General features: G+C 44.2%; 4 protein-coding genes and 1 non-coding gene across 5 annotated transcripts; 2 read left to right on the plus strand and 3 right to left on the minus strand.

Annotated features, from left to right (window-relative positions):
• Positions 1–1,666: 1,666 nt before the first annotated feature.
• On the minus strand, positions 1,667–3,255 carry LOC109749755 (aspartic proteinase CDR1-like). The gene has a single exon (XM_073510044.1). The coding sequence runs from the start codon at positions 3,246–3,248 to the stop codon at positions 1,851–1,853; it is 1,398 nt and encodes a 465-aa protein (XP_073366145.1). The 5' UTR covers positions 3,249–3,255; the 3' UTR covers positions 1,667–1,850.
• A 9,426-nt stretch (positions 3,256–12,681) lies between these two features.
• On the minus strand, positions 12,682–12,769 carry TRNAS-UGA (transfer RNA serine (anticodon UGA)). The gene has a single exon. It is a non-coding gene; the product is annotated as a tRNA-Ser (tRNA).
• A 7,397-nt stretch (positions 12,770–20,166) lies between these two features.
• LOC141042730 (uncharacterized) lies at positions 20,167–21,510 on the plus strand. The gene is made up of 2 exons (XM_073511609.1): positions 20,167–20,486; positions 21,210–21,510. Exons 1-2 carry the CDS (start codon positions 20,167–20,169, stop codon positions 21,508–21,510), a joined length of 621 nt encoding a protein of 206 aa, XP_073367710.1.
• A 4,185-nt stretch (positions 21,511–25,695) lies between these two features.
• On the plus strand, positions 25,696–28,833 carry LOC123497816 (uncharacterized). Its single transcript, XM_045234675.2, has 2 exons — positions 25,696–26,132; positions 28,260–28,833. Exons 1-2 carry the CDS (start codon positions 25,779–25,781, stop codon positions 28,596–28,598), a joined length of 693 nt encoding a protein of 230 aa, XP_045090610.1. The 5' UTR covers positions 25,696–25,778; the 3' UTR covers positions 28,599–28,833.
• A 35,161-nt stretch (positions 28,834–63,994) lies between these two features.
• LOC109749659 (aspartic proteinase CDR1-like) lies at positions 63,995–65,377 on the minus strand. Its single transcript, XM_073511610.1, has one exon. The coding sequence runs from the start codon at positions 65,375–65,377 to the stop codon at positions 63,995–63,997; it is 1,383 nt and encodes a 460-aa protein (XP_073367711.1).
• Positions 65,378–72,089: the final 6,712 nt, after the last annotated feature.

The raw sequence follows: 72,089 nt of genomic DNA on the forward strand, positions 1-72,089 counted from the left end.
CCATAGGTGTCATTTCTCCGACAGCACGCGCAGCGGCGCTTCGCCTACCCAGTTATCCTTCCAGAAGCTTGCCTTGTTTCCGTTGCCTATCTGTATCCTTGTGGCTTTGCTAAACAGAGCCCAGTCGTGGTCGTCTGGTGGTGGTTGCATGCCGACCCAAGGCTTGTCCGGCTGTACCCATGCTAGCCATTGCCATCTAATTCTAAGGACCCGGTTGAATTTGTTCAGGTCAAGGATTCCGAGGCCTCCTTGAGCTACTGGTGAGCATACCTTGCCCCAGGCCATTTGCATTTGCCTCCAGATAGTTCGTCGTCCTGAGCCCAGAGGAAACACCGTCTTGATTTGTCGGCTTCTTTCAGAATTTTCTTTGGAACCTTCAGAGTTGTCATTGCGAAAGTAGGGAGAGCAGAGAGGACGCTTCTGAAGAGAACCCTTCTCCCCGCCAAGTTCAGCAGCTTGCCTTTCCATCCGGCCAACCTCGCCTTGACCCGGTCGATGAGGAATTGGAAATGCACCATTCTGAGCCTTGTTGGCGTGATCGGCAGGCCTAGCTAGGTAGGTTACTGGAAAGTTGACAACGCGGCCACCAAAACCCTGTAGCACTTCCGGCAAAAGCAGGCCTTCACAACATATTGCGGCGACAGAGGATTTTCTTTTATTTAGTCTGAGTCCGGTGGCCTCGCCGAACCCATCCAGCAACTCCATCAATGTGTCCACCTCCTGCCTTGTTGGGTTTGCGTAAACGCATTTTTAAGGTCCGCAATATAAGGGGTGTGCTAGAGATGCTCTAAGGAGTGTATGTGTGGGTGGGTTGGGTTGATGCGGCGGTTAAGATAAGTTTTTTTTTTTGAGGGAAATGCCATCATGGCGGTTTATATTTCATGTGAGAATAAAGATCCATCGTTTGTTAAAACATCCACTAAGAAACCCGGGGCTCCGATTTCCAAACAATTGTTCGAGACACTCCGAGTTCTTAGCTAGCAGATCCGTCGCTGCGTCTTCCACAAAGGGTATATCACTGCAGGAAGCAGCGACAAAGAAACCGGATCACGCAGCACTGCTCCCGTACCCCCTGTACCAGTGTCCCGATCAAAAGCTGCATCGACATTAAGTTTGATGACGCCCTCAGGCGGCTTGGACCAGCCATGTCTTTTAATTTTAGTTTGCTTCAACCTTGCTCGTGAAAAGTTCTGCGCTAAAGTTGATATAGCTTGGGCCGACCTTGCTGACTCATAGATGTTCTCACCGTGTGTGTATTTGCGTCGTTCCCACCATACATACCAGATTGTTGTGTCCACTAGATCATTGCGCTGGACATCGACCACTAGTGGACATATGGTACTTTTGGATAACAGGAGATCGGCCAGCGCCGAACCTCCATCTCTCTCTATTGTGCAGATTTCATTCACCAGCTCCAGTAGTCCAAGAATATGCCAAATTTCCTGCACCCTCGGGCACAGAAACATAGCATGCCTAATGCTTTCACAGTCCGAACTACAAAGAGGACACCGGGAACTTGTAGTCATATGTCTGTTCGCTAAAGCACCACGGCAAGGAATAGGTCCAAGCAAAGTCCTCCAAACATGGATTTTGATTTTTGATGGCACACGCAATTTCCAAATGGTACGCCAGACTGGGCGCTTAAGATAAGTTTGGCACGCCAAGGTTTTACTTAATCGATACTCTTTTTTTAAATTTTTTATTAGAAAGCTACTCTGAAAGACCAACCAAAGAGAGCTCATATGTGGCATTCAGGAGCCGATCTGACAAAGAGCAACGCATAAAAGAAAAGATGCACCACATGGCAACACTAAACGCAAAATTATTAGCAACTAATGATGATGAGATAGCTACACGGAGGCGGAGGACGAGCGGTAGGATCTCGCGCAGTCCGCAGGGGCGAAGGTGACGGTGCCCTTGTCAAGGTCGTAGCCGACGTGAAAGTTCTGCTGCGCGATGTTCCCAATGATGGCCACCGGCTGCTGCGGCGTCACCGGCGCCATCATCAAGCACATGGTCCCTATCTGCACCTCGACGAACAGGTTCTCCGGCTTCAGCGTCACCGCCTCCGCGAAGACGGCCAGATTCAGCGTCAAGTCCGGGACAAACTTGTAGAAGTAAAATTTACCACTCGGCCCGAGCACGCTGTAGCAGAGCTGCAGCTGCCTGTTCGGCGGCCGCTTCCGCACGAAGTGAATGCGCCGTGTCATCTCCTCCATTATCGGGTCAAGCAGAACCTTGTCCAGGAACGTCAGCGTCGTGCCGGAGTCGATGATGACGTTGGACAGGTGCTCAAACCTCGCGTTCCCGATCCTGACGGACTCGAGCACGACGGTGTAGAGCGGCTTGCGCGGGTCGGGGCGGAGCAGCGCCGTCGTCGCCGCGCCCGGCTCCGTCACGGCGGCACGGGCGCCGAAGTTGAGCGGGGAGGAGGCGTTGACGTAGTAGGGCGCGAGGCAGTAGGAGAACCTCCGGCCGAGCGAGGTGCCGGCGCCGATCTGTGTGATGAGGGAGAAGTCGCCGCTGCCGAGACCGACGACGCCGTCCGCGCGGAACGTGCCGGCCGTAGCCGTGGAGCAGCCGAAGCTGAAATTGGGCACGAGCAGCTGCCGACGCTGGCGGCACCCGACGCAGCCGCCGGGGGCATCGTCGAAGATCAAACTCTCGGTGGAGAGGAGGCCGGTTGTCTTCGAGCCGTCGACGTAGGATTGGGCGTACTTGCATCTGGAGCTGGCATCGCAGGAGGTGCCGGGGAGCTTGTGGCACGTGCCGGACTGGCAGTACACGCGGCCGAACGTCGACGAGGACGACGGGTTGAACACAAGGCTCGCGCCACCGGCGATTGCTGCTGGAGTCGTCGTCGCTGCGGTACGGACGTTGGTGCACTTAAACCAGACGAGGTTGCTGCCGGTGTCGACGATGGCGAGCACCCTGGTGGCCGGCGTGCCCACGTTGACGTGCATCAGGTACTCGAACTGCCCGTGGACGACCTCCGACACGGCGCCGTGAGGGGAGCCGCCGGCGTAGGAGCGCGCGAGAGCTGAGGCGCGCGCCGCGGAACGCCGCACGGCGGCAAGTAGGCGGCCGTGCGAGGTGAGCGACGGGTCGTGGAACGGCGACTGGACGGAGTCCCGGTGGATGAACTCCACGGTAAACCCATCGCGGCCGACGTACGCCGTGCATCCGCATAGCTGGGCCGTCAGGACAATGGCAACGACAAGGAGAGCGTAGCATCTCGCACCTGCCATGGCGTATCACGTATGATCTCGATGATGCTCTGGCGTAGTAGCACGCAGTGCTGGGTAGTCTTATTAATAGAGGGGTTAGTGTAACGTAAGCCTAGAGTTGATTGGGAAGAGGAAGATGAAGAGGAGGGAGGGCGGTTACTAGTTTCTACTACTATTAATTTTCTGCTGCTTTTTGCGTTTGAAACTGAAGAGTTTGAAGGCAGTAATTAATTTCATGCTAAGAGATGAGGAGTAATTAATTACTTACCAATCTTGCACAAGTGGCAATAAGAGGCAGACGATTGGTTATTTTTGCGGATGCTAGCAACTGCTAGTCTTCGAGAAATGGCAAGGATTAGAGCATCTCCAACGGCGCAAATCCATTTTTTTACAGAATAATTGAAATTACGAAATATGGATATTTTGTCCAAATACTAGTACCTCCAACAGCATACCCAAAAGTGCAGCGTCTCTTAAAAAAAATTGCACGCGTTTGTGCATATACCCATATTTTGTTGCGAAATACCCATCCTACCGAAAATTGTGGTGGAAAGAAAAACTGTCCAAGTGAAAATAGGGCATCTTCACACTGACCTGTAAAACGGACACACACCAGTCCACGGACACGGATACGACAATCGGCTATCCAACCTTATCCCCTAAATATTTTTTTATTTCACAACACTCAAAATAATTATCGAATACAACTTTTACAGTAGTTGGCATTTTTTGGAGCCGTTCGTTTGTCTCGATCTAACGGCGCATACATACGTAGTACTCGAAAGTACGTGGATGAAAGTACTCGAAAGTACTATTAGTCTAGGGGCATTTTAGTCCTAGGAAATATATGACAAGGTGGGGCCCTCTCGTCCAATGCAAAACCGCCACCCCTCTCGTCCAATGCAAAGCCGCCGCCGTGCTCCTTCCCCTCTTCCATCACCATTGCAACCGCGGCCATCTCCTAGCCTTCTCCTCCTTCTCGCGGCCGCAACTTTGCTCTTCTCATCTTCCACATCCACCCCCCTCTTCCATCCACGCAAGATCCTCGATGGAGCAGCAGATCGAGCACATCGGCGGCGGCGAGAACGCCGACTTCGTTGAGATCGCCGGCGGCGAGAACACCGACTTCATGGAGATCGCCGACGGCGACCAGGTCAAGATGGCCAGGTTGACGGAGATTCGTTCTTGGTTTCACAACATATTGCAGATGAACTGGACAACAATGGCCACTTTGAAGCAAATGACGAGGAGGGAGAGGGCAAAGCTTTCCCCCCCACCCGCACAACCGATGCACAAGGTCGAGATCCTCCTCTGGGTGATGGAGCAGGCCGATTCGTCCAGCCCGTGGACCAGGCGTAGGTGGTGGGCGTTCAGATCCAGGGTAGAGCATCCACTGGATCAGGAACCCACGTTGCACGAGGTGCCGTTGCAGATTGTGGAGCCTCTAGCCGAGTCGGAGATGACTCCGAAGCGCAAGAGGAGGAGGACAGTGGTCGCGACATCGCTTCCCCGCCGTTCTCCACGCTTCCCTCGCCGCTCTCCTCGTCTGAACGGCGGCCGTAGCTATGTTTAGGGTAAGATTGTTGAATTTCATTCATCATTACTTGCCACTTGCTTAATTTGATTCTCTGCAATATGTTCTTGCGACCTGTGTACTTGAATCCGTAGCCTCTGGATGGCCGCTTAGTTTGATCGACGAGGCTGTAATGAGTCTAGGCATATAGCATTGCTATGTTTACTTGCTACGTTTTGATGTGAATGAGTGGTATCCATGATAGGTAATTTTGTCTGTCACCTCAAGAGGTGTGTTCAAATTACGTGATGCAATCTGCGTAAATTGAACTTGCAATATTTTGGCTGCAAGAAGTGCCTCCAGAAAAGTTCAGTACACAGTTTAGAGTGATAGACTCTGGGTTGACACTGAAATATTTCAATACTGCAAGTTTAGTAGATAGTTGTAGGCATTGAAATATTTCAGTACTGACAGGTTCACACTGAAATATTTGAGTAGTGCAATTGCAGTACACACGGGTACACACTGAAAATTTTCAGTAGTGCAATGCAATTTCAGTACACACGGGTAGACACTGAATATTTCAGTACCGCAGTTTCAGTACACGCATGCAACCCCAGAAATATTTCGGTGTAGCAGTTTCAGTACACGCGCGTAGCCACTGAAATATTTCGGTGGTGCACTTTCAGTACACGCACGTACCCACTGAAATATTTCAGTGGTTCACTTTCAGTACACACACATACGAAATGAAATATTTCAGTGGTGCTGTTTCAGTACACGCATGTAGCAACTGAAAAATTTCAGTGGTGCTGTTTCAGTACACACACACGTAGCCACTGAAATATTTCAGTAATGCACTTTCAGTACAGAGATGTAGACACTGAAATATTTCAGTAGTGCCATGTCGGTGATCTTGCATCCAAATATTTAGGGCTTCCTAATGATTCAGCAAAAAAATAGACATAAGCAGTGAAATAATTTTTGTAGGGATGTTGGCTTACTCATGTTGTCGTGCTGTACAACCTTTTGCTTCACTTCCTGTAAGTGCTTCTTGCATGTGCTATGGCCTACATGCTGTTTACTCTCATCACAGCAGTGATTTTGCATCTTCCAAAGGTCTTATTAATTCAACATTGACTTCTATGAACTTTGTATTCAAATTCGTATCCTCCTACAGTTGTCGTGACAGATTTCCTTGGCATCCCAATTACCGTACTGTCATTTTTCCAATACCAACTGTATTCAATCTGAAACTTCCAGTTACTTATATGCTACAGGTGGAATCATGGATAGGTTGCTGAAGATGCTGCGCCTCACAATAAAAGTCCCTTGCTCAACCTCAACATCACAAGCTTTTTTGCATTTCTAGTTGTCTCACTATTTCATGTGATGTATTTGAATACCAGAAGTTGTTATGCATTACAAGTACAATCTGATAATCGTAGTACCTGCAGTCTGTGTGTTATCTGTTTTGGATGTGTGGGATCAAAATCTAATACGGTTTTGATTCCTGTTTTCATGGCCTTGATGCTAAGTTAAGTACATGCTGGTCAGAGTGATCGGAGGGAAGGGTGGCGCTGGTGGGAAATATTTTAGGGTTTTATCGTCGTGATAACCCTAGAAAATTAATAAAAACGTCGAAAATCAATGGAACTAGTCATGGATGCTTCTCATGTTGGTACAAGGGTGAAGAAAGAATACAGGTCCATTTGAAGCAAGTCGAGACAAACCCGTCCTTCCACACGGACCCTTACCTCCTACCGGAACGGCCACCGGTGAAGGATCGACAACGTGCGCTTCTCGCGTCACCTCCGAGAAGTATTCTAAGCATTTAATCGTATTAGAAAATCCATACAAATGCCGACAACCTTACCAAACTAGTCATGCTTCCTTCTCATGTTGATACAAAGAAGTGGAAATTTTTTGGGTCCATTTACATCATGTCCGGCTAGTATTTTAAGCAGTATAAATTCAAAAAAATATAAAACCTTGGAAACCTAGCTTTGTTTGTGCAATAGATCATGTGTGCCAAATTTTGGGTGATTTGGAGGTGGTCGAAAAAATGACCGCATTCCGGAGGGACCATTTGGTCTAACTTAAGCCATTTTTTGAACAAAGGTGCTTTTTTTCCACCACCTCCAAATCACCCAATTTCTCTATGACACGGTGACCCACATGTGCCAATACTTTCCATGAAAGAAAATTTGGAAAAAATATATTTTATAATGCCCCCTTGAGGTATAGACCGATGTTTTGATCAGTCAGTCTAGAGGGTAGTATAAATTCAAAAAATTCACAAAAATATAAAACCTTGGAAACCTAGATTTGTTTGTGCAAGAGATCATGTGTGCCAAAATTGAGGTGATTTGGAGGTGGTCGAAAAAATCACCGCATTCCGGAGGGACCGTTTGGTCTAACTTAAGCCATTTTTTGAACAAAGGTGATTTTTTCCACCACCTCCAAATCACCCAATTTCTCCATGACACGGTGACCCACATGTGCCAAACATGTCCAGGAAAGAAAATTTGGAAAAAAAATACTTTTCAATGCCCCCTTGAGGTATAGACCGATGTTTTGATCAGTCAGTCTAGAGGGCAGTATAAATTCAAAAAAATTCAAAAAATATAAAAACTTGGAAAGCTAGCTTTGTTTGTGCAATGGATCATGTGTGCCAAAATTGAGGTGATTTGGAGGTGGTCGAAAAAATCACCGCATTCCGGAGGGACCGTTTGGTCTAACTTAAGCCATTTTTTGAACAAAGGTGATTTTTTCCACCACCTCCAAATCACCCAATTTCTCTATGACACGGTGACCTACATGTGCCAAACATGTCCATGAAAGAAAATTTGGAAAAATATATTTTACAATGCCCCCTTGAGGTATAGACCGATGTTTTGATTAGTCAGTCTAGAGGGCAGTATAAATTCAAAAAAATATAAAACCTTGGAAACCTAGCTTTGTTTGTGCAAGAGATCATATGTGCCAAAATTGAGGTGATTTTGAGGTGGTCGAAAAAATCACCGCATTCCGGAGGGACCATTTGGTCTAACTTAAGCCATTTTTTGAACAAAGGTGGTTTTTTCCACCACCTCCAAATCACCCAATTTCTCTATGACACGGTGACCCACTTGTGCCAAACATGTCCATGAAAGAAAATTTGGAAAAAAAATATTTTACAATGCCCCCTTGAGGTATAGACCGATGTTTTGATCAGTCAGTCTATAGGGCAGTATAAATTTAAAAAAAATAAAAAAAATATAAAACCTTGGAAACCTAGCTTTGTTTGTGCAAGGGATCCACATGTAAAAACCCCATACGCAAAAAAGAGGCCCAACCAAAGTGCCCGACGGAGTTTTGAACGTAGGGCATTAGTTTGTGATGGGGAGGGTGTTACCACTGGGCTGATGATGCATTTTCATACAAATTACGTGCCCTCATATTTAAGAAATTCATTTACCATACCTATCATGTGAACCACTGCTGGTGTCCACGTGTCAGCAGTTTGAAGGGCGGCACGGGACATAGCGCACGCGAGGTGCACGGCGCGGGGCAAACCCCACGCGTCCACACTGTGGAAGGCCCTGATAGGTGAGACAAATCACCCCTCGACCCCTCGGTAACTCCAAGAGGCAGCCGCATTCATTTTCTTCCCCAATTCGGGTAGAAAACCCTCGTCCTCTCCCACTCCAGCCATACCACCTCGTTCTCTCCCAAACCCTCCTGGCTTCCTCAGCAATCCACTCCTCCTCCTCGTCTCGTCGACCGCCAATGAAGCGTGGCCGTGAAGATGCGGCCGACGAGCCGGAGACAACCATCGGTGGAGAGCAGTCTGCTGCCATGGGTGCCGCCGCGGTTGCAGCGGCTGAGTCCGCCGTAGCGGCGACCGCTGGCGGTGCAGCAACTGCTGTGCCTCCTCCCGCTGCCATCCCAGCCGTCGAGCTACCAGTCGGAGAGCATGTGCACGAGAAGGTGGGGGAAGATCTGGATGAGGAGACGGCGAGGCTCCATGAGAGAATCGAGGAGGAGTTCTACAGGGGGGCACTGTGGACGAGATAGAGTTCGAGATGGCTGTGGATCCCAGGAAGGGCGGCGACTTCGACGAGGATGTCATCGACGTTTGACTACTGAACCATGCCTGGATCGTCGGAGCGAATGGGATGATCGGGCCGAGGGCTGCCCCCTCTTCCCCGATTCTACCAGATATGTCTTTTTGATTCCGTCGAAAATCTATTTTACGGTATAGGCGCTTATGACCTCCCCCTCTATGCCTTGCGGTAATGATTCCTCTGGAATTACGACCCCCGGGGGAAAATAGGGATGTCTCCTACGTTACCCATAATATGTGGAAGTATCGACCCGGTTTACGAATTTATACCAACTATCAAGGAATTCCTAAAGTTTTGGGTGGAATGGGAATTGCTATTCTTTCTACTTCTCGAGGAATAATGACAGATCGAGAAGCTCGACTAAACAGAATTGGGGGAGAATTCTTATGTTATATATGGTAATCGCCCCGCCTATAGTGCTCGAATTCTATCTCGCCCTTCCTATTTTTAAAATAAAAATAGAAAAATGACAGCAATGGAATCCCAATCCCCTGCTTTTATTTGTAAAGTCTCTATTCCTCGGTGATCAAAGCCCAAAGCTTCACATTTGGAATTACACAAAAAAGATTTTTCATCGGAAAGAGGTCTACGAAGACTTTTGGGAAAACGTCGACGTTTGCTGGCTTATTTGGCAAAGAAAAATAGAGTACGTCCTTCTCGGTAAAACAGATCAAACGGATTATTATCGAAATGATTTGAACTGTTTCAAAGACCCAACATGCATTTTTTTGCATTGGGCTCTTTCATAAACTGATTTAAAGATCAGTTAGTCCACCATAGTTTTTCTTTACCATACGAGATGTGTGCACCTACTAAAGGGAATAGAAAGATCTTGGGCACAAATACTCCACTTTTCACGAAAGACATAGATTCACCAATGATTGGTTGGACTAAATACTACATTTATTTGAATCGAAACAATCGGGACTTTTCGGAGATTGGATGCAGTTACTAATTCATGATCTGGCATGTACAGAATGAAAACTTCATTGATCACAAGGGTTTATGCAGTAAGAACAGGCAAGCCTTTTTGGGTTGTATCCGAAGACATGGAAAGGGATGTTTTTATGTCAGCAGACGAAGCCAAAGCTTATGGACTTGTCGTATGAAAATAAAGATAGTCAATTTGACTGGACTTAAGACTTTATTATGTTTTCTGAGAAAGAATAAGATATCATTATTCTCTTTAATAAACTTTTGTCTCTAAAAAAAGGAGAGAGAGGAAAGTGTTAAATGGAGAGAGTCGACTAATCAGAGACTTTTAGGATCTTCTTTACATCAGGTAAATCTGTCGGCCCTGTCCGTTTTTTTCTTTAAGTTACGACTCTTTGCTGCTTACTTCTATCAAGCCATAGGGAAAGTCTATGATTTGGTAAAATTCAATTCTCTCAATTCCTCGGCAATCGCGCCAAAAACTCGAGTTCCTTTTGGATTGCCTTTTTGATCAATTATAACCGCAGCATTGTCATCATAGCGGATTATTATACCGTCTTCGCATTTGAACCAAAATGAACTCCTGCTTCTATCATCTCTTTCAAATTAATGTTCCAATATCTTCTTGTCATTTTTTCCACACTTCCTTTTTTTTAACCCTACCATTCCATTACGGAATTTAGTTCTTTTTGAAGATTAAGAAAGATCCGAAATAGCTTGAAATAAAAAATATTTTTTATGTATCCATCCCAAAAGCGTCCGGGTCGAAATATGGCTTTCAAATTAAGTTCCGATGTGAAATCATAGATCGAACTGCCGAATTGGCAAAATTCGGTGCTATCGCTATCATAGTATCCGCTAAGTTCACGGGCTGGAGATAAGCGGACTCGAACCGCTGACATCCGCCACAGGGTAAACCACCGCCTCTCAGGCCTCCCCGACGGGTTCTACCATAGAGGCTGACAACAATGAAATTTCTAGTAAAAGGAAAATCCGTCGACTTTATAAGTTGTGAGGGTTCAAGTCCCTCTATCCCCAAATCCTCTTTTATTCCCTCTCAAAACAAACAAAAAGGAAAAGAAAGAGAAAACAGAAATCATGATCAACTAAGCCCTCTCGAGGGCTTGCTTAAGAATAAGAAAGAAGAATCTTATGGAAATAGCATGGAATAAGGTTTGATCTTAAAGGGGATCTTCTATAATTTCGCACATAAGGGGTTATTTCTTGGTTTCGTCCAGTCATTAATAACTTGATTATTTTTAGATAATAGTAGATAGAAAGAACGCTCGTAAGGAGTCCTATTGAAACCAAGAAATATAGGCCTGCTTGCCATCCACACCAGAATAGATAGAGTTTTCCGAAGAAACCTGCTAGTGGAGGAAGGGAAGGTTTCGCGAGACTCTGCTTGGGAAACGGGTCGATTACTCGGGGCGTTCTGTCATTGTTGTGGGTCCTTCGCTTTCATTACATCAATGTGGATTACCTCTAGAGATAGCAATAAAGCTTTTTCAGCTATTTGTAATTCGCGATTTAATCACGAAACGCGCCACTTCTAATGTAAGGATTGATAAAAGGAAAATTTGGGAAACGGGGCTAAGCGATCTGCCGAAGCTGTGGGATGTCAAAATGCATCGGTAGGGGAGCGTTCCGCCTTAGAGGGAAGCAACCGCGAAAGCGGGGGTCGACGAGAGCTAAACTTGGATATGGAAGTCTTCTTTCGTTTAGGGTGAAGTAAGACCAAGCTCATGAGCTTATTATCCTAGGTCGTAACAAATTAGTTGATAGTGATAGGATCCCTTTTTTGGCGTCCCCATGTCCCCCCTTTGGCTCGCAAACCCCAAGTTTGTCTATGAAGAGCTAATCTAATTGTATTTTTTCCTAGAATGGATTTCTTATGTGGAATACTAATGGATAGGGCTTCGTTGCTAAGTGCTTTCTTGGTATCCTAAATATAAGATTAATACTTCAAGTTGCTGAGTTGAGAAAGAGATGGTTGAATATAGGGCGCGGTCAGCGAGAGTTAATTATTGGGGACAGACAGACTGGCAACACAGCAGTAGCCACAGATACAATTCTCAATCAAAAAGGGCAAGGTGTCTAAGTTTCTCGATGAGGATAATTAATTCGGTCGTTGTGGTCGGACTCTATTATGGATTTCTGACTACATTCTCCATAGGTCCCTCTTCGGGTCCCAGAAGCGCGTGATAAATGCCACCGAAGCCTAAGACTGCGGAGGAAATTAGGTGAAGTACGCCAGATACAAAGTACGGAAAAGTATCTAGAACTTCCCCCCTGGCCCTACTCCCCAACAGAGGTCAATCTTTGCCTATTAGGCAAGAGGATAGGAAGTTCTAAATTCTGTCTCGGTAGGACATGGATTTCGAATCCATAGTCAATCCTACTTTCGATAGGACCAGTTGACAATTGAATCCAAGAATTGATATTGGCGCGATCTAACCTATTATGGGGAATCGGTCCTGCACTTGTCAAGCCGACATTCTCGCTTCCGCTTCGTCGACCCCCGCTTTCGCGGTTGCTTCCCTCTAAGGCGGAACTCTCCCCTACCGATGCATTTTGACATCCCACAGCTTCGGCAGATCGCTTAGCCCCATTCATCTTCAGCGCAAGGGCGCTCGATCAAATCCGATAAAGGGCTTTTTAAATTAGTGGTAGAGTAATCTCGTGCTAAGAGGTAAGTCGTTGGTTCGACCAGGATCGAATCTATGGAAGCATTGGTTTATACGTTCCTTTTAGTTTCGACTTTAGGGATAATTTTTTTCGCTATCTTCTTCCGAGAACCACCTAAGGTTCCACCAACTCCAACTAATTCTTATATAAAGAAAACTTTCTCGTTTCACTTTGTCTCACTTTCTCTAGAATCTCTAGAACAATAAGCAAAAGGAGAGAGAGGGATTCGAACCCTCGATAGTTCCTAGAACTATACCGGTTTTCAAGACCGGAGCTATCAACCACTCAGCCATCTCTCCACAGCCTAATCCTTATTTTAATCCAAAAAAATTTAAAAATGGGTAAAAGCCGAGAAGTTTTATTTTTTTATATTATGAACCTTCGATTCTAAAATTTAAATTCTTCTACATTGAATGGATTTTTTTTTTCAGACCAGAGGGGCTATCTAAATCCTAAAGTAAAGGCGAGCGATCGAAGTAGAAGTACCAACGGCTCAGTGTCATGAACCTTCTCCATCTGATTCAATAAGGGGGAATTAGCCTTCTTGTCCCCAGATAGGGGGACTTCTTACTTAAATGAAATTATTTTATTCTTTTAGTTGGAGTTGGTGGAACCTTAGGTGGTTCTCGGAAGAAGATAGCGAAAAAAATTATCCCTAAAGTCGAAACTAAAAGGAAAGTTTTTTCCTTTTATTTTAGGAATTTTTGGAACAGAACATTTCAACAAAGGAAGTCTTTCACCGGTCAAACAAGACGTAAAGCGCCCAACTCATAATTGGTAAATTTGCGGGTTCAATTCCTGCTGGATAAATTCCACCCGCCCAAGTAGAGAACTGTTACAAATAAAGAAGAAACTAATAAATTTAGGTAAGAAACGATTACGAAAAATTGGATCGGACTTTGCAGTTCTTTTTTCTGCAGTACCTCGACGTGACATGAGCGTGAAAGAGGTTCAAAAGAGGAAAGGCTTGCGGTGGATACCTAGGCACCCAGAGACGAGGAAGGGCGTAGCAAGCGACGAAATGCTTCGGGGAGTTGAAAATAAGCATTAACTTAGATTTTCCCAAGATTTTGGCTGCTATTCCGAATTACTCTATTATTCCGAAGCCAATGAAAAGTAAGTAGAACCTACAAAAATGGGGTTTTCTATTGATGCCTTGAATAACATATAGATAATAAATACAGAAGTTGCGGTCAATAAGGTAGGGATCATCAAAACACCGAACCATCCGATGTAAAGACGATTTTCAGTGCTAGTTATCCAGTTGCAGAAGCGACCTGACCATCGATGAACTGATCGGATTAACCAACCAAAGTTGGCCTCGGTCCATTTGCTCCCCTAGCTTTCGTCTCTCAGTGTCAGTGTCGGCCCAGCAGAGTGCTTTCGCCGTTGGTGTTCTTTCCGATCTCAATGCATTTCACCGAGTAAGTTATTCTGATCCTGCTACTGTAAAAAAAATATGCGAGCCCGAGCCATCAGTGAGATACCACTCTGGAAGAGCTCGGATTCTAACCTTGTGTCAGACCCGCGGGCCAAGATTTTTTTTAAGGAATAGATTACCAGTTTTTCCTTACCACACGGATCCACTAGGATGGTTTTTTTTATACCTAAAAATGCAAAAAAGAATTCTTGAAAAAAATTGCCTCGTTGCAAACCTACTGTACGAATAGCATCTACTGCTGTTCTTTGACCAGCATAGGGTGATGCTTTTCTTGAGCTTTTGAATCCACAAGTACCGGCCGAGGACCAAAAAACCAAAGCATTTACCTAAGTTATGGAAAATTTTGAATTCATCAGTTATTTTAGATAATACTAAAAAAACAAGGTAGACAAGGAGGGTTTTAGCACGCACTAGCTGTACTGTAGTATGATCTGGTATCAGCTGCTGTCTCTCCTTGCTATTATAGTTTAGTATAGGTCGCCTCAAACTCAAACAAAAACAACGTTACAAAGAACTTCAGGACATTATCGCAATTCTTGGCTTGGATGAATTATCGGAAGAGGATCGTTTAACTGTAGCAAGAGCAAGAAAAATTGAGAGTTTCTTATCACAACCGTTCTTTTTCCCCGCCTTTTCCCGCTAGGACCGGAAATCTTATATTTTCCATATCCATATACCGTTGAATCCTTGGGGTTCCAGAATCCGCCTATTTTACTAGTCTTCGGAAACGGAAAACCCTGAACCAAGAAGAGTTGGATATGTTATGTAGGGTATGTTTTTTTTTAATTTTATTTTGAGAGTCGACCCCTAAAAAAAGACGTCTGTAAAAGAATTAACCCGCTTTCAACTTTCATTTCAAGAGAAATAAACGATTCAATGATAAAATAATAATACTAGTCTATTATGGTTCGAGAGGAGGTAGCAGGATCCACTCAAACACTACAGTGGAAGTGTGTTGAATCAAGAGTAGATAGTAAGCGCCTTTATTATGGTCGTTTCATTCTGTCCCCGCTTAGAAAAGGTCAAGCGGACACCGTCGGTATTGCCAGGGAGCAAGATCAAATACCCACAGGGCACCCTTACTTCACTTTTTTATTTTGCATCCCTCATTAAAGAGGGAGGGAACGACCCAGGAAGAATTTATTCTAGGGTTTTTGCTAATCTATGATTAACCTCCTTTCATAATACTCCCTACCCCCAGGGGAAGTCGAATCCCCGCTGCCTCCTTGAAAGAGAGATGTCCTGAACCACTAGACGATAGGGGCATCACTAGACGATAGGGAAACAAAGGCTAAACTAAGCGCTTTTGTTTGAACAAAAAAGATTCTTGTTTCACCGAGGAAAAGCAGCGATATTTCGATTCATCCTTTTCTTCCAAGGATTTCATAATTGGACGTTGAACCTATTTCATATGATGGGAGTTGCCGGAGTATTAGGTGCGGCTCTGCTATGCGCTATTCATGGAGCGACCGTAGAAAATACTCTATTTGAGGACGGTGATGGTGCAAATACCTTCCGTGCTTTTAACCCAACTCAAGCTGAACGAACCTATCCTATTTTTACAGTGCGATGGCTAGCTATTCACGGACTAGCTGTACCTACTGTTTTTTTCTTGGGATCAATATCAGCAATGCAGTTCATCCAACCCTGTCGGAGGTACTAATCTGGTTTTTTGAGATTTATTTTTCCTTCATGTACTCTGTTTTTTCATGGCATTGGGGTTTTTCTTGTTAAGTACATGAGAATCAAATTCATATGGGCGTGCTAGTTGAAAGGATCTAGCATAGATTTTCTTGCATAATGAATGGTGGTTTTTGAATCTGAATCATTTTCTTAAAGTATTGATGAGGTATTTCTACTCATGTACTGGCCCCTCCATAATGTTTGCATACATGTAGGATTGTAGGGATCTAGCATAGATTTTCTTGTTGGATGGTGATTTTAGAATCTGATTCATTTTCTGTTCGAATAGACAGAAGAAAAAAACACACTAGTATAGCTAAAACTCCATCAAGCAGGCAGATGATGCATTTGCAATATAATGGCAATTTACTGAATTGACACAGAGTTGCCATACTGATCTCTTAAAACACCACCCATCGACTCATGTCCTTCTTAACTATCATATGATGCATCTACATTCAGTTTCAATTGGTAAGAATCCTGTTCTGACCACTTGATTATTTCTTTGACGCCATTTCCTGTTTTGGCAATTGGTCTGCCTTGTTGCATGAGGACAGAACCAATACCTTGACCTGATGCATCTGTTTAAAAAGTAAATGGTAGGGTCAAATAAGGCAAAGCCATAACAAGAGCAGTGACAAGACAATTCTTCAATGTTGTGAAGGCCTCAATTTGAGCATCTGACCACTGGAATGCATCTTTTTCTAGACAACATGCCCTAAATACTCAACTTGTATTTGTAAAACTAGAATTCAATTTCTGAATCTTTTTTTAGACCACCGGAATGAATCTTTTTTAGCATATATTTGTAAAACTAGAATTCAATTTCTAATTCCAATAAATAGACAAAAAACACTTTGTTTTTCATGACAACATTTCCTGTTCCAAGTTAAGTTGCTCCAAAGTATTTTCCTCACCGGTATCATCAGAGTCACAAGATAAGGGATAAAGATAGTAGCCCATAGCTCCTTTGTAACTACCGACGACTAGACAGTTGGATTTAATCCTAACTAATTGCATATACCAATTCATGAGAGGCGTCGTAGCAAGGCATTGCATTCCACTATGATAAAGCTTGGTCTATTTTGACATTTTGATTATGTCGTAAATCTAGTATCGACGCATCACTTGACGAGCACACTGACATCAGTTTAATGTCAAATTAGTCGTACGAAATGACAAAACAATCTCTCTCTCTCTCTCTCTCTCTCAGATAGATGAAATCGAGCTGTATGGGCTGTAGCGTAGTTCTGCATTATGCGTTGACTTGTCAGTGTGCTCTTGGCATTTTCATCCATACTAACAATGTTGGAGAATTAGTATTGCTGCTCTCAGAAAGAATTATGGTTTCTTGATTCCAGTACAGAGAAGAAACCCCCGAAGCCTTTTTTCCGATTCCAATCAGAATTACACCTGTAACAAGTATCAAGTATCATTAAACCAAGCCACATTATGAATTCTTTCATGTGTTAATTATGTACTTCTTGTGCACTAATCTATCAATGCAACTATTCCACCGTCCATATTTATGCATGTCAAATTATTTGGGTCAATTATGTATGTGCATATACGCCTTATTTCAAGCAAATAGATAGCTGTCATGTTACACGTCTGTACTTTTCATACATTCTAATTAAGAGCAATGTAGCAGAATAGATTAACTGAGTTCTTCTTTGTGCACTAATTCACAGGAGGATGACGATGATGTGGGGTATGACATGGACAGCAGGCACAGCAAGAGCCGCTACGTCATGAGGCAGCTGATTGCTGGAAAATTCAAGTACCGTTTCTATGGAAAGCTTGGTTGCCCCTTCTCTGGCAAGGCGATCAAGGGCGGCATAGATGGCTTGATGCAGCATGCCATCTCCACTGGCAACTCCTACAGTAGGAAGCAAAAGGCCAGTACTCTGGCAAAACATGCGGCCTACGGGCGCTTCCTCAAGATTGTCAAAGTCAATGACCCCTACTACATCCCGCCGCGCCGCCGCTGAACAAGGGAGACAAGTGATGTGCTGCTAGACTGCTGCTGCTGCCCCAGGACCGCAGTGTCCTTTTATGTTATCGATATTCACTGGTCGACTCTAAAACTTATGGTCTATGGTGTGTAAGAACTTATGTCCTATGGTCTATGGTGGGTGTGAACTTATGGTGTGCGGTCTGCCGTTTAACTAAGTGTTTGCTGCTAATCTGCTTAAGTGTGGTCTAAGTTGTTATTAGTACTATTTTGCTGATGCATGTTAGGTATTGTACAATGGTAGATGCTAAGGGTGATGCTTAGAAAAATAAACCGGGTTTTTCTGAAGCACCATTGCCTATTCCTACAGGACAGACGCCTAGTTGAGCGTCTACCCTGTACAAATAAGCACCGGTGCTTAAGAAAAGCCTGGTTTATCTTTCTAAACACCTCGCCTAATCACCTTGCATTGTACAAGGCCATAGCAACTCAAGTATCGTACGGTGGTCTATGTTATGTTTGTTGTGTTATTCTTCCGTTCTAGAATCGTACGGTGATGCATGCTAGGAACTCTACTACAATGACTATGGTAGTTATACCTTAGCATGATTATGTTCAGTTTATAACTCAGGATGTTCCAACCATATCTATGACCAGTTACAACTGAACTATGCATTAGTTTTTGCCAAAAGTAAAGCATGCAAATGATTGTCAATTCTACCTATTGCCATATGAAGCTTTGTACTGAGGATGCATTAGTTATTGCAATAAGTAGAGGATGCTCATGTTTCCCAGAAGTGCCTGTTTCCACTTTCTGGTAAGAACTGAACATGTATCAAATTATGCTAAAAGTAGACCATGAGCATGAACATGTATCAATTGCTGCTTCCTATTTGTGTTTGAATGGGCTCAACATATCTTGTGATGGGTTAGGGTCTCTGCGTGACCATGATGATAACTCAAGATGTTCCAGCCATATGTATGACCAGTTATAACTCAACTATGCATTAGTTCTTGCCAAAAGTAAAGCATGCAAATGATTGCCAATATAACCGTATTGCCTGTTCAATTTTTGTACTGAGGATGCATTAGTTATAGCAGTAAGTAGAGGATGTTCATGATTGCCAAAAGTACATATATCCACTTTATGATAAGAACTGAACATGTATGAAATGATGCTAAAAGTAGAGCATGAGCAAGATCATGTATCAATTGATGCTACCTATTTAAGTTTGAATGGGCTCAACATTTGTTTGGCTATGGTCTTGCTGTCAAATTTAAGTGGATCATTTAACATATGATCCACTTATGAGTTTAAGCACACAACCTATTGGGTCATGCATAAAATAAGCGCAGTTTAACAAGGGTATCCAATTGCTTAACCACGTGAAGTTGTGCAAACCCTATGAGGGTTCAACTACTAAAAGAGCGGCCGACAACGATTAAAAAAAGCTACGATCAGGAAATGCCTTCTCTCGGAGACGTCGGCGCCGAGTTGATGGCCGCGGATAGTGCGTGGCAAATTAGAAGTGCCCGTATAGCGCGGTAGACGGCGGCAAGGATATACAGCGGGTTCACGCGAGGACGGGGCGGCGAGAAGAACACTGAAGTCCGACCCCTCATGGCGGTGGGCGGTGGTCGGCAACTCCTGTAATCCGTGTGAGCCCGGGTCTCCCATCTGATCTTGCAGCGGTCGTGGGAGCTGCGGATGGCACGACCGGGTGGTTAGAATGAGGCGCTGTAATCGCAGTATTTAGGGAGGGGTGGGCTGCATTGAGTTATGTGAGATTTCAATAATATCACAATGATATCCCAAAAGATCTCCAAAATATTGTCCTTGCTTTTTTAGTATTAACAATGGTTTCTTCGTGTCGCATATGCCCGAAAAACGCCATGCGTGACAAAACTTGCAATACATGTTGAAAATGGTCGACATTGTACTAATGAACGAAAAAATCACGCATGTAACGAAACTTCCAAAATTTGTTGAAGATGGTTGATTTGGAGATGTTCTACAATTTCACTGCAATATTACATATTTATTTTATAATTAAAATTCAATGATGCAAGGTTTTACATGTTTTTCAAGTGTTTTCAAACTTAAACTTTTTTACACATGTCCAAGAAAGGCAATGTGGCAAGGTTTTACATGTTTTTCATTGTTATCAAACTTAAACTTGTCACATAAGACACGTGTACCTAAAAAAAGGAAGTGTTATTTTAGTATAAGTCAAAATGTCTCATAGGCAAAAAATGATTTCATAGAAAAAAAAGCCCACCTACCTAACATGATATTTCACACACCACAACCCGCATACGACTACAAACCCAGTGATATGGGCTAGGATGCAGGCCCATGGTGGGACTAAACTCAGACGCACGCGCACCCAGCAGTGCACAGAGCGCGATTGCCACGACGGACTGCAACTGCGCCCCACCACAACTACCCCCATGTCCTAGACGAACCGCCTCCCCCACGTCCCCATCCCAGGCGTGAAAAAGCCCCAAATCGACTACAATACTGCCTCATTCCGAGAACCTCCATTGCCGCTTCCATCTCTTCTGCAAACAACCCACAAACATCTCTCTTCGAAGCCCGCAGTCGCAGGAGGAGGGCAATGGCGGAGGAAGCGTCTGCCATGCGTCATTGTGGCCAGACGTCCCACCAGAGCGGCAACCTCGACGTCGTTCACGTTCCCGGTCAGAAGCGCGAGTACACCGTAACCCTCACAGGGGTTGAGCTCCACGGCAAGGAGACACTGGAGGTCGTCTTCACCAGCGAACCAGACAAGGCCGACAAGATGATATCTAGGATTAGGAGGAGCGCCTGCGGCTCGTACCCCCACATCATGGGCATTGATGTGGAGTTTACCAAAGATGATGAACCTCCGCAGATGGCAGCAGTTCTGCAGATCAGCATGGAGGGTCTCTGCCTCGTGTACCACATCGCTGCGGCCACAAAATGATGAAGTATCCTACTCATTCACCCTCTTCCATTCATCAATACTGCTCCCTCGAAATTTCATTAGACTAGTTTCATACTAGATGTACTAGTGTAGTTTGTGAAAATGGATGCACTAGTGCAGTTCCTCAAAGTAGATGCACTAGAATATATTTTGACCCTGATGCACTTGATTAGTATCTGAATTGCACAGGATTAATTTGTGAGGTTGATGTACCAGTGTAGTTTCTCATCTTGATTCATTAGTGTAGTTTCTGAACTTCATGTAGTGAAGTAGTTTCTGAACTTGGTCTGGTGTTATTTTCACCACCAAAAAAACTTAAGAACTTGGTGAAGCAGAGGTATATGTTATTTTATTCAAAATAATAAAACTAAACTGGCACTTAGAAAGCAAATAGATCATTGACTCAACTATATATTCCGAAAAAAAAATAACATGGTGTACTTGATTTTAATTTCAGAACTATGTGTACTAGTTTCTGAACTACATTCATCCATGACTTATACTGTATAAGCATCTACTCCATGTATTATTCACTTGTAAACCATAGAAAATAGAAGATTAAATCTTGAAAAATAAACACTAGTACTCCATGTATTCATCACTTGTCTCTCCCCTAGCAGGCCAAAGCGCCTCAAAGAGCTCCTACAGGAGGAGAAGTTGTTCACCTTTGCTGGTTTCAGCATTAAAAATGACAGGGACAAGCTGAAATTGTCTGGTTTGGAGATAAACCCCAACAAGCACATCGACATTCAGTGCAACTGGAGAGTTCCATACAACGGAAAACCGTACGACTCCTTGGCCGATGTTGCAGCCAGCGTCATCCACCCATTCTACAAAAAGATGAAGAAGAAGATCGATAGGGAGGCAGACCATAAACTATGGGGGGACAGCCCACTGCCAAATTACCTCATTGAGTACGCAGCAATAGATGCATACGCGACCTACAAGTTGTGGAAGATAATCAACAACATCAAAAGAGGTCTGGAAATTTCATAAGAGCAGGAAGCGGACCCCTACTACCACTGCCACTATGCGGGATGAGGAGACATCAAAGTCTGCCTTCGTGTTGCTTGCGCTTGTGCTTGTCGTTTATCTTGTTGTTTGAAATTTGTAGTTTGCTTTTCTTGGGTTAAACCAGCTTGTTTATCTCATGTGTGTCAGAGTTGAACCAGTTTGTTTATGTCTTGTTTCTCAGGGTTGAACAAGTTTGCTTATGTCATCAAGTACATAGTTTGCTTATCTCGTTAAATAAGTTTGCTAGCTTCCTATTTTGTTTATCCATCAAAATAAATATTCAAGTAAATTGGGAATGGAACTTTGTGGCTGCTCTTCAATACTCCCTACGTAAACTAATATAAGAGCGTTTAGATCACTATTTTAGTAATCTAAACCCTCTTATATTAGTTTACAGAGGGAGTACTAGTTATCAATGGAACTAATCATAGAAGGTTGTGCCATGTGTAGTTTTGGTTCAGAATTGTATGGAAAAGTAAACAATTACTACAATTAGAACTAAACTCCATTAACCGAACCTACAAAAAAGGGTCCCCAACCCCCCAGCTTTATACTATAAAGCAACAACACAAAGCATCCAACAACAAGTCAAGACAGATTCAAGTTCAAGGAAGTCTCAAATAACCGCTGGGGCAACAACAAAACAAGCCCCAAACATAACAAGTTCATTTCACAGCGATACATGGCCCATTTACTGAACCAGGATATATATAGATAGGTACGGTAATACACGGCAAGTACTCGGAAACAAGAGCTAACATACCAACTTCATTTCACATCGAAACATGGCCCAACCAGTTCTAAATGAGGTTGATGGTGATCATCATCCTCAAGTCACGGCGACGGGTGTTCGCAATAGTGAGTAGGATGCCCTGACCTACCCAAAGATTCTTGCCATGAAGGAACTTCTTCCACCCCGCCCGGTTGAAGACAGTGCGACCGTCCGTGTCCACTGCGTAGGCACAGGTGGTGATGGAGCCCGTTCTGGTAAGGCGTAGTCCAGCAGGCATGCCTTCTTCATGCGGCTCGATGCCACAACTAACAGATAACCTCTTAGGTAATTTCTGAAAATAGTTGATATGATATATGAGCATGTCACGTGCAATTATCAGCAAATCATACACTTGAAGACACATATATCATTGGATTCAACACTGAGCATATATATCATCACATCACTACAGTAGACTCTAATCATCAAATTACTACAGTAATTAAGAATATCATTATTTACTACGTACACTAACCATATCATCGCATATTACTACACTACATAAGGATATATCGCATTACTACAACCCATGCATACCATAAAAAATTCTGCACTAAATGAATCCTACACATGGCATATCATCACAGTACTACAACATGCATATCATATCAACTAGTACACTTATTAAGAATGCATATCATGTAATTACCACAGTAAGTAACATACCATGAGATGTTGTTTAACATTCGTCCTTGTGAGGCGGGTCACGAATGGCATCCCGACGTAGTCTTCACGTAGCGGAAGCATGTCCCAGAGGTTGCACGTTTCATCGCCGCTCAGCCTCAGTCTTTGGGCATAGAGTGCTTCATCAAGTGAGTTCTCATCATCATCTGAATCCTCACCATCGTCCTCCTCAAGAATTTCATCCTCACTATCGAAAATCAAATTCAGATAGAACAGAAATCCTGGGCCTTTCTCCTCTGAAGGAGAAGCTGATCAATTCACCCCCACTAAGACGCAAGCGGGCGATGAAACGATCCCATTCATCTCCTCCAATCTGGGTTATCGTTAGCCCTTATCGACGTGCATAGTGTACGGCCCCCCGAGAGCGTCGAAGGTCACGGTGTCTCCGACGAGCTCATTGAATGCCAATCTCACATTGCATGGGACAATCTATGCAAGATAAAAACAAATAACAAACACAATGCATTAGTGGAAATAGCAATAAAAACAAAATTAATGAACTGTCAGAAGGTTCATATAAATTGTTACCGCTGCAAAAACAAAAGTAGGCTGGAAGTAGATGCCGAACAGCGTGGCAGTACAAAGACTGGCCCGGCACCGTGACTTGCACCGTCGACACGGTGCTCCCTCCATTCTAGACAGAACATGTTGAACTCTAAGTTGAATTGTATGCTACCATAGTACTATACAAAGATCATACATATAAAAAATCATAGTGACAACCTAAAATGCAATGCCTATTAAATCTGTTTACTATCATCTACCTAAAAAAGCAATGCCAATGACAATGGCAATGCCAGTATCATCTACCTAATAAATCCCAATCAAATCCAATCCAATGTCAGTACTAGATACTATAGTGAAGAACGGATGAATTATTTTGATTTATTTTTTCACACATAGGGCCTCATTTTGATTTGCACAGGGCCTCTCTTTTCCCTGGTACGGCTCAGATCCTACACTACGACATCCATCAATCTATCAAAGAACCATCATATCCATCAACTAATCATCTACCGCATGTATCAAATAAAATTTCTGGATTAGATCCGCGCCCGGAGGGAGACGCATGCAGTTTGGGAAGGGAAGAAGATTCGCGAGGGGGATGAGGGGAGATCTCACCTACTTGCCGGAGTTGGCGGCGGCCGCACAGATCCGGCACCGAAGAGAGGCGGCGTCGGGAGCTGGCGGCAGCGCTTGTCGAGAAGGGGACGAAGAAGTTGAAAATGATGTGGAGTACTAGGTGCACTTAGCCAAATGTGGTACATGTGGTGGCGCGTTTGTGTGGATGACAAGGGGACCCCACGTGTCGGTACCCATAGAAAAAATTGGCATTTCCAACTGCCTGACGGGGATTCGGACCAGGGCCATGCGGGTGTGTGGTAAAGGGTCTAACCAGTTCGGCTGATGCAGTGTGTTCGGTTGAACCAATTTGCCTCTCCTTAAGACATTTATCCAGACACAAACACACGAAAAAAACCATGCACCGAGGCTGTGCTCCATGTGTGGCATAAGTGGTCCTGTGAAGCTGCAACTAGGACCAATGTTGATATATGTTGTTATTAGCTAGGGTACCAACACTATATAATGGCTTATGTGATCCTTGCTAGTAAAAAAACCATTATCCATGTTGGCCCAAGTGGCACGTTTGAGTGCAACGTGTCAATATTGGTGCATTTGGCCCTTATGGCATCCGTGAGTCCAAAGAGACCATGATTAGTGAAAACACATGAAGATTGCTACATGACGGGCCGTTGGCGTGTCTTGGTATGCACTGTGCGTGCAATGTGACTACGAAAAGTTGTTGCATGTCGAGACGTAGTTTATCGGTGCATGTGGATCCTATAGGCTTATTTGTTCCTTGTTTGTGGGCATGGTGCGTGTTGGCCCAAGTGACATGTGTCAGTGCATTGTGACATCTATTGGTGCATCTGGCCCTTATACCATTTATTTGTGCAAAGATATCAAGATTGATACATGTCGATCCATTGTCGCATCTTGGAGTGGAATGTGACTAGAAGAATTGGTGAATGATTTGGACGCCTTATGGCATGTATCAATCTAATGAGACCAATGTTGTTGCATGTTGGTCAAGATGGTATCGACACGTGCAGTGTGAATATTACTGGTACATGTCCGTCGTTATAGCTCTGTGTGTCGAAGGAGAACAAGTTTGGTGCATGCTCTTGTGTGCCAAGATGTTATGTGGGAACAAAAAAACTGTCAATAGTTCATTTCTATGGGCCCAGAAACAATGAGAATTATTTCTGGAGTACCTATTTGTAAATTTTGCACAGTTCTAGCTGGGTGCTGATGTGGAATGTGTTTTTTCCCGCGGTGCACTTACAAACTGGACTCACTTGTCACAAATCATGTCAACCCACCCAAAATGGCGGATTAGACCTAGCTGCAACAAATTACCCCAATATGTGTTCTTTTGTGCAACAAACCTGTAAAGTAGGTGTTCTATGCAAAAGTAACACCAAAAGTAGGTAATTTGTGCAATTTCCTCGCTAAACCACAGGTCAAAAAAATAAAAATATACAAATTCATGACAAAAATTAAATGAAAGCGGTTGGGGCGTGCACGAGCGCACGACGCCACGCGTCTAGCCTCGGTAACTCCAAACGTCCACCCCCACATGCCAAATAAAGGCCGCCTCCCCCACCCCCGTCTCCCCCACCCCCCACCCCTGCTGCTTTTCTTCCCCAAATCAGCAAAAACCCTCTCCTCTCACCTCGAACCAACCTCCTACGAGCCAGCAACCACCTCCCTTGCCCTTCGTCGTCGGAAGATGAAGGCCGGCCGTGAAGACGCGGCGGTGGAGAAGGACGTAGCGGTAGAAGCAGTGGGGAAGCCTGCTGTGGTCATTGTCGTCGCGGTTGGCGCGGCCGAGGGCACCGTCGCGGCGACGGGAGGCGGTGCACCATCTGCTGCGACTGCTCCGACCGCCGTCGCAGCAGTCGAGCCTGCGGTCGGGGAGCAGGTGGAGGAGGAGCTGGCGGTGGATCTGGAGGAGGAGCTCAAGCGGCAGCGCGAGCAGTACGAGCTCATCGACAAGAGCTACGAGGAGGCCCACCTCGACGCTCAGGAAGTGCAAGACGAGGCCGTCGAGTTCGACGAGGAGGTCGACGACGAGCTCTCGGAGGTACTACTCTGTTCTGTTCTATTCTCCTACTCTGTTTTGGGGTTTTCTCCCTTGGGGTTTTCTCCTGAATTGCATGCAGCACGGATTAGATTTCGTCCAGATAGGTTATGTTTCTTGATCTCTCCCTTACGGTTATGATTAGTACTAGTTGTTTCGTACATTTGGAAGGAAACCCCTTCAATCTGAAACCTAGCATGGAACAGTAGTCATGTAGGCCTAAAATCCCCCTGTGCGTGCAACAGTAGTCATAATCAGTTCTGCTATAGAAAACGGTGTATTTGTTATGTATCACCTCTTTGATTCGTACGATTTCCAAAACGCATGAATAGGGAAAACGTGGGATTAGAGTGGCATGTCATCTTGAATCCTATAGGATTGTGTGAGTGTTTGATTGTGCATACTAAAAACGTAGGATTCTTTCAGACAGGTCTGAGTGGATGGAAAATTTCCTACAAATTTGTTTATTTAATGACAGTCAATAAGAGGATCAATGATTAATATCTAGAACATGAAAAGTTGACATGCAACAGTAAATATTTATCAACATTGCTTGAGCTTCTATAAATGGTAACTTTTTAAACATGTACTCTGGAAACAACTTTGAATATTTGCTGTTGGATGAAGCTAATCCAACGGTAGACAGATGGGAAATCCCAGCATTTTTGGCCATTCGATATCTTATTTACTACAAAAGAAAAATTCCAAGCATGCATACTATATAGAATATTCCATTTGTAAACTCAAGAACAATGCTACCTATGCACAAACAACCTCATAGCACTATGTTTCTCCTATTAGTACAACCCCTGTTTAAATCAGTACAACCCCTGTTACAACTATGCTCTGTTCCTCAATTGTGCAACTCATTATCTGTTTTTGCTATTCAAGGAACTATGCTCCGTTCTTCAATAGTGGCAACCCATTATCTGGTTTTGGTATGCATGAAACTGGGCCACATCATTGAGTCATGCATCTGGTCAGTACTGATGCATGCAGTAACAATTTACGGCCACTGTCTGCCATTAACAACAAACATGGATTAGTTCTTCTCTTGCACAAATCAATCCATGAAACTATGCCACATCAGTAATCATGCATGCCAAGTCCATGCAACAGTACATTTCTAGCAACAAGATTTTCTATTGCATTCCTACTATATAGAATTTTCCATTACTAAGCGTAATCATAATGCTCCATATGCACAAAAATGATACCACATTTTCTCCTTTCTTATAGAATCTTTCTTACCTTAACAGTGCAAACTTTTTCTGTCTGCTTCATGATTTCCATATAATGAAGTGGACTATGCATCTTATTTTCAATCTGATTACCAAATCTGTTGAGACCTAGTAAACAGTACATTTATTTAGTTGTCAGAAAAACTGGTTTATTTGACGAAAATCATGAAGCCATTGTGAAGACATTTTCTGATTGCAGCCAGTAATTCACTGTAGAGTTTCTTATGTACGCACCCTATGTCATTATTAGCAACAAGGATGAGTAATTAAAGCCATAATTTCTTATGTTCGCAACCGATGTACCTCAATCCAAAATTTCTCTTTTTTATACATAATTCATGACCTCATTCATATGTTTTGTTGTCTTCAAAATATCAAGTGAGGGCAATCTTTTGTTTGTTGATGCGGTAGTTTTACTTTGTAGTATGTACTCATCTAGTTTGAATATCATTAAATTAGATATTGTCTGGTATCTCTTTATGATAAAACCAGATCATACAACATATTGTTGCAAGAAAAATGGCAAGAAATGATCCTGTTTTTGGAATTATCTATTTTCAGTATGAACTAAAATATGTGCTTGAATGCAGTAAAGTGATTTGTTCATACCGTAAAACATGAACACTTTAGTTAATTGTCAACTTAGATTGTACAAATAGGAGTACTTTAGAGGGGAGAACAGCTACGCATGCAAAGCAAAGAAAAAAGAACAAGAAAGATAACAAATAATACATAAACATATATTGCAATACATGAGGTACATGTTGTGTGAATCATCTGATTGATCATATTTTTTTATTCCTACTTTAGGAATGTACTTGATACTCCTATGAAATGCTACATTTCTGTATACCTAATCTGACATAGCTGTCGATCAACTAACACACAGGAAGATGACGAAGACGTGGATGATAGTAAGGAGAGCAGGGACAGCAAGAGCCGCTACATCCTCAGGAGGCTGCAGAATGGGGAAATCCCATACCGCAGCGGATACAACAGGCTCTACGGCAACATAGCCTGCCCCTTCTGCTACGCGATTATCAAGAGCGACTACAACAGCCTGATCATGCATCTCACCTATATCGGCCGTGGTAATGGGAGGAACCGCAAGCCCCACGTCCGGGCTAAACATGCCGCTTTTGGTGCCTTCCTCAGGAAGTACGCGAAGGGGCATCTGCCATTCTACCTCCCGAGGCCTCCTCGTCCGGCCAAGATGCCGAGGATCTGATGCGCTGCTTGGTTGTTACTGCTGGCCCACCCTAGTTAAGACTGTTTTTATGTTATGGTTGTCGTGTGATACTTCTGCCCCACCATACTACTTGAACTTATGCGCCGGTTTATCTTTTGGGTTCTGACTGTTTAACATGCTATGCTTAAGTGTTTGGTAGTACATTGCTCATTTCTGGTAATGGCCAACTTCCAATGCTACGTGCTTAGGTACATGCTAACAATAATAAACATGGTTTTCTGAAGCAGCAGTGCAATTTGTACATGATAGGCGCCTAATTAAGCGTCTACCCTGTTCTAATAAGCGTCGTTGCTTCATTAAACTATTGTTTATCTTGTTAGCACCTACCCTAAGTGCATTGCGGTCAACCTTGCCTAATACCTCCACTATGGTGATATATTGTACATATATGTTATGACTCTAACTGAAGATGCTAATGCTATATCTTGCACTGAATTTGGTATGTTTAGAAATAATGACATTCAAGTTATTTCTATGGACAGTTAAACCATTATAAATGAGCTTGTATTAATAGCTGCCAAAAGTAGAGCACACAAATGTTTGCCAGAAGTACATACTGCCATTTGAAGCAAAACAAATGAGCATGCATTAGTAATTGCCAGAAATGTAGCATGCACATGATTGCCAAAAGTACCTATTGCCACTTTTTGACATGCACTTAGGTTGTACTATAAGATATTGCCAAAAGTACATCATGCAAATGATTGGCAGAATGACCTATTGGCAGTTCAACCAAAAGAACTGAGCATGCATCCCTAATTGCCAAAATTACATAATGTTCGTGATTGCCAAAAGTATGTACTGCGACAGCAGAGATTGCTATATTGTGGTATGTTATCATACCCTACTTTTTACGGTCTTAGCTGGTGTTAGCAAGCCATCTTTCACCGCTCGTCGATGCACGTTTGATAAAGTTCAATCACCAAATCGTAAATGACAAATGTATCATAAGTAGTGCTAACTACAGTGCTACCCACTACGTACCTAAACTACCATTTGGTTAACTTGAATGGGCTCGATATAGCTTGTGATGGCTTGCGTGATCGTCTTGACATCGAAGAAGCCACTTGTTTAGCAATGGTCTTGCTACCAAATTTCACTCTGAGCTCTTCCATAGTTTTTGTTTTTTTAGCTTGCACTTCATCAATAAGCTTCCTCGGGCGTCCACGTCCTCTCCGCTTTTTTGGGGAGCTCGGGGTGTTGGGATCCTTTGGGGAGCTCGACGTGTCTGACATCTTGCACTCAACAGTACCGATAATTTCTTGGACGTCGTCTTCTGAACCCATAGGTTGCGATGCAACGTGGGCTTCATACCTCTCCACCTGTAAAGCAGACATGAGTGCATTCGGTAGCGTCATGACACATATGAATAAAATAAAATATTCGTGCTTTTTCGCTAACCGTTATGGGGTACTTGTATGTTTCCATGCGAAGACTGTTGCAATCTGAACGCAGGAAGCTTGAAACTATTTTCCAGCTAAATATATCTGTCTATGACTACATTTCATAAGCGACACATATGTCAGCACAGCGTTCAGTCATAAGATATTCTACAAGAAAATATAGTGTTTGGCTCACCTGCTCCACTTTGTCGGTAAATACTTCACCGTTCCATGTCAACATGTACTTCAGTGTGAAAAACGCACATGAATGCCTGCAGTGTTTAGTTTAGGTTTTAGTAAACTTGGACGTGTCGACAAAGAATAATTTAGGAGGTCGTACATACCCGTCATTCTGTTGCGGTATGTCGTCATAGCGTACTACTTCCCAATCGGTAAATTTGATGGGCTTAGCTGGTGTTACCAAGCCATCCTTCACCGCTTCGTCCATGCAGGTCTGAATCGCCTCCACCTAGCATAATACGAGTATTACGAAGGGTTACGGTGATTTGGGAGTTCATGTGCCATGCGACAGTAAAGAGGCAGCAAGATAAAGCTTACAAGAGCAGTTTCCTTGGACTCGTCAAATTGATTTTTCAAGGAGTTTAGGATTTGAATCTCTTCTTTGTCGAAATTGAACACCATTGCCATCCAGTGGTTATCATTCACATTCAACGGGATGTGGACCTGCGGTAAAGTCAAAGAGGACTCATTCCACGGAATAATGTATATAAGGTAACAATTATGGTTCGGGGGACCCCTGAAATATTTCATCTACACTATCTATTACGATATATGAAAGTGAGGAAAACGGTTACCTTCCGGCGTCCTACAAATTTATTTGCAATACGCTGAACCCACGAGCTTCCATGGCCCTTTGGAATAACCCCTTTGTAAAAGCTTTCTGGTTTCATTGGGGGATATGACTGAGGTAGTATCAGTCTCAACTCCGCTGATGTGAGCATACGCCATAATAACATGCCAAATTTGTAATCATATAATGATGTGCCAACTGTTGGGAATCGTAGCATAATTTAAAATTTTCCTACGCTCACCAAGATGCATCTATGGAGTGTACTAGCAACAGGGGAAAGGAGTGCATCTACATACCCTTGTAGATCGCGAGCGGAAGCGTTCCAATGAACGTGGATGACGGAGTCGTACTCGCCGTGATCCAAATCACCGATGACCGAGTGCCGAACGGACGGCACCTCCGCGTTCAACACACGTACAGTGCAGCGACGTGTCCTCCTTCTTGATCCAGCAAGGGGGAAGGAGAGGTTGATGGAGATCCAGCAGCACGACGGCGTGGTGGTGGATGTAGCGGGTCTCCGGCAGGGCTTCGCCGAGCTTCTGCGAGAGAGAGAGAGAGGTGTTGCAGGGGAGGAGGGAGGCGCCCAAGGCTGTAGGTTGCTGCCCTCCCTCCCCCCCTTTATATAGGCCCCTGGGGGGCGCCGGCCCTGGGAGATGGGATCTCGAAGGGGGGGCGGCGGCCAAGGGGGGGAAGGGGTTGCCTTGCCCCCCAAGGCAAGGGGGAAGCTCCCCCCTAGGGTTCCCAACCCTAGGCGCATGGGGGGAGGCCCAAGGGGGGCGCCCCAGCCCACCAAGGGCTGGTTCCCTTCCACTTTCAGCCCACGGGGCCCTCCGGGATAGGTGGCCCCACCCGGTGGACCCCCGGGACCCTTCCGGTGGTCCCGGTACAATACCGGTAACCCCCGAAACTTTCCCGGTGGCCGAAACTTGACTTCCTATATATAATTCTTCACCTCCGGACCATTCCGGAGCCTCTCGTGACGTTCGGGATCTCATCCGGGACTCCGAACAACTTTCGGGTTTCTGCATACATATATCTCTACAACCCTAGCGTCACCGAACCTTAAGTGTGTAGACCCTACGGGTTCGGGAGACATGCAGACATGACCGAGACGCCTCTCCGGTCAATAACCAACAGCGGGATCTGGATACCCATGTTGGCTCCCACATGTTCCACGATGATCTCATCGGATGAACCACGGTGTCGAGGATTCAATCAATCCCGTATGCAATTCCCTTTGTCAATCGGTATGTTACTTGCCCGAGATTCGATCGTCGGTATCCCAATACCTTGTTCAATCTCGTTACCGGCAAGTCTCTTTACTCGTACCGCAATGCATGATCCCGTGACTAACGCCTTAGTCACATTGAGCTCATTTTGATGATGCATTACCGAGTGGGCCCAGAGATACCTCTCCGTCACACGGAGTGACAAATCCCAGTCTCGATCTGAGCCAACCCAACAGACACTTTCAGAGACACCCGTAGTGCACCTTTATAGTCACCCAGTTACGTTGTGACGTTTGGCACACCCAAAGCACTCCTACGGTATCCAAGAGTTGCACGGTCTCATGGTCTAAGGAAAAGATACTTGACATTGGAAAACTCTAGCAAACGAAACTACACGATCTTTTATGCTATGCTTAGGATTGGGTCTTGTCCATCACATCATTCTCCTAATGATGTGATCCCGTTATCAACAACATCCAATGTCCATAGTCAGGAAACCATGACTATCTGTTGATCAACGAGCTAGTCAACTAGAGGCTTACTAGGGACACGTTGTGGTCTATGTATTCACACATGTATTACGATTTCCGGACAATACAATTATAGCATGAATAATAGACAATTATCACGAACAAAGAAATATAATAATAACCATTTATTATTGCCTCTAGGGCATATTTCCAACAGTCTCCCACTTGCACTAGAGTCAATAATCTAGTTACATTGTGATGAATCGAACACCCATTGCGTCCTGGTGTTGATCATGTTTTGCCCTAGGGAGAGGTTTAGTCAACGGATCTGCTACATTCAGGTCCGTATGTACTTTACAAATATCTATGTCTCCATTTTGAACACTTTCACGAATGGAGTTGAAGCGACGCTTGATATGCCTGGTCTTCCTGTGAAACCTGGGCTCCTTCGCGAGGGCAATGGCTCCAGTGTTGTCACAGAAGAGAGTCATCGGGCCCGACGCATTGGGAATCACCCCTAGGTCGGTAATGAACTCCTTCATCCAGACTGCTTCTTGTGCTGCCTCCGAGGCTGCTATGTACTCCGCTTCACATGTAGATCCCGGCACGACGCTTTGCTTGCAACTGCACCAGCTTACTGCTCCTCTATTCAAAATATACACGTATCCGGTTTGAGACTTTGAGTCATCCAGATCTGTGTCGAAGCTAGCGTCGACGTAACCCTTTACGACGAGTTCTTCGTCACCTCCATAAACGAGAAACATATCCTTAGTCCTCTTCAGGTAATTCAGGATATTCTTGACCGCTGTCCAGTGTTCCATGCCGGGATTACTTTGGTACCTTCCTACCAAACTTACGGCAAGGTTTACATCAGGTCTGGTACACAGCATGGCATACATAATAGACCCTATGGCCGAGGCATAGGGGATGACACTCATCTTTTCTATATCTTCTGCCGTGTTCGGGTATTGAGCCGTGCTCAATTGCACACCTTGCAATACAGGCAAGAACCCCTTCTTGGACTGATCCATACTGAACTTCTTCAATATCTTGTCAAGGTATGTACTCTGTGAAAGACCAATGAGGCGTCTTGATCTATCTCTATAGATCTTGATGCCTAATATATAAGCAGCTTCTCCAAGGTCCTTCATTGGAAAACACTTATTCAAATAGGCCTTTATACTTTCCAAGAATTCTATATCATTTCCCATCAGTAGTATGTCATCCACATATAATATGAGAAATGCTACAGAGCTCCCACTCACTTTCTTGTAAACACAGGCTTCTCCATAAGTCTGTGTAAACCCAAACGCTTTGATCATCTCATCAAAGCGAATGTTCCAACTCCGAGATGCTTGCACCAGCCCATAGATTGAGCGCTGGAGCTTGCATACTTTGTTAGCATTCTTAGGATCGACAAAACCTTCCAGCTGCATCATATACAACTCTTCCTTAAGGAAGCCGTTAAGGAATGCCGTTTTGACGTCCATCTGCCATATCTCATAATCATAGTATGCGGCAATTGCTAACATGATTCGGACGGACTTCAGCTTCGCTACGGGTGAGAAAGTCTCATCGTAGTCAACCCCTTGAACTTGTCGATAACCCTTAGCGACAAGTCGAGCTTTGTAGATGGTCACATTACCATCCGCGTCCGTCTTCTTCTTAAAGATCCATTTGTTTTCTATGGCTCGCCGCTCATCGGGCAAGTCAGTCAAAGTCCATACTTTGTTTTCATACATGGATTCTATCTCGGATTTCATGGCTTCTAGCCATTTGTCGGAATCCGGTCCCGCCATCGCTTCTTCATAGTTCGAAGGTTCACCGTTGTCTAACAACATGATTTCCAGGACAGGGTTGTCATACCACTCTGGTGCGGAATGTGTCCTTGTGGACCTACGAAGTTCAGTAACTTGATCTGAAGCTTCATGATCATCATCATTAACTTCCTCCCCAGTCGGTGTAGGCACCACAGGAACATTTTCCCGCGCTGCGCTACTTTCCGATTCGGAAGGGGTGACTATCACCTCATCAAGTTCCACTTTCCTCCCACTCAATTCTTTCGAGAGAAACTCCTTCTCTAGAAAGGACCCATTCTTGGCAACGAAGATCTTGCCTTCGGATCTGAGGTAGAAGGTATACCCAATGGTTTCCTTAGGGTATCCTATGAAGACGCATTTTTCCGATTTGGGTTCGAGCTTTTCAGGTTGAAGTTTCTTGACATAAGCATCGCATCCCCAAACTTTTAGAAACGACAGCTTAGGTTTCGTCCCAAACCATAATTCATACGGTGTCGTCTCAACGGATTTTGATGGAGCCCTATTTAAAGTGAATGCGGCAGTCTCTAAAGCATAGCCCCAAAATGAGAGCGGTAAATCGGTAAGAGACATCATAGATCGCACCATATCCAATAGAGTGCGATTACGACGTTCGGACACACCATTTCTCTGAGGTGTTCCAGGCGGCGTGAGTTGTGAAACTATTCCACATTTCCTTAACTGTGTACCAAATTCGTGACTTAAATATTCTCCACCACGATCTGATCGTAAGAATTTTATTTTCCTGTCACGTTGATTCTCAACTTCACTCTGAAATTCCTTGAACTTTTCAAAGGTTTCAGACTTGTGTTTCATTAGGTAGACATATCCATATCTACTTAAATCATCAGTGAGAGTGAGAACATAACGATATCCTCCGCGAGCCTCAACACTCATTGGACCGCACACATCGGTATGTACGATTTCCAATAAGAAGGTTGCTCGCTCCATTGTTCCGGAGAACGGAGTCTTGGTCATCTTACCCATGAGGCATGGTTCGCACGTGTCAAATGATTCGTAATCAAGAGACTCCAAAAGTCCATCTGCATGGAGCTTCTTCATGCGCTTGACACCAATGTGACCAAGGCGGCAGTGCCACAGATATGTGGGACTATCGTTATCAACTTTACATCTTTTGGTATTCACACTATGAACATGTGTAACATCACGTTCGAGATTCATCAAAAATAAACCATTGACCAGCGGGGCATGACCATAAAACATATCTCTCAAATAAATAGAACAACCATTATTCTCGGATTTAAATGAGTAGCCATCTCGAATTAAACAAGATCCAGATACAATGTTCATGCTCATAGCTGGCACTAAATAACAATTATTGAGGTTTAAAACTAATCCCGTGGGTAGATGCAGAGGTAGCGTGCCGACGGCGATCACATCGACCTTGGAACCATTCCCGACGCGCATCGTCACCTCATCCTTCGCCAGTCTCCGTTTATTCCGTAGTTCCTGTTTTGAGTTACAAATATGAGCAACCGCACCGGTATCAAATACCCAGGAGCTACTACGAGTACTGGTAAGGTACACATCAATAACTTGTATATCACATATACCTTTGGTGTTGCCGGCCTTCTTCTTGTCCGCTAAGTATTTGGGGCAGTTCCGCTTCCAGTGACCACTTCCCTTGCAATAAAAGCACTCAGTCTCGGGCTTGGGTCCATTCTTTGACTTCTTCCCAGTAACTGGTTTACCGGGCACGGCAACTCCCTTGCCGTCCTTCTTGAAGTTCTTCTTACCCTTGCCCTTCTTGAACTTAGTGGTTTTATTCACCATCAACACTTGATGTTCTTTTCTGATCTCTACCTCAGCTGATTTCAGCATTGAATATACCTCAGGAATGGTCTTCTCCATCCCCTGCATATTGTAGTTCATCACAAAGCTCTTGAAGCTTGGTGGAAGCGACTGAAGGATCTGTCAATGACCGCGTCATCCGGGAGATTAACTCCCAGCTGAGTCAAGCAGTTGTGCAACCCAGACATTCTGAGTATGTGCTCACTAACAGAACTGTTCTCCTCCATTTTACAGCTGAAGAACTTGTCGGAGACATCATATCTCTCGACCCGGGCATGAGCTTGAAAAACCAGTTTCAGCTCCTCGAACATCTCGTATGCTCCATGTTTCTCAAAACGCTTTTGGAGACCCGGTTCTAGGCTGTAAAGCATGCCACACTGAACGAGGGAGTAATCATCAGCACGTGATTGCCAAGCGTTCATAACGTCTTGGTTCTGTGGGATTGGTGCATCACCTAGCGGTGCTTCTAAGACATAATCTTTCTTGGCTACTATGAGGATGAGCCTCAGGTTCCGGACCCAGTCCGTATAGTTGCTGCCATCATCTTTCAGCTTGGTTTTCTCTAGGAACGCATTGAAATTGAGGACAACGTTGGCCATTTGATCTACAAGACATAGTGTAAAGATTTTAGACTAAGTTCATGATAATTGAGTTCATCTAATCAAATTATTTAATGAACTCCCACTCAGATAGACATCCCTCTCGTCATCTAAGTGAAACATGATCCAAGTTTAACTAGGCCGTGTCCGATCATCACGTGAGACGGACTAGTCAAGATCGGTGAACATCTCCATGTTGATCGTATCTTCTATACGACTCATGCTCTACCTTTCGGTCCTCCGTGTTCCGAGGCCATGTCTGTACATGCTAGGCTCGTCAAGTCAACCTAAGTGTATTGCGTGTGTTCCGAGGCCATGTCTGTACATGCTAGGCTCGCCAACACCCGTTGTATTCGAACGTTAGAATCTATCACACCCGATCATCACGTGGTGCTTCGAAACAACGAACCTTCGCAACGGTGCACAGTTAGGGTGAACACTTTCTTGAAATTATTATAAGGGGTCATCTTATTTACTACCGTCGTTCTAAGCAAATAAGATGCAAAAACATGATAAACATCACATGCAATCAAATAGTGACATGATATGGCCAATATCATCATGCTCCTTTGATCTCCATCTTCGGGGCACCATGATCATCTTCGTCACCGACATGACACGATGATCTCCGTCATCATGATCTCCATCATTGTGTCTTCATGAAGTCGTCACGCCAACGATTACTTCTACTTCTATGGCTAACGCGTTTAGCAACGAAGTAAAGTAATTTACATGGCGTTATTCAATGACACGCAGGTCATGCAAAATAATAAAGACAACTCCTATGGCTCCTGCCGGTTGTCATACTCATCGACATGCAAGTCGTGATTCCTATTACAAGAATATGATCAATCTCATACATCACATATATCATTCATCACATCTTCTGGCCATATCACATCACATAGCACTTGCTGCAAAAACAAGTTAGACGTCCTCTAATTGTTGTTGCAAGTTTTTTTCCGTGGTTTGTAGGTTTCTAGCAAGAACATTTTCTTACGTACGTATGACCACAACGTGATTTGCCAATTTCTATTTACCCTTCATAAGGACCCTTTTCATCGAATTCGTTCCGACTAAAGTAGGAGAGACAGACACCCGCTAGCCACCTTATGCAACTAGTGCATGTCAGTCGGTGGAACCTGTCTCACGTAAGTGTACGTGTAAGGTCGGTCCGGGCCGCTTCATCCTACAATGCCGCCGAAACAAGAAAAGACTAGTAGCGGCAAGAAGAATTGGCAAACTCAATGCCCACAACTGCTTTGTGTTCTACTCGTGCATACTAACTACGCATAGGCCTGGCTCTGATACCACTGTTGGGAATCGTAGCATAATTTAAAATTTTCCTACGCTCACCAAGATGCATCTATGGAGTGTACTAGCAACAAGGGGAAAGGAGTGCATCTACATACCCTTGTAGATCGCGAGCGGAAGCGTTCCAATGAACGTGGATGACGGAGTCGTACTCGCCGTGATCCAAATCACCGATGACCAAGTGCCGAACGGACGGCACCTCCGCGTTCAACACACGTACGGTGCACCGACGTCTCCTCCTTCTTGATCCAGCAAGGGGGAAGGAGAGGTTGATGGAGATCCAGCAGCACGACGGCGTGGTGGTGGATGTAGCGGGTCTCCGGCAGGGCTTCGCCGAGCTTCTGCGAGAGAGAGAGGTGTTGCAGGGGAGAAGGGAGGCGCCCAAGGCTGTAGGTTGCTGCCCTCCCTCCCCCCCTTTATATAGGCCCCTGGGGGGGCGCCGGCCCTGGGAGATGGGATCTCCAAGGGGGGGCGGCGGCCAAAGGGGGGAAGGGGTTGCCTTGCCCCCCAAGGAAAGGGGGAAGCTCCCCCCTAGGGTTCCCAACCCTAGGCGCATGGGGGAGGCCCAAGGGGGGCGCCCCAGCCCACTAAGGGCTGGTTCCCTTCCACTTTCAGCCCACGGGGCCCTCCGGGATAGGTGGCCCCACCCGGTGGACCCCCGGGACCCTTCCGGTGGTCCCGGTACAATACCGGTAACCCCCGAAACTTTCCCGGTGGCCGAAACTTGACTTCCTATATATAATTCTTCACCTCCGGACCATTCCGGAGCCTCTCGTGACGTCCGGGATCTCATCCGGGACTCCGAAAAACTTTCAGGTTTCCGCATACATATATCTCTACAACCCTAGCGTCACCGAACCTTAAGTGTGTAGACCCTACGGGTTCGGGACACATGCAGACATGACCGAGACGCCTCTCCGGTCCATAACCAACAGCGGGATCTGGATACCCATGTTGGCTCCCACATGTTCCACGATGATCTCATCGGATGAACCACGGTGTCGAGGATTCAATCAATCCCGTATGCAATTCCCTTTGTCAATCGGTATGTTACTTGCCCGAGATTCGATCGTCAGTATCCCAATTCCTTGTTCAATCTCGTTACCGGCAAGTCTCTTTACTCATACCGCAATGCATGATCCCGTGACTAACGCCTTAGTCACATTGAGCTCATTTTGATGATGCATTACCGAGTGGGCCCAGAGATACCTCTCCGTCACACGGAGTGACAAATCCCAGTCTCGATCCGAGCCAACCCAACAGACACTTTCGGACACACCCGTAGTGCACCTTTATAGTCACCCAGTTACGTTGTGACGTTTGGCACACCCAAAGCACTCCTACGGTATCCGGGAGTTGCACGATCTCATGGTCTAAGGAAAAGATACTTGACATTGGAAAAGCTCTAGCAAACGAAACTACACGATCTTTTATGCTATGCTTAGGATTGGGTCTTGTCCATCACATCATTCTCCTAATGATGTGATCCCATTATCAACGACATCCAATGTCCATAGTCAGGAAACCATGACTATCTGTTGATCAACGAGCTAGTCAACTAGAGGCTTACTAGGGACACGTTGTGGTCTATGTATTCACACATGTATTACGATTTCCGGACAATACAATTATAGCATGAATAATAGATAATTATCATGAACAAAGAAATATAATAATAACCATTTATTATTGCCTCTAGGGCATATTGCCAACATGAGTACAAGGGGCTTACATCACCACAGATGTATTTTTTATCGTAAATTGGCTTCAGTTGTTCCGCTCTTAGGGGAATGTCTCCGATTTGAATGACTTCAACAGGGCCGTGTGTTCCCCGGATGAAAATGGCTGCCTCTTTGTCCTCAGCGGTGAGTACGTAATCATTATCAAACAGAGGCTTCATCCAGTGTGATTCGAGGATCGTCCTTGTTTGGCAGGACGTGTCTGGCACTTGGTGCTGGAGTCGAAGTACGTGGCGTGGATGCGTCGAACTTAGGAGTCGCCATGAAGGGATCACTGGACACATTGACTTGTTCCTACAACAAAAAAATGGTCAATTATAATTAGTTTGGTAATACTACTTATGTGGTGGGCCATAATTATTACCACGACGCCTGCTTTCTGTCACTCGGATTGTCGGCTGACTTTACTTTTGTTTTTTAATTCCTGTAACAATTATAACAATAATGAATAAGGAGGAACATATTCGTAACAATAAAAAATGCACAACATGACATACCTTCAATTCCCTCCTTAAGTCCTCAATTTCGTCCTCGAGCAGCGAGAGCCTAGGATTACTGCCAGATTTACTCTGAATGTCTATTAACTCTTCGCTCAGGGTGAGGAATTTCGCGTCAAATCTATGCTAAAATTCCATTAACTGTCTGCCTACCTTGTTTTCTGGCTCAGCACAACGTGCATTCAGGGATGCAACTATCATTTCCACCTGTGCAAACGAAATAACACCCCGTTCACAAGAAATCAAAATGAATGAGTTTTGATGCGACCTTTTACTGATCTTGGAAAATGAAAATTGTCTTTGTTGGGCTTACTTGGTGGCTACTCATATTTTGACCTTGTGATTGTGCTCGAGATGAATCACCTTCATCCACACGTACAAATTTTTTGCTTCCTGGATCCTTTCTATTGTTGCCCTCTGGTTGTCGAGCACAAATTTCCATCACAACCTTTGAATCAGGTACAATGAATCAGTAGTAGCAAATAAATAACCGGATATATACATGGGTCAAATCTAGAAACACACCAGTCCTTTATGAAGACCTCCTGAGGTGTAAGCTTCTGCTCTTATTACGCACGTGCATTCGTCCCATCGTGCGACCAATGGTGGGGGTATAGGAGTATACATCAATTTGCCGGAACGCAGGTGCTCCCAGTACCAAATCTTCACAATAAATTACTTCGTCAATATAGAGAGATATAGAAAAGAAAAACAATTGTACAATGTTAACTAGTGATGTTGCACTAACCTGAAGCAGAGGTAGATTTCCCTGTAGAGATACTTGATCAAGAGAGTTAAATTTGTGTATGGACATGAACAAGTGTTTCATTGTGAAACATCCCCAGTTCAATCTCAGAAAGCTTTTAATATCCGCAACAAGTTGAAGGTATTTCACATCGACATAAGATTGTGTTGTTGGTGCTAAAACTGTGCCAATAGCGAATAGAACGAACCGCGCCAGGAAATCATTGTCCGGTGTTTTGGAACTTAAGATCTGTCTCTCAAGGCCAGCCAGATCAATGCTCCCATTTTTTTGAAATGTGTTAAACAAATTTGGATCCGGTGCGCTTTCCAGCTTTTTATCGATATCCTCCCCTTCTATAGCAAGGCCAAATATATGGTGCACGTCTTCTGAGGTGATAGGAATGGGTGTTTTACCTATGGTAATGGACGATGTCTCACTATCGAAGCTCTTTGCTAGTCTTATCAACATAATGCGCCGGAGTTTAAATTCACGAATCATGTTTAGACACCCAAGACCGGTATCGCTTATGATTTTCTCTATGTGTTTTGATGACAACAATTTCATGACTTTAGCGAGCCTTGACGGTGAGCACACTAACTTCATATGGCCGTGTTTCCTCAAGATTTCCTGCAAAAGTGGCAATAGATTTTATCGAGTATGAAAGAAGGGTCTGCAAGTACAGTTTTCAAACGAAATGTCAACTACTTACCTCATCGGTCATTTCGGAGACGTGTTTTTCTCCATTAGCAGGACTTTTAACAATAGTTTCCATTTTACTGGCACCAATGGAACATAAGCAAAACCGGTTCAATTTATTTGACCTTCATGTTGAGAAATGTGCAACAAAAATAAAATCTTATACGCAGGCACGGATGAGTTTATTAAATAATATGAACTACATGTAACTTTAAGCACACTACAGATTTTGGTCATGCATAACATTGGGACAGTTCAACTAGGGTTTTTTGGGATTGCATGAACATACGACGTGTTATTTCATGAAAGAGATACCCTTGTTGTGGTATTACCTCTTCGGATGTTCGTGTAGTGTGCCAAGATTGATTACAAGATAGTTATTAATGAGAGCTATGATCAGGTAATCTTGACGACTGGAATAACTTGTGGGAAACCTATTAGGGCTTTACTAGTAGACGTGTGTGTCTGAGAAAGATTAGAAAGAGCTATGATCATGTCTTCTTCTTTAATCGGCGGTGGCGGCCCAATGCTCCACGCGGATAGTGCGTCCCACACTAGATGTCGATGTGTGGCGCTCGATGGCAGCAACAGGAGCAGCGGCGCGTTGACGCGCGTAGTAGGCGGCGACAACACCACTCCCGTCCGACCCCTCAGGCGACGTTGGCAGTGGGCGGTGGGCGGCGGGCGGCGGGCGGCGGCTACAATCTGATCTTGCAGCGGCCGTGGGAGGCGGTAGGGGACCTGGATGCTGCGGGTGGTTACGAGGGAGGAGCTGTAATCATGGGATTTCGGGAGATCTGGGCGGCGTGAGTTATGGGAGGTTGAAACATTAGCATGTAACTGGCCAAAACAAATGTAATGTTCCGAAGAAAAAACAAATGTGCCGTCGAGAAAGGAATGCATTTTTTAAGTGGTAAAATATGTTGTTTGTTCTGAAAATGCCCGGAAATTGGCCGTACGTGACTAAACTTGCAACTTCGCTGAAAATGGTTGAAATTTGAAAGTACCCCAATAATTACCATGGCTTGCAACCCTGCAAAGTTGGGTTGATTTCAGGTAGGTCAACAAACCAGCATGTGATTTCGGAGGTGCCAGTCAAGGCCGCAAGGGCGTGTTTGGGGGCACCCCCATGTTTAGTAGATCATCTACAATACAAAATGATGTGTACTAATTCCCATGGAATCCCATGACCAAAACAAGCTGTCATGCGAAATGCTTCTAAGTTTAGACTAAGATTTACACATGAAAAAACTTTCAAACTTAGATGAAAATGGTTCAAACTTGGCATATGTATCCCTAACATGGCCATGGATTGTAACGATACAAACTTGGCGGTCATTTAATATAGGTCAATAAACCAACATGTGCTTTCGGAGGGTACAAGGATAGCCCAGAAGGGCCCGTCTCGGGCCACCTCCTTCAATACACCATGTACATAGGATTCCAAGTTATCTTGATGCCATCCCATGAACCAAATCAAGCATGCATGCATAGTGCGTTCAAGGTTACAAATGATTTTCATGATTTTTTCACCTCCCAAACAGTCTACCCGTAGACAACCATCCAAAGTGGTAGCACATGATGCCTTCAAGCTTTATTGCCTAAGGTTAGACCTAATTGACACCATACCAAGTGCAAACATTGGTTCAAACTGGATTCCATCCATGGAGTCGATGTAGTACACGCACTGCCTCCGTCGAGAACCTTCGTGCTACACTGTCGAATGTACAAACCAAGTAGATCATGCTTCATGTGGAATGAACCCAAGTTATGACATGCAATGGAAAATGTTTCATTACAGGCTTCCAGGACAACATCAAAATGAGTTTCAGCAAAATTTGCAAGTTTTGGCAATTGCGGCCACTTTTCGAGCATTTATGACCGAAAAATGGAAGAAAATGGAAAATCTAGTAGAAACTTACAACCATTGTGCATGCATGCTTCATTTGGTCATGGGAGGCCATGAAATATATTTGACAAAATATAAAGATGGTGTGAACATGGAGGTTCCCCGACACAAGCCCTTCCGGCCGAGCATGGCGCCCTTTGAGAGCAGATGCTATAGTACTATCCTGACCTGTATGAAATCGACCCAACTTTTTGGGGTGACTATTGAAGGCCATGTTTGAACCATTTTTTTGTAAAGTTTGCAATATGATTCACGTGTGGCCAGTTTTCGAGTATTTACGGCCGAAAAAATTACCGTACATGCAAAATTTTGTGTAAACTGAATAGCATTTTTGCATGCTTGCTTGATTTTGTCATGAGATGTACTTTAAAAGCTTGGGAGAATTTCACAAATTTCATGTTGTACTCGCTTCACAAAGTGGACAGTGCTGTTCGAAGGTTCTAGACGGGAGCAGTTGATGTGCCCGAGGTTTCATACGACATGGAATCCGGTGTAGGCCAATGATCCAACTAGGCTTGGTGTGTCAACTAGGTCCACCATAAGACAAACAAAGTGTAATGCATCATGTGCCCCCTTCTTTCGATGTGTGGCTAGGGGGTAGACCATGCAGGCGATGTTTCCTTTTCGCTTCGAAATTGCAGAAGAATTATAAATGTTGGACAAATTAAAAACCATTGTGAATGCATTATTGATTTTCTCATGGAAGATCATGAAATAAAGTTCGCATCATTTGTGGATATTGTAAACACGGAGTTGCTCCAATACGCGCCCTTCCTTTGGGCTAACATGGCATCCTCTGAGAAGACACATGATGGTTTGTTGACCTTTTTCTTGAATCAACACAAAAATTTTGGGGTAACAACTCATGGTCATGTTAGTCCTCCATGCCAAGTTTGAAGTATTCTTAGTAAAGTTTGCAACTAATGTCACGTGGGGCCAGTTTTCGGGCATTTTTGATATAAATAAATCCCAATATGTGGAGAAGTTGTCGAAACTGAGAACCATATTTGCATGTTTGCTTGATTTTCTCATGGGAGGGCATGAAAAAAAGTTGGAATCATTTGTATGTGGTGTTAACATGGAGGTGCTCCCGGACTCACCCTTCCGGGCTAGCCTGGCATCCTCCGAAAATGCCTGATGGTTTGTCCACATATCTTAAGTCAACCGAACTTTTTTGCGGCGAAAATTCATGGCCATTGTACGCCTCCATGCCTAGTTTGAACCATTTTCGACAATGATTGCAAGTGTTGTCACGTGCGGCCACATTCGGGCATTTTCGTCCGAAAATGAAAAACTTCGCTAAACTAAAAACCATTTTGCATGCTTGCTTGCATTGGTGATGGCATGTATAGTTGTGAAACTTATTTGGAAAATGGACAAGGCCAATTTTGGAATTATATATCGTTCAAACTTGTTTTGAACCAAAAACCTAGTTCACCCTTATGAAATGTATTTTTTAGCACAACATAATGTTCTTTTTTTATCTTGATGATATATGTTAAAAGATCCCATAACTCACGCATGCCACCTCTCTCGAAATCCCGTGATTGCACCGCCTTCCTCCTAACCACCCGTGGCATCGGGGCCTCCTACCACCGCCACGACTGCTCCAATATAAGATCGGAGACGCCGGGCATACGCGCTTTTCGAAATCTCCGGATGCCGCCGCCGCCATCGTCAGCTTAGGGGTCGGAAGTGACTGCTCTTTTCGCCCCCTCCTCCTCACGTCCCTCTCTCGAGCGAAAATGGTTAAGGAGATCCGTGCGGTACGTATTTGGACTATAGAATCTGTCAGATCTGAATTCAACTGCTAGCACTAATCTTTAAGACTGTACGTACTAGTAATGAGATTGATCTCGATTCGCAGTGTGGCATTTGTTTGGACACCAAGGGTTTGTGCCCCGGTGAGCATCGTATGAGGGAGTTTTGTACCGTCATCCTGCGCGTGGGATTTGCAAACAAGACAGTAAGATCCAGTCTGACATGACCCGTAGCAAATATCATGAGAAATTTAGTACTTCGTCCGATCCAAAATTAATGTGTTAGATTCATGTAGATACGCATGTATCTAGTCATGTTTTCTGCATAGATACATCCGTATGTACAAAAATTTGTCCACAAATTTTTGGACGGAGGAACTAATATTGAACGAATATTGTACTCTGACCCTTTGTACTCAGTCAGTTGTTCATAATGTTTACTGCAAAAAGAGTGATATTGCATGTTGATTTCTTAGATGATAAAATGGTTTTGTGTACGTGCATGTAAATTTAAATCTTCTATGGGGTTATATGATAATACTGCTAAGAAGTAGTGAACTATTCTATGCTAGTCATCTATGATTGGACAAATTCTTTAGATTAACAGGCAGTTCATGCATATTAAGAATCGTACATATGCTACTCAGGTAATCCCCTGCTACGACAGATACAGTTTCACGCAGAAATTTGGAGTGCCCTTGGGAAAATATGGGAACTTTGAAGCAAGTTTCAGTACCAATGAGGGGTTTGAATTCCCATGTGAGATTACCAATGACAATGAGTTGACATACATTTCAGGGGAGTCTTGGAAGGAATTTGTTAGAGTTTATACGCTACATGTTGTTCAGGAGATTATGTTCAGTACTGACAATTCAGAAGTACCAAGTAGCGTTGTGACAACTGGGAATTTGCCTATCATACATCCGAGTAAGATACTTTTTTGCTCCTGCAAGTTTTATTACTCTAAATTTATCATATACCATATATAATAAATTAAATTGTATGTGCTATAATATTGTAGCATACTACCAATTGTCCAATGAGAAAAGAGATATTATTGACAATGCCGCTGTAACTGAGGGGACAAGCTTAAACTGGAGAATGATGGAGTATGTCATACGCCAAGTGATGGACCTTGACAAGTTAGTGGAGCGTCATGATGCTAGAAACTATGATCAAGGAAGAGCATATGCATTCCTCCATACGTTGACATGGTCAGATTGCAACAAGAACTTCTCGGTAACCATCTTTCTGTTCTTCATTTACTTTGTGTCATTTCAGTATGTTTTTAGCTTTGTTCCAAATTAATTGTTCTTCCTTTACTACATAACAATAAGTTGCCACGTGTTGATGTAACAAATATTGTTTTCAAACAGAATCTGCCTAATCATGTTGTCCCCGAAGAAATGGAGGAATATGGTGCCATAACCATTGTTTGTCATCCACACAGTACTGTGTCAAGTACATACACCATTTCTGATGTTGACGGTCGTGTCTGCGTCAACAAATGGAACGAGTTCATGAAGAAGGACAAAATCTTGCTGTTAGGACGGAAGGTGCTGATGTTGCTGTACCTGGGAGATCATGGGATTTATCTGTTTGTTTCCCATGTTCCTGACGTGCCTCTAGAGTAGTTTTGGCAAAACGTAGTGTGATAAAATAAATAAAGGGATTTTTAAGTCATTGCTGTAATGGCGTACTTTATTTTTATATCATGGTACTCTTGTGTTCATGCACAACATAGTGGGCAAGAATTTAAATGGTCGTTTACGTTTTTCCATTCGATTGCCTTCATTGCAACTCGGTTTATTCATTATTTTTTAGCAATTTTAACATGCTCCGTCTTGCCCCTTATTTTCTCATAATAGTCAAGAAGGTAAGAAATAATCAAAACAACTATTTCATGCAATCATCGTGTAAGATTTATTTCTTACCCTTACCTATCATGTTAAAAGAGGGGTGGGGGCCGGGGGTGTAAGAGGTATCATGTTAGAACACCTCTTCTTATTAAGCTGTTATTACATGTGACCATGATAATCGCCTTGATACGATCACAAATATATTATTTCTCAACATCACACACAACACACACAACACCATTACACTAGCCGTCAACAGCTTCAGCATGAAAACAATTTGTCTCCCTAGTCCTAACATCGTATAAGCTTGGTGCTTCGTAATGGTTACCACATTGCTCTGACTATAATTTGTCCTGCCTCCAATGTTGCCACTCTTGGCACATGCATTCTTTTCACACTTTTTTTTTAGCGTTGTAGCTGTTCCCTTCTATCCTGTGCCGCAGCCATTGCATCAAGGGCATAAGCACCAACAAGGACACTTGTACCAACAAGATGATCCACGTACTCTAGTTCCCAGTGCTAGAAATCACATGGATCCTATGAATCAAGTGTACTCAAATCAAACCAGCACTAACGAAACAGTAGAAAAAATTACTCATGCAGTAAATGTCATGTAAAGGGATTGTACATCGTGGTGCTTGCACTTGTAGAGCACCCAACCATAATGCTCTTCGGTACTGGAGAGATAGAATCTAACCGTTTTGCCACAGTCAGGGCAAGGGATCAGGGGCACATCAACTAATTGGCCCCTCAGTGCGCACCTAATCGAGCTCGACGACGACATGGCTGATTTGGTGTCAGGCGACTGCGGCAATGACAGACGGTGGTCGTGATCCTTTGGGTAAGAGAAGAACTAGGGACTCCTCCGCTGGGCTAACAAACCCTAACACCAGGACCAGAGCATCGTGCTCCCTCTAAATAGGCTAACTAACAAATCTTCCAACCGACTAACCCACCCTAAAATCACGGACGGACCACCCATGCGCATTACTTGTAAATATATCGTCAGATATCACGGGAGATATGTACCCTTCCATCGTACCGCATATCCCTCCCATCTTTTCTTTCCGCATATCGCTCCTTCCTTAACCGCCCAGAAAGTTTTGTTGTCCAGAGGTAGCCGTCGCCGGGATAATCGCCATCGCTCTGCGGAATCCCACACCGACGGTTGAGTAAAAAGAAAAAGGTATCATCCTCCACGTCTCCTCCCATCTCTTGAAACGTTCATACTTTTTCCATCGATTGGACCAAAAAGGAGGTTGTGATGAGATTAGAGATGCCATATTTGTGTGCAAGATCTTTGGTATTTGTTCCTGGCGGATTAGTTTTTCGTCGAAGGTACTATTTTGGTGCAAGATTGTGTGTGCTTGTCTTTACTTGGAGTAAAGGCCGTTATGAGATTAGATGTGATTGCAAGTTCACAGTAGTTCATAATACGATCTGGTTACGGAAATATTATGTTGGTGGAGCTAATTTTCTAGCCCTTTCTGCTATACTGGATTACTATGAATGATTTGCATAAGGTTGGAGTGAAGAATTTTATGCAAGAGGTTTGCGATTGGTTGTTAGGGGATCCTGATCATACGGTCTAGTTATGGATATATTTTTGTCGTTGGATTTTCTTTACAAGACATTTAGGCTATGTTCCATTAGTAGGAATGATTTGGATGATGTTTGATTTAGCCACTTAGATGTGGCGTACAAAGACTTGTTCTCAATACTACAGTAAAGGAGGTGCTGTTGAAGGAATTGCTGGATTATTTAGGACTGATTTGGATGAGGTTGTTCATACCAAATTAGGAATACGAATTTTAGGAGATTAGAGCGTTTGCTGGAAATTCATGACTCAGTTTGTCTCACACATACCATGCTATTCTATATTACGAGGTATTTAAATAGTCCTATGTTTTAGTGAGAATCGGTATATTTTGACAATCTGGATCTCATTAATCGCATTCTACTATCTGGTGTTGTAGGCACCATGGATTCACATGTGCATGGCAATAAGTGTGCGGAGTACGACAGGTTGTTGCGTGAAGCCCGCCGGGAGATCGACGCGAAGGTCCAACACGAACGTGATGAGATGGACAGGGCACTCAAACAAGAATGTGCGTATGTCGATAGGATGCTTAAGGATGAGCGTGCTGATATGTCTCAGAAGATTAAGCAGATGCATGAAGAGATGGAAAAAAAAGTTAAATCAGGACCGCGAGGCCATGGAAAAGAAATTCTAGCTGGCGTACAACGAGATGCAACTTAAATTGCAAAAGGACCGGAAGGTTGTCGACGGCCTTATACAGACAGAGCGTGTCAACATGGACGCGAATGTGTTGCAGGCACGTGCCAATATGGACATTAGGATGCAACATGAGCGCAAGGACATGGACTACAAGGCTATGGTGGAGCAGGTCATGATGGAAGGAAAGATGCTGGAAGACCGTGCGATGTTTCAATCCCACGTTCAATGCCACAACAGTCAACCGCAAGAGCATGTCTTCAGTACTCCCCCTGTGAGTACCTTGCAACGATGCTATTCAGTCACGATCACGACCGATATTGTGTAATAATAGTTTTTTGTGAGTAACTTTGTGTAAGCTATTCATATGCAGTCCAAGAAGCGTTACGCGGCACAATCTCCAAACACTAAAGGCCTAGTGATGTCGGTGTCACCCGTTGAATGCCACAGTTCTCCACTCGAAGAACATGTCTTCAAGTATCCACCTGTAAGTACGTCGCACCCATGGTAAACATTCACATCCAACATTTTGTATGACCGTATTTAATTCGTGTGTAACTCTATGTCGGTGATTCATACGTAGGCTAAGCATCCAGTGACGGAACAATCCCGAATCCTCGCAGATGAAGTTTACATCCCATATAATAATAAGGTAACTTTGTCACGATGTTGCTACACACATAAAAAATTATTTATGGAACTTTGGTGATTGCTATGTATTAAATTTGACGTGAGATACTCGTATGTAGGTGCTGGTAATGGAATTTTACATTCATAGGGATTGTGAGCTTTCGCATGTCCCGACATGATACTTTGACAAAAGACCCATTGAGATGAGATTGTTTGAACCCGGCGTATTGGACTATGATTTTCTCATGAAAGAAGTGGCTGGATATGGTTATAAAAAGGATTCAGATTTGTACCACTTCTTACCTGAGCATGCGTGCAACCTACCGGAAGGAATGTTCCTGATTTCAGGACCAGGTGATTTTGCAAAGATGATTTCCCGCCTGAACGGCAGCAAGACATGTCATTTGTATTTGGTGTATAATCGTCCACCGAAAGATGATTATGAGTGGTGGTCGGACATGGATTCAGAGGTTCCTATTCTTCATGTTACATCAATTTTACGGCTTCATCATCCTTCAGTTTGTCCTAATATGTTAGTATGATTTTACAGGAACTGCGCATCCAAGACTTGCAGCATGAGGAGGCTCTGGCTAGAGAGCTTGAGGCAAAGGAACAACTTAAATCCTTAGGTTACATTGATGTACCGTGTAAAAATATTGGAGAAGGTGGGTCATCGCAAATCCTGGCGCGAACTCCAATGACCAATGCGAAGAAGTCACTGGATTTTGGCACCGGAGACGAGCTTCCATAGGAGGGCTAATGTTATTTTAAATGTTTTAAGCTGGAGGCAACGTTTTTTGGTTTTTTTTACGAATGTTTGCTGTTATGGAACAATTCATTCAGGATGGAGGTCTTGTAACAACATTTTTCCTAGAATGTGATTTCCATTTCCGACGCGACATGCATGTGTTTATACCCAACTGTACACTCCGTCCGTTCCTAAATACTATATGTTTTTTAAGATATTTCAGTATGAACTACATACGGATGTATATAGACGTATTTTAGAGTGTAGATTCACTCATTTTGCTCCGTATGTATTTCATACTGAAATCTCAAAAAAGACTTATATTTACGAATAGAGGGAGTAGTTGTTAATGAGCAGGTGCTGCAGGATCATGTACAAATGCGACTGAAAAAAATTTGCTACAAAATGGTGCAAGAAATAAACCAAACGGACATTTTATGTGGCACAAAGTGACAAAATTGCTGGCGAATCATCCTCGGGATCCGCGAAGTCAGACCTAACGAGATCTGCTCTGGGATCGGTGCGGTGTCAGGGCGCATCGAAGCGCAGACGGATCCCCGCCAAAGCGCACGAGAAAGGGCCGTCGCACGCCCGCGCGTCGTCACTAGGAGACAGGCCGACCGAATTAATCTATGCGGGCCCCGCACATGTACGCCTGTCGGGCCCAGTTCGATAATCCCGCGCGATCTGCCTGCTGTGCAATTCCATGCATGCACGTAGGTTTCCCACGTCCGCCACGCCTCCTCCCCCAAAGCCCGACCCATTCAAGCAATTCAGGGCGGGCCGGCCCACGTCGCGCCGATCTCGAGCCAGGATCACATCTTAATATTTTTAGTCCCACCTCGCCCCCCGAGCAAGTGCTGCACCGGCTTAAATACCTCCATCTATTTGATTATCACAAGCGTTGGTCTTCCTTGCACTCTACGTGGAGGATATGTAGGATGAGTACGATTAATCATCTGTATTCATCCTATATATTCTTCAATTGGAGAGCAAGGATGACTGATGTATTTTTTAGGATTTATAGAAATGCAAACCAAATATCGCAAAAAAAGATAATTTGAAATAAGATGTAACATGTTATTTTTTGAGTGGTCAGGTAATTTTTATGTAAACAAAAGGAAAAGGAAAAAAATAAACAAAAGGAAAAGCATGGGCCAGCCTAGACATCTAGACCCACGCGTGGTCCAGCACGCGGGATAGGCTAGCTTGTGAAAGCCCATCTAATCTGGCCCATCGTGTTGGCGCACGAGGGCAAAGCAGACTGTGGTGGGAGTTTAGTCCCACCTCGCCGAGCGAGAGGGAGACGCACCAGCTTATATACCCGGTTGTGCCTCCCCACTCAAGCTCCTCTCATATGCAGGCAGTACTTTGCCTAATGTTTCATGCTCTTTGCCCAGTTGGCCCCACCAGTAGAAGAGTAATCTGCACCCCGGGCCTGTATCCTGGCCCATAAACTGTTGGGTTCCTAGTCGTATACAGGCCGTGGTGTATGAAAACTCCTGCCTCTGGTATGGTAGGTGTGCATTTTTTTTGCATTCATATGAAATTAGTCAACAAAATTTAACACATGCTCATTGATTTACCTAGCTTTGTTTGTGCAAGAGATCATGTGTGCCAAAATTTGGATGATTTGGAGGTGGTCGAAAAAATCACCGCATTCCGGAGGGACCATTTGGTCTAACTTAAGCCATTTTTGAACAAAGGTGATTTTTTTCCACCACCTCCAAATCACCCAAATATTTTATGACACGGTGACCCACATGTGAAACATGTTTATGAAAGAAAATTTGGGAAAATATATTTTACAATGCCCCCTAGAGGTATAGACCGATATTATGATCAGTCAGTCTAGACGGCAGTATAAATTCAAAAAAATATAAAACCTTGGAAACCTAGCTTTGTTTGTGCAAGAGATCATGTGTGCCAAAATTTGGGTGATTTGGAGGTGGTCGAAAAAATCACCGCATTCCGGAGGGACCATTTGGTCTAACTTAAGCCATTTTTTGAACAAAGGTGGTTTTTTCCACCACCTCCAAATCACCCAATTTCTCTATGACACGGTGACCCACATGTGCCAAACATGTCCATGAAAGAAAATTTGGAAAAAAATATTTTACAATGACCCCTTGAGGTATAGACCGATGTTTTGATCAGTCAATCTAGAGGGTAGTATAAATTCAAAAAAATTCAAAAAAATATAAAACCTTGGAAACCTAGCTTTGTTTGTGCAAGAGATCATGTGTGCCAAAATTGAGGTGATTTGGAGGTGGTCGAAAAAATCACCGCATTCCGGAGGGACCATTTGGTCTAACTTAAGCCATTTTTTAACAAAGGTGATTTTTTTCCACCACCTCCAAATCACCCAAATATTTTATGACACGGTGACCCACATGTGAAACATGTTTATGAAAGAAAATTTGGGAAAATATATTTTACAATGCCCCCTAGAGGTATAGACCGATATTATGATCAGTCAGTCTAGACGGCAGTATAAATTCAAAAAAATATAAAACCTTGGAAACCTAGCTTTGTTTGTGCAAGAGATCATGTGTGCCAAAATTTGGGTGATTTGGAGGTGGTCGAAAAAATCACCGCATTCCGGAGGGACCATTTGGTCTAACTTAAGCCATTTTTTGAACAAAGGTGGTTTTTTCCACCACCTCCAAATCACCCAATTTCTCTATGACACGGTGACCCACATGTGCCAAACATGTCCATGAAAGAAAATTTGGAAAAAAATATTTTACAATGACCCCTTGAGGTATAGACCGATGTTTTGATCAGTCAATCTAGAGGGTAGTATAAATTCAAAAAAATTCAAAAAAATATAAAACCTTGGAAACCTAGCTTTGTTTGTGCAAGAGATCATGTGTGCCAAAATTGAGGTGATTTGGAGGTGGTCGAAAAAATCACCGCATTCCGGAGGGACCATTTGGTCTAACTTAAGCCATTTTTTAACAAAGGTGATTTTTCCACCACCTCCAAGTCACCCAATTTCTCTATGACACGGTGACCCACATGTGCCAAACATGTCCATGAAAGAAAATTTGGAAAAAAATATATTTTACAATGCCCCCTTGAGGTATAGACCGATGTTTTGATCAGTCAGTCTAGAGGGCAGTGTAAAATCTAAAAAATTCAAAAAAAAAAAACCTTTGAAACCTAGCTTTGTTTGTGCAAGAGATCATGTGTGCCAAAATTGAGGTGATTTGGAGGTGGTCGAAAAAATCACCGGATTCCGAAGGGACCGTTTACTGAAGCCATTTTTGGAACACAGGTGATTTTTTCCACCACCTCCAAATCACCCTATTTCTCGATGACACGGTGACCCACATGTCCATGAAAGAAAATTTGGAAAAAATTATTTTACAATGCCCCTTGAGGTATAGACCAATGTTTTGATCAGTCAGTCTAGAGAGCAGTATAAATTCAAAAAAATTCAAAAAAATATAACACCTTGGAAACCTAGCTTTGTTTGTGCAAGAGATCATGTGTGCTAAAATTGAGGTGATTTGGAGGTGGTCGAAAAAATCACCGCATTCCGGAGGGACCATTTGGTCTAACTTAAGCCATTTTTTGAACAAAGGTGATTTTTTCCATCACCTCTAAATCACCAAATTTCTCTATGAAACGGTGACCCACATGTGCCAAACATGTCCATGAAAGAAAATTTGGAAAAAATATTTTACAATGCCCCCTTGAGGTATAGACCGATATTTTTATCAGTCAGTCTAGAGGGCAGTATAAATTCAAAAAAAAATCAAAAAAGTATAGAACCTTGGAAACCTAGCTTTGTTTGTGCAATAGATCATGTGTTCCAAAATTGAGGTCATTTGGAGGTGGTCGAAAAAATCACCGCATTCCGGAGGGACCATTTGGTCTAACTTAAGCCATTTTTTGAACAAAGGTGATTTTCCACCACCTCCAAATCACCCAATTTCTCTATGACACGATGACCCACATGTGCCGAACATGTCCATGAAAGAAAATTTTGAAAAAAATATTTTACAATGCCCCCTTGAGGTATAGACCGATGTTTTGATCAGTCAGTCTAGAGGGCAGTATAAAATCTAAAAAATTCAAAAAAAAACCTTGGAAACCTAGCTTTGTTTGTGCAAGAGATCATGTGTGCCAAAATTGAGGTGATTTGGAGGTGGTCGAAAAATCACCGCATTCCGGAGGGACCGTTTGGTCTAACTTAAGCCATTTTTTGAACAAAGGTGATTTTTTCCACCACCTCCAAATCACCCAATTTCTCTATGACACGGTGACCCACGTGTGCCAAACATGTCCATGAAAGAAAAATTGGAGAAACAATATTTTACAATGCCCCCTTGAGGTATAGACCGATATTTTGATCAATCAGTCTAGAGGGCAGTATACATTCAAAAAATATAAAACCTTGGAAACCTAGCTTTGTTTGTGCAACAGATCATGTGTGCCAAAATTGAGGTGATCTGGAGGTGGTCAAAAAATCACCGCATTCCGGAGGGAACATTTGGTCTAACTTAAGCCATTTTTTGAACAAAGGTGGTTTTTTTCCACCACCTCCAAATCACCCAATTTCTCTATGACACAGTGACCCACATGTGCCAAACATGTCCATGAAAGAAAATTTGGAAAAAATATATTTTACAATGCCCCCTTGTGGTATAGACCGATGTTATGATCAGTCAGTCTAGAGGGCAGTATAAATTCTAAAAAATTCAAAAAAATAAAACCTTGGAAACCTAGCTTTGTTTGTGCAAGATATCATGTGTGCCAAAATTGAGGTGATTTGGAGGTGGTCGAAAAAATCACCGCATTCCGGAGGGACCGTTAGGTCTAACTTAAGCTATTTTTTGAACAAAGGTGATTTTTTCCACCACCTCCAAATGACCCAATTTCTCGATGACACGGTGACCCACATGTGCCAAACATGTCCATGAAAGAAAATTTGGAAAAAATATATTTTACAATGCCCCCTTGTGGTATAGACCGATGTTTTGATCAGTCAGTCTAGAGGGCAGTATAAATTCAAAAACATTCAAAAAAATATTAAACTTTTGGAAACCTAGCTTTGTTTGTGCAAGAGATCATGTGTGCCAAAATTGAGGTGATTTGGAGGTGGTCGAAAAAATCACCGCATTCAGGAGGGACCGTTTACTTAAGCCATTTTTTGAACAAAGGTGATTTTTTCCACCACCTCCAAATGACCCAATTTCTCGATGACACGGTGACCCACATGTGCCAAACATGTCCATGAAAGAAAATTTGGAAAAAAATATTTTACAATGCCCCCTTGAGGTATAGACCAATGTTTTGATCAGTCAGTCTAGAGGGCAGTATAAATTCAAAAAAATTCAAAAAAATAAAGAACCTTTGGAAACCTAGCTTTTTGTGCAAGAGATCATGTGTGCCAAAATTGAGGTGATTTGGAAGTGGTCGAAAAAATACCGCATTCCGGAGGGACCGCTTACTTAAGCCATTTTTTGAACAATGGTGATTTTTTGCACCACCTCCAAATCATCCAATTTCTCTATGACATGGTGACCCACATGTGCCAAACATGTCCATGAAAGAAATTTTGGAAAAAAATATTTTACAATGCCCCCTCGAGGTATAGACCAATATTTTGATCAGTCAGTCTAGAGGGCAGTATAAATTCAAAAAAATTCAAAACAATTTAAAACCTTGGAAACCTAGCTTTGTTTGTGCAATAGATCATGTGTGCCAAAATTGAGGTGATTAGGAGGTGGTCGAAAAAATCACCGCATTCCGGAGGGACCGTTTGGTCTAACTTAAGCCATTTTTTGAACAAAGGTGATTTTTTCCAGCACATCCAAATCACCCAAGTTCTCGATCACACGGTGACCCACATGTGCCAAACATGTACATTAAAGAAAATTTGGAAAAAATATATTTTACAATGCCCCCTTGAGGTATAGACCGATGTTATGATCAGTCAGTCTAGAGGGCAGTATAAATTCAAAAAAATTCAAAAAAACAAAACCTTGGAAACCTAGCTTTGTTTGTGCAAGAGATCATGTGTGCCAAAATTGAGGTGATTTGGAGGTGGTCGAAAAAATCACCGCATTCCGGAGGGACCGTTTGGTCTAACTTAAGCCATTTTCTGAACAAAGGTGATTTTTTCCACCACCTCCAAATCAACCAATTTCTCGATGACACGGTGACCCACATGTGCCAAACATGTCCATGAAAGAAAATTTGGAAAAAATATATTTTCCAATGCCCCCTTGAGGTATAGACCGATGTTTTGATCAGTCGGTCTAGAGGGCAGTATAAATTCAAAAAAATTCAAAAAAAATAAAACCTTTGGAAACCTAGCTTTGTTTGTGCAAGAGATCATGTGTGCCAAAATTGAGGTGATTTGGAGGTGGTCGAAAAAATCACCGCATTCAGGAGGGACCGTTTACTTAAGCCATTTTTTGAACAAAGGTGATTTTTTTCCACCACCTCCAAATGACCCAATTTCTCGATGACACGGTGACCCACATGTGCCAAACATGTCCATGAAAGAAAATTTGGAAAAAAATATTTTATAATGCCCCCTTGAGGTATAGACGGATGTTTTGATCAATTAGTCTAGAGGGCAGTATAAATTCAAAAAAATATAACACCTTGGAAACCTAGCTTTGTTTGTGCAAGAGATCATGTGTGCCAAAATTGAGGTGATTTGGAGGTGGTCGAAAAAATCACCGCATTCCGGAGAGACCATTTGGTCTAACCTAAGCCATTTTTTGAACAAAGGTGGTTTTTTCCACCACCTCCAAATCACCCAATTTCTCTATGAAACGGTGACCCACATCTGCCAAACATGTCCATGAAAGAAAATTTGGAAAAAAATATTTTACAATGCCCCCTTGAGGTATAGACCGATGTTTTGATCAGTCATTCTAGAGGGCAGTATAAATTCTAAAAAATTCAAAAAAATATAAAACCTTGCAAACCTAGCTTTGTTTGTGCAAGAGATCATGTGTGCCAAAATTGAGGTGATTTGGTGGTGGTCGAAAAAATCACCGCATTCCGGAGGGACCATTTGGTCTAACTTAAGTCATTTTTTGAACAAAGGTGATCTTTTCCACCACCTCCAAATCACCCAAATTTTCTTTTACATGGTGACCCACAGGTGCCAAACATGTCCATGAAAGAAAATTTGGAAAAAAAATATTTTACAATGCCCCCTTGAGGTATAGACCAATGTTTTGATCAGTCAGTCTAGAGGGCAGTATAAATTCAAATAAATTCAAAAAAACATAAAACCTTGGAAACCTAGCTTTGTTTGTGCAAAAGATCTTTTGTGCCAAAATTGAGGTGATTTGGAGGTGGTCGAAAAAATCACCGCATTCCGGAGGGACCATTTGGTCTAACTTAAGCCATTTTTTGAACAAAGGTGATTTTTTCCACCACCTCCAAATCACCCAAATTTTCTTTTACACTGTGATCCACATGTGCCAAACATGTCCATGAAAGAAAATTTGGAAAAAAACTATTTTACAATGGCCCCTTGAGGTATAGACCGATGTTATGATCAGTCGGTCTAGAGGGCAGTATAAATTTAAAAAAAAATTAAAAATATATAAAACCTTGGAAACCTAGCTTTGTTTGTGCAAGAGATCATGTGTGCCAAAATTGACGTGATTTGGAGGTGGTCGAAAAAATCACCGCATTCCGGAGGGACCATTGAGGTGGAGGAGAGTTCGTGGCCGCAGAATATCCCATAGCCCTTTCTGGAGACAGGACAGCGACGGAATCCGAGGCAGATTAGCCTGCAGCAGCCGGTTTCGGGCGGTCTTATCTTCTGTGGCAGCGGGCCGAGGCGCTGGTGAGAGTGGAGCCGCAGAAGATCCAGGGCGGCTCGCAGACTCATCATGAGCCCATGATGCGGAGGCCCACTGGAGTCAGGGCTGTCTCCACGTCCGCCTAGCGAACGGCGAGGCGCCGCTTGTAGCACACGGGCTGGGCCGCAAAGCGCATGCGTCCCTGACCATTATCTGGTTGCCGCGTGGCCACCGGTTAATGGTGCGGGCCGGAGGGCGCACCTCGCCCGGTCCAAGGTGGCCGCGTGTCGAGAGGCGGGTCGGAGGCGCGCGTGCAGCCGACCGTAGCTGGCGCGTCTGGTCGATCTGCCGCGGATCCGCAGCTGTCACTTGGCGCTGATCCCGGAGACGATTGCCTGGGCCTCTGCGATGGAAATCCCGAGGAGGATATGTTCCCCACGCCGCGGCACACGCGATATAACTCGCCCAGAACGATTTCTTCACCAGTTTCTTCGCCGTTTTCACTGTTTTGTTCGCCTGGCTCCCCTGTAGCATGGTGAGTTGTACATGCAGATACAAACACACTGTGATAAGAAGTCGCAAGCAGTTTTCCTTGCACTCTACATGGAGGATATGTAGGATGAGTATGATTCATCATCTGTATTCATCCTGTATATTCTTCAATTGGAGAGCATGGATGACTAACGTATTTTTCGGATTTATCAGGCTTTTATTTTGTTTTCAGGAGCGAAATATAATTCCTCCATTACATCTATTTCCAAATTTTATCGTGCAACCTAAACAAGCTACACGCTGGCCACGAAGAAACCATGATTCTTGAGGTTGCACTTGAAAAACTCACATATAAAATGCAAAAAAAAATATCCCAAACTAATACTGTTACAAGGGAGTGGACAACCAAATAGCTGAGTCATACAATATGAGTTAGTCACTAACTGACAGAATGAAGTATTTTAGAGAAAAGGTCACACGATACTAGACATAGACGATAATGCACACGCCAACATCAGGTTGATCGTCGACGTACTTGATGTCCGACCGTGCGCACAATGTTGTAGCTATCATAGTTCTGCTTTGAGATCCTGCACATAACGATATTATTAATGACATGGAATATATTTGGACACATTAAAATATTAAATTACGGCATATTAGGTACCTCTATCAATTTGGCGCACGTACGTCGATTGTGACCATCTGCCTCATGACAATAGCTACATATACCCTTTGTTCTGGTTTTCTTCATCTTTGCCTGTAGCCTTTTCTTCGGAGCACCTCAGCCTGGCACATGCACGGGATCCAGAACCTTTTCGAAACCTTCACCATCAAGGTTAGCCAATTGTGGCATCAACGGGCCAAACCTAATGCTGTTACCCTGAGCATTAGTTGATCCCTTGCTATCAGCTTGTTCGCTTGTTGATCCCTTGCAAACATCTTGTCCTTCCAAAACCCTTTTTAGATGCTGAAACGCCTCATCAGAGTGGCATGCCTTGAAACATGCTGCGTGACTAAAATTCCTTAGCTTACGGTACCTTTGTAGGGCTGCAGAGTATGCATACATCTCGCTCTTTCTGGTCGGTGCGAATGCACATTTTGCACTCATTGTCCACCTAGTGGGAACACAACACCTGGGCAGTGTTTCTTCTTGTAAAATTCCCAATATGTAAAATATGTGGGAACATGGTGTGCCTACACATTCCAATTTGCGGCAAGAACAACTGATACTGCGAAGCATACCTTCCTTCGACTCCGTGCGCACTTCGATCTTTTTATCCATTCTTTCCTTCTTAGACACAACGTATGTGGTAACCTCTGCTGCATCAAGTACCTCTCTGGTCTCACATTTTTTGACAGCATCTATGCTCCATAAGACCAACTTAAACACAGCAGGAGTGAAACTTTCGTGGCGTGTTTCTCAAGAACTGAAGCATTTTCCTCTGTGAACGGAACGGACTGTAAGGCCTCGACGTCTTGGAGAGCCTCGTTCAAGGGTCGCGACGCAAGGCAACGCTCATAGTGCTCTAGCATTTGAAACAATGTCATCTTAGCCTCAAGATGCGTATGTAGCACCGAGTTTAAACTCTCACTCCGCTGATTGCTGCTCAATCCTAGAAAACGACGGCCCTCAAGATATGGAGCACACCACAATTTTCTCATCTTATACATCTGATGCAGCCAGGAGTCCTCACTTGTTACTTTATTCCGTTGTAAGAAGTGTAACCATTTTCTCTCATGCTCTTCAATGGAAGATGTATCATATATGAAAGATCGGAATTCCTCCTTTACCGCGTCATCATGTAGATGGCGTACAATGTTCTGCTGAATGTGCCATATACAGAGCCTATGGTTTGAGTCCGGCCACACCACCCTGATTGCTCTCTTCATTGCAAGGTCCCCATCCGTGATCACAGATATAGGATGCTTCTGTCCCATAGCATCAGAAAAGGTCCGTAACATCCACTCGTATGCCTGGCTTGTTTCATGTGAAATGATACCACATGCAAAAATAACTGTGCTGCGGTGGTGATTCAACCCGACAAACGGCACAAATGGCAGATTGTACTTATTGGTTCTGTATGTGCTATCAAAAACAATAACGTCTCCGAAAGCCTCGTAGTCAAGTCGGGATTGACTATCGCACCAGAACAGTCCCTTCAGATGGCCAGCTTCATCAACCAAGTACCTGAAGAAAAAAATCTGAATCTTGCTCTTGCCTCGCCACCATGTGATTGATCACCGTTTGAGCATCCCCGGAAGAAATTGTTTCCTGATTGTTAGCATAGCAGAAATTGTAAATGTCCCTCATAATGCATCCAACCTCATCATATCCACCGTATTGCATGCACATAATATCCATAATATGGTGTTTTCTGATCCCAGATTTTTCCATGTCTGCAATGTCCGCTTTCTGCCCATCGCTAATTCTTCTGTGTGAACGCAAAAGACACGACAGATCCCGTCGGGCTAGAGGATGGTTGTGTTCATCGATGAAATCCTTGACAAACCACTGACATGTTTCCTCATGTCTTGCAATCACCAATTTAGCTTTACACCCTACACGAGTTATACTCCGTGGCCTCCTCATTCTATCTTCCATCTTCCTCTTCATGTCCTTCTCTTCACGAACCCCTTCACGACTACACACAAATTTCCTTAAAATTATATGGCAGTTGGATCCATCCCACTCGACATAGCTTCTCCGGACACTAAAACCTTTCTCAAGACCATATTTGTTATAGAATGTACAACCTTCATCCTCACTATTAAACATCTTGTCGGCAATATGATAGTACTCCATCATTGACTCGTGACTTACGTCCGCCATGTCTTCCTGCATCACAATTCGGACGAATAAAAATCTGAAAGGACAGACATAAATGCATGCAAAACCCAGTACGAAATCTTGCATGGAATTTTAAACTTTGCTCCTTGTATATGTTATGGCAAGCGATCATAAACGTCCATAAACTGGGTCCCCCGTAAACTAGTGAAGTGACCATGGATGATGAAAAATTCTAAATTGAATAGCATGCACTAGGGAAACCTAAATCGATGATGACTAAACAAATCTAAGTAGGAAGTGCAGACTACGAATCAAAGTAAGTTGAGATTCGGGCGATTCATACCTTAAGATGCAAGTCCGGAAGCGATGGGATCAGCGGGGGGCTTTCTCCTATACCGCTGCCGCCGTCGCCGCCGACACTGCCGCCGCAGATGTCACGCCTTATTCTTCTTCTTGCCATCGACCACGTCTTTATAGTGAAGGGGACCAGGAGGAGGACGAGAACGACGCCGACGACGGTGAATTGGTTCCTCTCGCCGGGCTCGTCGGACAGAAGGAAGAGGACGAGAAGGAGGACTTGACCGAGCTACTAGATCTATACGTGGTTCTGGTCATGGACGTGATCGGTTGAATTTTTTTTACCCTGGACCAATATGCCCTTCTCTGATTAAACTAATTAAGTTAATTCATTCTTAATCCCCACCAGATCGGACGGCTAATAAAAATCAGAGGGGTAAGTACTTAAAAGTACTCCCAGTACCGCCCCAATCACCGTAAAGGAGCTCATTATCGAATAGTACAATTCATTTATAAATGACATGCAAATATCGCTAATATAATAGTAGTTTAATTGTAAATATTACATCCGAGATAGCAGGATGTGCAACAAGTTTTTGAAATTCATTGATGCCAAATTCAACGATTCTAGAGTCATAGCCGGCAAATATCATCCTACACATAGTTCCCCTTGAGCTTATAACCCAACAACATATGAGCGTAAATGGTCTGCCCTCGATTCTCTGGTACATCATGGCAGCGCATCTAGGCTATACAACGTGATGATTATCAAGTTGCAACAATGAGTGAAACAATGAGCGCTGATGGAGTGGGGGAAAGTAGACCATAAGGGGATATGAGTGGGCCGGGTGTGTCCGACAGTCAGAGTCATACGTGGCGGCGGTCTGGACTCTCGGAAACCTCCCCCCCCCCCCTAGTTTGCCTCCGGCTTGCGGAAAAACGAACATCCGGGCGCGTCAACGGGCCGATGCGGGACTGGATTGCACGAAAAATGTGTCCGGATGGTTGCTGAAGGTTTGAGGGTCTTGAAATTTTGATGTAATTTTTATTATGTTTGAGATGTTTGTACTTTGAACTTTGATGATAGTTCTGGAACTTTTTCGCAACAAAAGAAGACATTGTCAGAGGTCAAATTTGTTGTAAAAATGCAAAAATGTTGTTGGCGACGAATGCGAGGTATTAAAATTCACCACTCAATTGTTATTAATAAAATGTTTGTTCGGCATAAAAAAATGTATGTTTTATCAATTGACGTGGAAACGGTGGTGTAGTGAGCCATACTCGTTGGGCTGGGGGACATGTGATGGTTGTATCTCACGTTGAGACACACGAATATACTTGTCAATGTAGGACAAGATAAGAAAACTCAATCTGGACGTGGATCCACCAACTCAAATTGCTATGGTACTCATCGAGGCTCTTTGTTTCAAACAAACTCAACCGTGATGATCATGATTTTATCCAGACTGAATTTTAATATTTCAAATGGATCCACACTTTTCTTTTCTTTTTTGCCAGAAGGATCCACACTATTTGGTCACCTGTATCGATTTAGAATTACGTGACAATCATCATGACGTAAGTTTCAAAAATGATACTATAAATTTAGGAAAAATAAAAAACACGGATATCCAAACCTGAAAAAAAAACGAGACGTGGAGATGAAATTAGAAAGAGCGCTCTGGTTTTTGTTTCTTTTTCTGTCTAATAACACACTAACGTAGTGATTATTACATGGCTATTCCATCAGCTAGCTAGCTACAAAGAGACAGAGGCGGGAGGAGAGGGGTAGGAGCTCGCGCAGTCGGCAGCGGCGAAGGTGACGGTGCCCTTGTCCAGGTCGAAGCCTACCCGGAAGTTCTGCTGCGCGATGTTCCCGATTATCGTCACCGACCGATCGTCCGTCACCGGCGCCATAGCCAAGCACACGGTCCCCACCGGCAGCTCCGCGAACGCGTTCCGCGCCTGCAGCGTAATTGTGGCGCCGCCGCCAAACTCCAGCGTCACTTCCGGGAAATGCTTCTTCCAATCCTGCGTCGCACCGCCCACGCCCACGTCGTAGCACAGACCCAGCTGCTTCTCCGGCGACTGCTTGCGCGGGAGCTTGATGCTCCGACTGATCTCCTCCACGATCGGGTCCAGCAGCGCCTTGTCGAGGAACGTCAGCGTCGTGCCAGAGTCGACGATGACGGGGTACGGCTTCGGCGGCGCGATGGTCGAGCTCCCGATCTTGACGGACGTGAGCAAGATAGTGTAGAAGGCGTCCATGGCCGAGGGGATCAGCGGCGTGGTCACCGCGCCCGGCTCCGTCACGGTGGCGCGGGCGCCGAAGTCGAGGATGGAGGAGACGTTGACGTAGAAGGGCGCGAGGCAGTAGGCGAATCTCCGGCCGAGCGACGTCAAGGCGCCGATCTGGTTCACGAGGGAGCCGTTCCCGGCGCCGAGGCCGACGTAGCCGGCCAGTTGGAACGTGTTGCCGGTCGCTTTCGTGGCGCAGCCGAAGTTGACCCTGGACAGATGCAGCTGCGGACGCTCGCGGCATCCAACACAGCCGCCGGGAGCGTCGTCGAAGTAGAAGGTCTCGGTGGAGAGGATGCCGGACGTGGTGGAGCCGTCGCCGTAGGAGGACTGGTACTGGCAGAATGAGTTGGCGTCGCAGGACGTGCCGTAGATCGCCTGGCACGAGGGCAACCGGCAGGCCACAAGGCCGTAGGACGACGAGGAGGACAGGTCGAACACGGGGCTCACCGGCGCTCCCCCGGCGGCTGGCGGAGCGCCGGAGATAGAGGTTCCGTTTCTGCATTTGAACCACACGAGGTTGCTGCCGGTGTCAGCGAGGGCGAGCATCCGGGTGGGCGGCGTGCCGACTCTGACGTACATCAGGTACTCGTACGGAGTGGACACGATCTCGGCCACGCCGCCGCTAGGATCGCCGCCGGCGTACGGGCGCGCTGTGGAACGCCGCACGGCGGCAAGCACGCGGTCGTGCAGGGTGAGCGACCGGTCGTGGAGCGGCGACTTGACAGAGTCCCGGTGGATGAACTCCACGCTAAACCCGCCGTCGCCTACGTAGGCCGCCGTGCACCCGTACGAGCGCGCTGTCAGGACGAGGACGATGAGCAAAATAGCGCGACCCGCCATCGTGAGGCTCGCTCTTCTTACTGTCAGTGTTGGTTAGGTCTGCTGATCGCTTGCTAATGGCCTCCTCTGCTAGGTGCGTATTAATAGGGGGAAGTGGGGAGGCGAATGTGGCATGTAAGGATTTGGTATGAATTGCTGATTTCCCGCCGTGTGCGTAATGGTGAATTGGAGAGAGATTTGTGATTTTGAAGGCAGTAATTAAGTTCGTGCTAAAAGATGATTAGCGGTTACTTGTTAATTAGGACGCGAATATTCCGATGGCAAGACAGGGCAGCTGATTGATTCTTTTCCTTCGCCAGAGAAATGGCATGAACTCTTTTACAACGGCAACGATTAAACTGAATGAAAAAATTTATCATAACCGCCGGATCATATTGATGTGTTTTACAGTTAAGTCTCACGGTGAAATACATGATAGTGAGAGCAACACATAAATTCATGCATATTTATCGTGCATGTATTGTTCGCCATTTCTAAATCATGATTTTCTATTTTTTTTTGTAGCTCTAACTGTATACACCATCTTCAAATTTTACACACATTGTACCAGACCCGGCCAAACGGGCCGGCCCGGCCCATCGTAACTGTGCCTGGCCCGGCACGGCATGCAAGGGCACGATTATTATATGGGTTGTACCGTGCCAGCCCATGTGTTGTGCCTCCAGGCTCTGGCACGGCCCAGTTAGTAAATAGGCCCGCACGTTGGCCCGTTTAGCACGCTGGGCTGCATATTTTCAACCCGTTGGGCTGATTTTTAGGCTTATTGGGCTATATTTTAGGTATACACATATAAAAAAATTCTGAAAATACATAAAAAATTAAACGGGCCGTGCCATGCCGGCCCGCGTGCCCAGGCAGGGCCCAAGGCGTGCCATGTGCAGGGCACGGCCCCCGTTTAACCCATGTCGTGCCTGGCCCATGGCAGGCCGTGCCGGCGTGCTCGCGGGCTGCCCTGTTTGGCCCGGCCCGTTTGGCCACCTATAACATGTACTGTAAATCCTTATGAATGCGTGTGTTTTAAAAAAATAAAACTTAAAAAAATGAGTTTTCAAAAATTTCAAAATAAATGGCTCCATGGAGCGCGTCCTCCATTTAGCATTTTCGGTCGTTTGGGTGTCTCTTCAAGAAAGCCACAGATCGGTCGCCTCATACACCATAGGATTGGGCCACTAGTAGGCGTTGGATTGCCTCTACGTCGTCCCTGCGATCACATCCACATCGCTCACACCTCGCCAGCCCTGTAGCGGGCGCGCTACTTGTATCGCTCCCATCACCGGGCAGTAGAAACACCTCGTCATCGCTCCGAGCAGAGAGCCCTGCTTGAAACTGGTTATTTCCTCGAACAAATGAAGGTCATAGTTATTTTCTCTCAAGGTCTCATTATCACATGTTGAGTTTTTTAACATGACGGGCATGTTGTGGGCAATTTGGTTCACCCGGAGAAAGGCCAATTCAGAAGGCACAATTCCAGTCCTCATTATCAACACGTCTTTTTGTCAAGAGTTTTATCAACGATCTTTTGGTAGTTGAGGGTCCTCGACGCCGGCAAGTAGCAAGCCCGGTGATGGGGAATGTGCATGAACCTTGGGTCCCTCCTCCGGTGGGACGTGTGAAAGTAAATGTTGATGTTGTTGTTTCTACACACAGGGGGCAAAGCTCAGCCGCGGTTGTTTGCCGCGATCATACTGGCCGTTATTTGGGCTTATCGGCCGTGGCCTTTGAGATCATGGATCCTAACACCCTTGAGACTTTGGCATGTAGAGAAGCATTGGCATTGTCTGTCGATTTGAATGAGCAACATCTCTTGGTTGCCTCTGATTGCCGTTCAGTTGTCATAGATATTGCAGAAGCACAAGGAGGAAGCAATGTATGGTGCCATAGTTGGAACATCTATAGTCGGACGTCCCAAACCCGCCTCAAACGCCCGGGCGAACGGCTCGGTCACCGACCGGTCAAAAAAATGCGACCCAGACGGGCGCCTCAAACAGGTCGACACCTCTAATCTCCCGCCCAAATATGGGACGAATATGGGGGGAGGGGGGAGGGTGCATCCGCCTTGTCGTCCCCGGCCCACGCTGGTGTTGGGGAACGTAGCATGCAATTTCAAAAAAAAATCTACGCTCACGCAAGATCTATCTAGGAGATGCATTGCAACGACAGGGGAGAGTGTGTCTACGTACCCTCGTAGACCGAAAGCGGAAGCGATTGACAACCCGGTTGATGTAGTCGAACTTCTTCCCGTTCCGACCGATCAAGCACCGAACGTACGGCTCGATGATGTCCCTCGAACTCTAGATCCAGCAAAGTGTCGAGGGAGAGTTCCGTTAGCACGATGGCGTGGTGACGGTGATGGTGAAGTGATCCATGCAGGGCTTCGCCTAAGCACTACGTGAATATGACCGGAGGCGTAAACTATGGAGGGGGCGCCGCACACGGCTAGGGATCAATGTTGTGTGTTCTAGCGGTGCCCCCCACATATATATAGGTGGGAGAGGGAGAGGGGCAGCAAGGGGCGCCCCAAGTAAGAGTAATCCTACTTGGGCGCCTCCCACAAGTCGCCCCCCCCCCCTTCCATAAGTGTTGGAGGGGGAAGGAAGGAGAGGGGGAGAGAAGGAAAAGGGGGAGGCCGAATCCTCCCCTTTCCTTTCTCCCTTCCCCTCCTTCCTTCTCCTCCTACTCGGCCTATATGGGGGCGCACCAGCCCACTAGGGGCTGGTCTGTCCCGCCCTTGGCCCAATAAGGCCCATATCTTTGCCGGGGGTGCCCGGAACCCCTTCCGTTGACCCAATACGTACCCTGTACCCCCGGAACAATTTCGGTGTCCGAATACTATCGTCCTAGATATAAATCTTTACCTCTCGACCATTTCGAGACTCCTCGTCATGTTCGTGATCTCATCCGGGACTCCGAACAACATTCGGTCACCAAATCACATAACTCATGTAATACAAAATCATCATCGAACGTTAAGCGTGCGGACCCTACGAGTTTGAGAACTATGTAGACATGACCGAGACACTTCTCCAGTCAATAACCAACAGTGGAACCTAGATGCTCATATTGATTCTCACATATTCTACGAAGATCTTTATCGGTCGTAATGTATTGACAACATACGCTATTCCCTTTGTCATCGGTATGTTACTTGCCCGAGATTCGGTCGCCGATATCTTCATACCTAGTTCAATCTCGTTACCGGCAAGTCTCTTTACTCGTTCCGTAATGCATCATCCCACAACTAACTCATTAGTCACATTGCTTGCAAGTCTTATTTATGATGTGCATTACCGAGAGGGCCCAGAGATACCTCTCCGATACTCGGAGTGACAAATCCAAATCTCGATCTATGCCAACCCAACAAACACCTTCGGAGATACTTTTAGAGCATCTTTATAATCACCCAGTTACGTTGTGACGTTTGATAGCACACAAGGCATTCCTCCGGTATCCGGGAGTTGCATAATCTCATAGTCAAAGGAATATGTATATGACATGAAGAAAGCTATAGCAATAAAAATGAACGATCATTATGCTAAGCTAATGGATGGGTCTTGTCCATCACATCATTCTCCTAATGATGTGATCCCGTTCATCAAATGACAACACATGTCTATGGTTAGGAAACTTAACCATCTTTGATGAACGAGCTAGTCTAGTAGTGGCTTACTAGGGACACGGTGTTTTGTCTATGTATCCACACATGTATCAAGTTTCCGGTTAATACACTTCTAGCATGAATAATAGGCATTTATCATGATATAAGGTAATATAAAATAACAACTTTATTATTACCTCTAGGGCATATTACCTTCAGTCTCCCACTTGCACTAGAGTCAATAATCTAGTTCACATCGCCATGTGATTAAACATCAATAGTTCACATCATCATGTGATTAACACCCATAGTTCACATCGCCATATGACCAACACCCAAAGGGTTTACTAGAGTAAATAATCTAGTTCACATCGCCATGTGATTAATAGACAAAGAGTACTAAGATGTGGTCATGTTTTTCTTATGAGAAGTTTAGTCAACGGGTCTATCACATTCAGATCCGTATGTATTTTGCAAATATCTATGTCTATAATGCTCTACATCGAGCTACTCTAGCTAATTGCTCCCACGTTCAATACGTATCTAGACTGAGACTTAGAGTCATCTAGATCAGTGTCACAGCTTGCATCGACGTAACTCTTTACGACGAACTCTTTATCACCTCCATAACCGAGAAACATTTCCTTAGTCCTCTTAGGTAACTAAGGATAATTTTGACCGCTGTCCAGTGATCTACTCCTGGATCACTATTGTACCCCCTTGCCAAACTCATGGTAAGGTACACAATAGGTCTGGTATACAGCATGGCATACTTTATAGAACCTATGGCTGAGGCATAGAGAATGACTTTCATTCTCTCTCTATCTTCTGCCATGGTCGGGCTTTGAGTCTTACTCAACTTCACACCTCGCAATATAGGCAAGAACCCTTTGACTGATCCATTTTTGAACTCCTTCAAAATCTTGTGAAGGTATGTACTTATTGAAAGTCTTATCAAGCGTCTTGATCTATATATAGATCTTGATGCCCAATATATAAGCAGCTTCACCGAGGTCTTTCTTTGAAAAACTCCTTTCAAACACTCCTTTATGCTTCCAAGAAAATTCTACATCATCTCTGATCAACAATATGTCATTCACATATACTTATCAGAAAGGCTCTAGTGCTCCCACTCACTTCCTTGTAAATACAGCCTTCGCCGCAAGTCTGTAAAAACTATATGCTTTGATCACCTTATCAAAGCGTATATTAAAACCCCGAGATGCTTGCACCAGTCCATAGATGGATCGTTGTAGTTTGCACACTTTTTTAGCACCGTTAGGATCGACAAAACCTTTTGGTTGCATCATATACAACTCTTCTTTAATAAATCCATTAAGGGATATAGTTTTGACATCCATTTGCCAGATATCATAAAATGTGACAATTGCTAACATGATTCGGACAGACTTAAGCATCACTACGGGTGAGAAGGTCTCATCCTAGTCAACTCCTTGAACTTGTTGAAAACCTTTCACAACAAGTCGAGCTTTGTAGACAGTAACATTACCATCAGCGTCAGTCTTCTTCTTGAAGATCCATTTATTCTCTATGGCTTGCCGATCATCGGGCAAGTCAACCAAAGTCCACACTATGTTCTCATACATGGATCCCATCTCAGATTTCATAGCCTCAAGCCATTTCGCGGAATCTGGGCTCATCATCGCTTCCTCGTAGTTTGTAGGTTCGTCATGGTGTAGTAACATGATTTCCAGAATAGTATTACCATACCACTCTGGTGCGAAACATACTCTGGTTGACCTACGAGGTTCGGTAGTAACTTGATCTAAAGTTTCATGATCATCATCATTAGCTTCCTCACTAATTGGTGTAGGTATCGCGGGAACGGTTTTCTGTGATGAGCTACTTTCCAATTCGAGAGAAGGTACAATTACCTCATCAAGTTCTACTTTCCTCCCACTCACTTCTTTTGAGAGAAACTCCTTCTCTAGAAAGGATCCATTCTTAGCAACAAATATCTTGCCTTCGGATCTGTGATAGAAGGTGTACCCAACAGTTTCTTTTGGGTATCCTATGAAGACGCAATTCTCCGATTTGGGTTCGAGCTTATCAGGCTGAAGCTTTTTCACATAAGCATCGCAACCCCAAACTTTAAGAAACAACATCTTAGGTTTCTTGCCAAACCACAGTTCCTATGGTGTCATCTCAACGGATTTAGATGGTGCCCTATTTAACATGAATGCAGCTGTCTCTAATGCATAACCCCAAAACGATAGTGGTAAATCGTAACAGACATCATAGATCGCACCATATCCAATAAAGTACGGTTACGACGTTCGGACACATCATTATGCTGTGGTGTTCCACGTGGCATGAGTTGTGAAACTATACCACATTGTTTTAAATGAAGGCCAAACTCATAACTCAAATATTCGCCTCCGCGATCAAATCGTAGAAACTATTATCTTGTTACGATGATTCTCTACTTCACTCTGAAATTCTTTGAACTTTTCAAATGTTTCAGACTTGTGTTTCATCAAGTAGATATACCCATATCTGCTCAAATCATTTGTCAAGGTCAGAAAATAACGATACCTGCCCCGTGTTGGGGAACGTGGTAATTTCAAAAAAAATCTACGCACACGCAAGATCATGGTGATGCATAGCAACGAGAGGGGAGAGTGTTGTCCACGTACCCTCGTAGACCGAAAGCGGAAGCATTAACACAACGCGGTTTGATGTAGTCGTACGTCTTCACGATCTGACCGATCAAGTACCGAACGCACGGCACCTCCGAGTTCAGCAAACGTTCAGCTCGATGATGTCCCTCGAACTCCGATCCAGCCGAGTGTTGAGGGAGAGTTTCGTCAGCACGACGGCGTCGTGACGATGATGATGTTCTACCGACACAGGGCTTCGCCTAAGCTCCGCTACAATATTATCAAGGTGTAATATGGTGGAGGGGGGCACCGCACACGGCTAAAAGATCGTTGATCAATTGTGTGTATAGAGGTGCCCCCCTGCCCCCGTATATAAAGGAGCAAGGGGGAGGCCGCCGGTCAAGGAGGAGAGGCGCGCCTAGGAGGAGTCCTACTCCTACCCGGAGTAGGACTCCCCCCTTTTCCATGTTGGACTAGGAGAGAGGGGGAAGAGGTG

Source organism: Aegilops tauschii, chromosome 3 (genome assembly GCF_002575655.3).
Source record: "Aegilops tauschii subsp. strangulata cultivar AL8/78 chromosome 3, Aet v6.0, whole genome shotgun sequence".
NCBI classification, from domain to species: Eukaryota; Viridiplantae; Streptophyta; class Magnoliopsida; order Poales; family Poaceae; genus Aegilops; species Aegilops tauschii.

Bases quoted from the DNA above. Each gene is read 5' to 3' on its own strand.
- LOC109749755 (XM_073510044.1), bottom strand. From the start codon at position 3,248: ATGGCAGGTGCGAGATGCTACGCTCTCCTTGTCGTTGCCATTGTCCTG.
- LOC141042730 (XM_073511609.1), top strand. From the start codon at position 20,167: ATGGCGGAGGAAGCGTCTGCCATGCGTCATTGTGGCCAGACGTCCCAC. The intron at 20,487-21,209 runs GTACCACATCGC...TAAAAATGACAG, and splicing joins ATGGAGGGTCTCTGCCTCGT to GGACAAGCTGAAATTGTCTG.
- LOC123497816 (XM_045234675.2), top strand. From the start codon at position 25,779: ATGAAGGCCGGCCGTGAAGACGCGGCGGTGGAGAAGGACGTAGCGGTA. The intron at 26,133-28,259 runs GTACTACTCTGT...ACTAACACACAG, and splicing joins TCGACGACGAGCTCTCGGAG to GAAGATGACGAAGACGTGGA.
- LOC109749659 (XM_073511610.1), bottom strand. From the start codon at position 65,377: ATGGCGGGTCGCGCTATTTTGCTCATCGTCCTCGTCCTGACAGCGCGC.